At 52.0% G+C, this 69,673-nt stretch overlaps 2 protein-coding genes across 3 annotated transcripts; both read left to right on the top strand.

Moving 5' to 3' along the window:
• The first annotated feature begins 13,986 nt into the window (after positions 1-13,986).
• On the top strand, positions 13,987-53,410 carry TRIM36 (tripartite motif containing 36). 2 transcript variants are annotated; one of them, XM_055142108.1, is made up of 11 exons: positions 13,987-14,254; positions 16,918-17,152; positions 25,227-25,247; positions 26,303-26,628; positions 30,011-30,157; positions 31,785-31,880; positions 34,870-35,123; positions 35,910-36,034; positions 44,534-44,824; positions 49,361-49,658; positions 50,937-53,410. In XM_055142108.1, exons 1-11 carry the CDS (start codon positions 14,228-14,230, stop codon positions 51,301-51,303), a joined length of 2,187 nt encoding a protein of 728 aa, XP_054998083.1. In that variant the 5' UTR covers positions 13,987-14,227; the 3' UTR covers positions 51,304-53,410. The 2 variants fall into 2 exon arrangements, with proteins under 2 accessions (XP_054998083.1, XP_054998084.1); XM_055142109.1 differs by lacking the exon at positions 25,227-25,247.
• Positions 39,700-40,826, top strand: LOC101554855 (cyclin-C-like). The gene is made up of 2 exons (XM_012933680.2): positions 39,700-39,868; positions 40,132-40,826. Exons 1-2 carry the CDS (start codon positions 39,715-39,717, stop codon positions 40,824-40,826), a joined length of 849 nt encoding a protein of 282 aa, XP_012789134.2. The 5' UTR covers positions 39,700-39,714.
• Positions 53,411-69,673: the final 16,263 nt, after the last annotated feature.

The following is a 69,673-nucleotide window of genomic DNA, read 5'->3' as shown; positions in this document are numbered from 1 at the left end:
AGACGTTACTGGTGCCCGCCCCAGCAAATCAATGAACAACGGGACGACAGTGCTACAGTGCTACTGTTTATTTTGGTTTTGGAGTCACACCCAGCAGTGCTCAGGGATCAGTGCTCTGGTGGAGCTCGGAGACCATATGCAGTGCTGGGAGTTGAACCCGGGTCAGCTGTGTGCAAGGTGAACCCTTTAACTCCAGTTCTGTTTCTCCTGGTGGAGAAGCTTTTAAGCAAGAAGCCCTACGAGCTCCCCAACTGGAAACCCAGCCCCCCACTTTGCCTTCTGCTGCTTGCTCCAGGAGGTTACGGGGACCAGCTCGGGGAGGAAACTCTTGGACAGAGAAGGAGCCAAGTTCTGGTAGAGATCTTAAAGAGAAGCCTGCAAGGAAAAGAAGGGGGAAAAAAACGCTGTATACTGCTGGATGTGGGGCATTTGGGGGTGACACCCAGCAGTGCCTCCTAGCTATCTGCTCAGGAGTACACCTAAGGGTGCTTGGGCGTACCACTGTGGTGATGGGAATTCTAACAAGGCTCAGCCTCATGCAAGCCAGGGCAGGGCGTTACCTCCTGGAGTCTCTCCAGCCCCTATGTCTGTATTGAAGGCTCGAGAAGAAAAACTTGAAAAGAGGCGAGGAGATAGTCCAGGAATTAGGGCGTGTATCTTTTTGTATGTGCCGGGCCCCTGCCCCCCAAGCCCCATGGCCCCCTAAGCATTGCTGAGTGTTCTCCTCCTCCCCTCTCTCTGTGTGTCCCTCGTAAATCTTGTATTGGTGTCTAATCTAATTATCGCAAGCTGGGCTTGTGTTTTGTTTGGAGACAAACCCAACCCGTCTCGCTTTCTCCTTTGCAGTAAAGCTAAGAGACGGCCTAGAGCGGAGGGACAGACCAGGACTGACTTTGTTTGGAAGTTTTCTTCTCCGGAGCTCAGAGACCGGCAGGTGTGAATGCTGCCCGCAGGGGTGCGGGGGACGCGGCGGAAGGTCCACGTCTGCGGCCGCCTCCTGGGGGAGCTGCTATTTGAGAAAGTCTGGGTGGGAGAAACGCGCTGCTGAACTCCATCTAGGGGGCAATAAAATAAAATAAAATAAAATAAAATAAAATAAAATAAAATAAAATAAAATAAAATAAAATAAAATAAAAACTCAAACAACAACAACAAAACCCGGCACGAACGAGTTTGCCCTTAGCAACCGTGCGAGCGAATGTTTGGTCCCGGACCCTTGCTGCTAGCCATGCGGGCTCGGTTTTTTGTTTCGTCCGTGAAGGGGAAAAAAACGGACGATCAAGAGCGCAGGGAGATACAATCGCGCTTACACACTTGGAGCGTTGAACATTCAATCCTTGTCATTGTTCAACTCGGGGCAGCGCCGCGCTGGCCCTTTGTTACCTATTGGGTTTCAGGAAGGCCGCCTTGAGATGCGGCGCTGCCGTTTCCTGGGGCTCCCCCGCACCCCGCCGCCCCCCAGACCGCGGGCGCCGGCAGCCTGCTCCTTTGTTGTGCCTCCGCTCCATCCATCCCGCGGCCCCCCGCGCCTCCGGACCGCGCCGGGCACCTTCCCGGGGGCCTGGCGCCCACCGCTCGGGCGCGCCGTCCAGGCCAGGGCCGCCCCGCGCACCCCCGGCCGGGCTGTGGGGGTGCCGCGCCGCGCCCACCCGCGTGCGTGTGCGTGTGCGTGTGTCCGTGTGTGTCTGTGTGTTGGTCTCGGGGCGCCGGACCCCGGGGGCGTGGCCTGCTGGCTCCGCCCCTTGTGGGTTTCACGCCGCCGCCGCCCGGGTCCGCCGGTTGCCTGGCGCGCCCCGCAGCCCCGCTACACCTTCATCTCCCCCGCTTCACCCCACTGTTGCCTTTTCCCCCTCGGTTTTTCATTTTTTTCACTTCTCCGCCTTCACAACACGCTGGCGGGGCGCTTGGCAAAACTCGGGATCAAACGGAGAGAGGATTTTCCTCCTTCTTTTTAAAAGAACGCCTTCGATGCGCCCGCCCGGGCGCCCCCGTTGGTGAAGGGGCGTGAGCATGTCTGAGCCGGGAGAGATGGGGGAATTTGGCTACATCATGGAACTGCTGGCCAGAGGCAAGGTAAGTGCTGGGGCGCAGGGAGCCGCGGCCCGGGGAGCCCCCACCCCATCACCCCGACCGCTCCCTGGCGTCCGGCTGCATCCCTGCCTGCGCCCCCGGAGGGCGAGGGCCTGATCCCACCCCCCACCCTCCAGGGCCCCCCCCGCCCCCCGCTCGCGCGCGCTCTCAGCCAGCGCGTCCCAGCAGCTGTCGAATGCAAAGTAGCGGCCTTTTCTTTCTTGAGCGGCAGCTCTGAAATGAGCCAAGGGGGGCTTCGAGGGGGCTTGGGGCCAGCTGGGCGACGGCGGGGGCGCAGCCTGCCAAGATGGGGAGGAAAGCCAGGCGTTGGCCCGGGAGGCGCTCCTCCGCACATCCAGGGGGGGTGGGGTGGAGGGGTGACTCGCCGCGGGAGGCGGGGAAGGGCGGGCACTGAGCGCGGAGAGGCAGGGTCCAGCTTGAGGGTGGAGGGAGGGCGGGGTGGGACGGGTCAGCGAGTGGACCAGGCGGCCCCCGCGCCCGCCTTGCGTCGGCGGCGTTTCCAGCGCCTGCCGCCTGCCTGGAGCAACGCGCGCATCCTTCTTTGGATGCATTTAGGGGAGACGCTCCGGAGAGAGATTTGAGCCCGGCACCTGTCTGACCCTCCCTCCCACAAGCCACTTCCAAACCCAGGACCGCGCTGTCGGGGGCGCCTGGCCACCGCATCACGCCCCGCACCCAGCTCGAAAGCGGGGCGCTGCGCCCTGGTGCCTTCGCAGGAGGGAGTTTGGTGGGAATTTCCCAGCTGCGCGCTGAGCGGTCGGCGAGCATCCCAGTAGCGCCCGGAGCGTGTGGAGGAGTTTGGAGAAGAGCTGCCGAGGACCCCGAGGAGAAAAGGACTCCCCGAGGGCGTCCTCGGAAAGGAGAAAGGGGATCCTGACGCCCCGGGGGTGCACCCCTGAAACAGCGGGCTCGGAGCGCTCGAAGCAACTCGGCGCAGCGCGTGTGCGGGTTTTAGCTCCAGCCCCGCCCTGGCACCGGGGAGCCCGTTTGAGACGCGGCGGGACTTCAGGCGTCCCGGACGCCCCGCCCCCAGCACTGCCCCCAGCCCTCGCCCCTGCTCCCCCGCCTCCAGCTCCCTGAGGGCTTTCTCCGGCTCTGCAATCACGTTATTTGCCCGTGCGATGCCAGCTGGAAGGCGGGGGGCTGCGCTTCGGGCTACCCCCCACTCCACTCACAGCCGGGGCCCGCGAGGACACGCGGAGGGGCCTGGTTCCGAGGGGCCTCCTGGTTCCGCTTCTCCGTCCACCTCAGGGGCTCTCCTACGGCTCAGAGCGCCACCCGGCAGGCGTGGGGACCCCGGCCCGCGCGTCCCCGTTCCCAGCCCGCCTGGACCTCAGGTAGGTGCCACACCCGCTCCACCCGCGGCGCCCTGGGCCCGGGAAAGAAAGTCCCGAAGGAAACGCCCAAAACCGGACCCAGCCAGGCACCAGCCAGTTGGGGTGCCTCCGGGAAGAGCGAGGGTGGTGGGTTGCCTCGTAGAAGGGTGAGTGTCGGCCTTTGACTCTCATTCTTCCAGAAAACCAGAATATCGAAGGCTGGTTAGCAGCAGCCGAAGGGAAGAGCCCTGGCCTAGCGCCCAGGACCTGCACATTAGAACACTTTGCCCACAACGGTTTCCTGGGCTAAGGCTCCCGGCCTCTCGGGTTTAAGCTTCATGTGTCATTTTAAATTATTTATTGATTTACTTTTGCTTTTTGGGTCACACCCGGCGGTGCTCAGGGGTTACTCCTGGTTCATGCACTCAGGAATTACTCCTGGTGGTGCCCCGGGGACCATATGGGATGCTGGGAATTGAACCCTGGTCGGCTGCATGTAAGGCAAACACCCTCCCTGCTGTGCTATTGCTCCAGCCCCTATATCTTTTTTTTTTTTTTTTGCTTTTTGGGTCACACCCGAGGATGCACAGGGGTCACTCCTGGCTCATGCACTCAGGAATCACCTTGGCGGTGCTCAGGGGACCATATGGGATGCTGGGATTCGAACCCGGGTCGGCCGTGTGCAAGGCCAATGCCCTACCCGCTGTGCTATCACTCCAGCTCCCTCTTTGTCATTTTTAAAAGGTGATTAAAATGTTTACTGTTGATTTTCCTTATAGGAACCTGTTCCAAAGGGATATTTTGATTTCAATGAATCAAATCTGCAGTTAACGGGAAATCACAGTATCTTGGTGCTTTAGGACTCTGTGTTGCTGTTTGTGGCAGCGAGGACCCCGTGGCACCCACAGTTCCTGAATGCCAAATTTTGTCAGTTCTCTGGAGCACTAATTCAGGAGCAAAGAGTTTACATAGAGGAGAGGAGAGGCAGGAGTGAATCCTGGTAAAATCCAGCAAATAGAGCAGCTCCCCCCCCCCACCCACCCACCCACCCACCCAAGTGCTTGGGTCAGGACAACACCACACCCTGTGCAAAAATGAAATCCAGTGGGAAAATGAAGCCCCAGGTGCCTGGTGGGTGCTGCTCCCTGTCCTCTCAGCGCCCCCTCCTCCTCCTGCCCCTAGGAAGCAGCATTCTCAGCTGTTTGCCCAGCTGCCTTGCCCCGGGCTGGCCTTGTGGCCTCTGAGTGGGGAGGGTGGGTGCTTACGGGGGAACTTACACCAGAAGCCCCCTCCGCCCTTCTGGGGGGCGTGGGGGTTCAGATCAGGTGTAGCCCTCCTTTCGGCCGGAGGGTTGAACATCTAGCCAAACTCATCTCAGCCACATTTGATGGGTGGGCTGACCCGGGTGAGACCCTGCAGACCGGGGCCGTCTCAGCCCCCCTGTAATCAACCTGGGTATGGCTTGGTTTCCTCTGGGGCCTGCTAGGGTTCAGGTTGGCCATGTTAAAGGTCCTGCAGCTAGGTCAGAGGTCTCTGAGTCCCTGAGTTAAAGGGGGGAAGGAAGGGGGCCCATATTCTACCTGCACTTCCCCCATCCTCTCCCCTCTCCATTTTCTTTCTTTTTTTTTTTCTTTTTGGGTCACACCTGGCAATGCACAGGGGTTACTCCTGGCTCATGCATTCAGGAATTACTCCTGGCGGTGCTCAGGGGACCATATGGGATGCTGGGAATCGAACCCAGGTTGACCTCGTGCAAGGCAAATGCCTCAGGGGTCACTCTTGGCTCTGCACTCAGGAATTACCCCTGGCGGTGCTCAGGGACCATATGGGATGCTGGAAATCAAACCTGTGTCAACCGCGTGCAAGGCAAAGGCCCTCCCCGCTGTGCTATCGCTCCAGCCCCCTCCCCCCCATTTTCAAAGTTGAGAATTGACCAGGGACATGGATCAGTGGGTCAGCACTTGCCTTGCTTGTGTGAGGCCCCGGTTTTGATCCTGGACACTGCAATCAGTAAGTGCCAATTACAAGTTGAGAGGAATAGGTTGAGCAGCCTAATGTTGTTCCCTTTTCTCTGGTGGCTTTAAAACTTGACAGAAGTAGGAGCCAGGGAGACAGCCTGAAGTTCTGAGCACGCACTTTGCCTGCCGAGGCCCAGGTTCGATCCCTGGCACTGCTGAGAAGCCTGCTCAGAGCCGAGAGTGTCCCCTGAGCATCTCTGGGCATGGCCCAAAGCCAAACCGACCGAACAAAAAACTTGACAGAATCAATGCTTGCCTGCTCTAACAGTTCATCTTCTCGGGGGGCTTCTGTAGAATAAAGAGAGGAACTTAACGGACACTTGGAACCTCCTTTCTGCCCACCGTAGCTTCAGCTAATCTTGTGGCCGGTTCACGTTACATGAATTTATGGTGTACTTTTCTCATAGGAGAAGTGAGCCGGCCCGGCATTTTGGGGTAACCAAAACCCCACAATCTGACAGGCACAGAGATGGAAGCAGTTTATTCCCCTCCTCCGTGAGGGTTACTTGAATGTTGAAAATAGGCAGAGAACTCAGCCACGTGGTCTTCCTGCTCTGCCGACACGTCCCCTATATGATTAGTGACTGCCGAAGGACGGACAGCCCTCAGGAGGCTTCAAAGTCAGTTTCCTTTGTGTCTGTTTGTGTTGTGGCCACACCCAGTGGTGCTCAGGGCTTACTCCTGGCGCTGAGCTCAGGCATCACTTCTGGGGAGGCTTAGGGGAACATAAGGAGGTGTTGGGACTCGAATTCAGGCCAGCTGCATGCAAGGCAAGCTCCCTACCCACTGTCCTATCGCTCCAGCCCTGAAAGGCAATTTTAACAGACATCCTTTCGTGTTGCTGTCAGAGATATGGGCAATTCTTCTGTTTTAAGGATTGGAGAGTTAACCCAGGTCTCACTCACACAAGGCAGGTGCTCTACCCCTGAACCACATCCCCAAGCTGTTTGTACCATTTCTGGGGCTGTATTTTATTTCTTTCATAGCTCCTCTCTCTAGGCTGTGGTCAATATTAAGGATAAGTCAGAGCCCTATTTTCAAGTTATTTTTTTTTTACCTTTAGAAAGATTTGCTTATCTCATTTTATTTTTATCATCTTGATGCCGTAATGTACTCTTTTGAATCATACAATGCAAATTTAAGGATAATGAGCTTAGAAAAATTTAAATTTGGTAGCTCTCAATATTTGGGGTATTTACATTTATGTTTATAGCTAGACAGTACTTCTTTTTTCCTTACAGTTCAGTAATTTACTGTTTAGGCCATTTCCGGGAGGATAGTGGTTTGAGCAAAATAAAAAAGGTCTTGGAAAACTGATGGTGAGTTTTCAAACAGGCAATGGTTGCATTACTTGGTGAATTACTATTCTACTACTCCTTGTACCTTTGAACATACGTGAGGCACCCACAAATTCAAGAACTTTTATCAACACAATAATGTACTTTAAAATAGGAATTTCCTTTGAAGGAATTGGAATTAACCCCTCCCCCCCAAGGTCTGGACTAACACACAGTCTTAAACTTCTCCCAGGACCAAAACAAAAATACCACCAAATGATCTGTTTCAGAAGACTCAATAGATAGTTTTCTCACAACTGAAATCCAAAGTGGTTGATAATACTATGCTTGAGTCCACTGAAAGGAGTTGGATAATGTGTGTGTTCTGGGCCATAGGGGAGCAAAGAGAAGGTTTAGACCTTGGACATCCTTTTAAAATAAATAATTAAGGGGCTAGAGTGATAGCACAGGGGGTAGGGCGTTTGCCTTGCACGTGGCTGACCCGGGTTTGATTCCTCTGTCCCTCTCGGAGAGCCCGCCAAGCTACCTAGAGTATCCCGCCTGCACAGCAGAGCCTGGCAAGCTCCCTGTGGCATATTCGGTATGCCCAAGACAGTAACAAGTCTCACAATGGAGACGTTACTGGTGCCCACTCGAGCAAACTGATGAACAACCAGATGACAGTGCTGCAGTGCTACAGTGCTACCCGTGGGCTGGAGGTAAACAGCATAATCTAGGGTTTAACTGGGGTCAAATAAAGATAAATGAGCCTCGAGGATGTGGCTTAAGTGGCAGAACAGTGCTACAGTGCGACATTTAAATACATGCATGTGGGGCCAGAGCGATAGCACAGCGGGTGGGACATTGGCCTTGCACGTGGCCAACCTGGGTTCAATACCCGGCATCCCATATGGTCCCCTGAGCACCACTAGGAGTTCCTGAGTGCAGAGCCAGGAGTAACTGCTGAGCATCGCTGGGTGTGACCCAAAAAAACCTAAAAAAATTAATAAATTAAAAAAGATACATGCATGTTAAGATGCCAATAATGAGTCGTGATCTAGGGGCCAGAGAGATAGTACCAGAGAGCAGGACACTTGCTTTGCATGTGGCTGACCCAGGTTTCTTCTTTTTCCTTTTGGGTCACACACCCGGCAATGCTCAGAGGTTACTCCTAGCTCTGCACTCAGGAATCACTCCAGGCGGTGCTCAGGGGACCATATGGGATGCTGGGAATAGAACCCAGGTTGGCCACGTGCAAGGCAAATGCCCTACCCGCTGTGCTATCGTTCCAGCCCCATCTGCTGGCTCTTTAAATCACAATTTTTCCATCAGTTTTTCCTTTCTCTGTGTCTCATTGTAAGGATTTTGTTTGTCTTTGCTTTGGGGAGCCTGGCTATGCTCAGGGATCTCTCCTGGTAGGTTCAGGGGAACCAGATGGGGTACTGAGGAACGAACCCAGATTGGCTACATGCATCGCAGGTGCCCTGCCCTGGGTACTGTCACTCCACCCCCTTATTGTTAGAATGTCGAATAATCATGTTTATGTCCCTCGTCACTTTCGCAAGCTAGCATGTGGACAAGCTAGGATTTGGGAGCAAATGGCTCAAGGACCAGAAAGAGGCCTGTTGTGTGTTCCGGGCGTCAGCGGCAGGGAACTGACGGCCAACATTAGATTCTTCATGTGACTCAGAAGTGGGTGAAATTCCCTTAGCACGTTAAGTGGCTCATCTCTGGCACTTCTCTTGACACAGTTGGCCTCAGTATATCCCAGGTCTATACATGGGCACTGCATGGGCATGCATTGTAGTTGCTCTCAGCCATCCTTTTCACTGTCCTTGGATTTTCCTTTGTGACATGGTTCCAGGTGGCTGGTATCCTGTAGTTGGATCATAAGGACATAGTCCTAAGACTTCTGGCTCTTGATGCTGTAGGAAGACTCAGCTATAATGCTGCTTCCTGCGCCACTCAGCCCTTGGGGTCTTCTCTCTGGCCCCGTCCCTCCCTCCCTCCCTCCCTTCCTTCCTTCCTTCCTTCCTTCCTTCCTTCCTTCCTTCCTTCCTTCCTTCCTTCCTTCCTTCCTTCCTTCCTTCCTTCCTCCCCCCCTCCCTCCTTTCTTCCTCCTGGATCACATACCTGTGTTCGGGCTTACTCTCTACTGTGTGCTCAGGGATCACTCCTAGAGGGCTCAGGGGGCCCTCTGTGGTGCCAGGGATTGAATCTGGGGTAGCCCCGATGCAAAACAAGCACCCCACCTGCTACACTATCTCTCTGGCTTCGAATGTTTTTTAGTATAAGTATGTCCCCCTTATACGTACACTAAAACTTTGCAGTATGTATCAGAAATTCATATTTAACAGGATATCCTGTGTTTCTATTCTCTAAGCTTAGCGTCCTTCTGTTTTGTTTTTATTTATTTTTTTTTTAAATTTATTTATTTTTAATTAGAGAATCACCGTGAGGGTACAGTTACAGATTTATACACTTTTGTGCTTATACTTCCATCATACAAAGTTTGGAACCCATCCCTTCACCAGTGCCCATTCTCCACCACCCGTAAACCCAGTGTCCCTCCCACCCTCCCCAATCCCATCTCCCCCCCACCCCACCCTGCCACTGTGGCAAGGCATTCCCTTCTGTTTTCTCTCTCTAATTAGCTGTTGTGGTTTGCAATAAAGGTGTTGAGTGGCCGCTGTGCTCAGTCTCTAGCCCTCATTCAGCCCGCAACTCCCTTCCCCCACATGGCCTTCGACTACAATGTAGTTGGTGATCGCTTCTCTGAGTTGACCTTTCCCCGGAACGTGAGGCCAGCCTCGAAGCCATGGAGTCAACCTCCTGGTACTTATTTCTACAGTTCTTGGGTGTTAGTCTCCCACTCTGTTGTTCTATATACCATAGATGAGTGCAATCTTTCTATGTCTGTCTCTCTCTTTCTGACTCATTTCACTCAGCATGAAACTTTTCATGCCCATCCACTTGACTACAAAATTCTTGACCTCCTTTTTTCTAACAGCTGCATAGTATTCCATTGTATAGATGTACCAAAGTTTCCTCAACCAGTCATCCGTTCTGGGGCATTCGGGTTTTTTCCAGATTCTGGCTATTGTAAACAGTGCTGCGATGAACATACATGTGCAGATGTTGTTTCGATTGTACTTTTTTGCCTCTCTGGGATATATTCCCAGCAGTGGTATTGCTGGGTCAAATGGGAATTCAATATCTAATCCCATTCACAATCGTGCCCCAGAAAATCAGGTACCTCGGAATCAGCTTAACCAAGGAAGTAAAAGACCTTTACAAAGAAAACTACATAACGCTACTCCATGAAATCAAAGAGGACATGAGGAAATGGAAACATATACCCTGCTCGTGGATAGGGAGAATCAATGTTGTCAAAATGGCAATACTCCCTAAAGCATTATACAGATTCAATGCGATCCCTATAAGTATACCCATGACATTCTTCAAAGAAATGGATCAAGCAATCCTAAAATTCATATGGAATAACAAACGTCCAAGGATAGCTAAAACAATTCTTGGGAAAAAGATGATGGGAGGCATCACCATCCCCAACCTCAAACTTTACTACAAAGCAGTAACAATTAAAACAGCATGGTACTGGAACAAAGGCAGAGCCGTAGACCAATGGAACAGGGTGGAATATCCCTACACACAACCCCAAATGTTTTGTTTTTATGATCATGCCGAGAATTGAACGTAGGGCAGCTCACAGTCTTTCTATCACCACCCCCACTGAGCCACATGCCCAAGCCTGAATATTTTCTTCAAGCAATCACATAAAAGCTGAAATGGCTGGGAAGATAAGGGCCAGAGAGATAGAACAAGGGTGAAGGCGCTGCTGTATATGTGCCCTTCCCCCACAGCCCTGCTGAAAGTGAGCACTGCTAGGTGTAGCACCAAAGAAAACAAACAAACAAACAAAAAACCAAAAAACCAAAAATACAACAGGAGCTGGAGCAATAGCATAGTGGGTAGGGGGTTTGCCTTGCACACGGCCGACCCAGGTTCGATTCCCAGAATCCCATATGGTCCCCTGAGCACCGCCGGGGTGATTCCTGAGTGCAGAGCCAGGAGTAACTCCTATGCATCACTGGGTGTGGCCCAAAAACAAACAAAAAATACAACAACAGCAACAAAACAAACAAGGCAGCAAGAACATGGAACAGTAGTGGCGGAATGGGAGCTGCAATCCTGCTACCCAGAGCAGGATCCTCCGCGCTGCAGGGTTCCAGTAACCGGGGCTGATCGATAACGTGCCTAATGAGGAAAGAGGCTCTAGATTTGCAGCTCGAAAGATGAGGAGGGTTTGGCAGGGCAGCGGAAATCTGAACTTTCTGGCTAGCTGGGCGACTCTCCCCGGTGGCTGTTCCCATAGAAACGCTTTACGACAGGGCGGCTTGGCTGGGCAGAGGCTGCTCAGGGGTTGACGTGGACCTTACTCTGTCCCTTCATCTGGAATCCCCTGTACCCATTGCTCAGACAGCTCCAGTGCCAGCCTACTGTGATTTGCCTCATTGGCACCCCCCTCATCCCCCTACACCCAGGGGTTCGCTGGATTTGGTAGCCAGACTGGCCTCAGGCTTTCTGATCCAGGACAAAGTTTAGGAGTGTGTGAACACACCATGGTCCAGGCCCTGCTCATGAAACGGTCCCGGCTGTCTGATCCCACTGCACTCACTGGAACTTGAACCTGGTCATTAGGACGGAGCGGGAATTCAACCTCTTGCAGGGAATCAGGAGTCAGTGTAGAGAGGGGGTCAGTGGGATGAGTTGTGGATCATCTAGAGGGTGATGGGTGTTTATGTTGGCTGACAGGTAATGAACATGGGAGTCGTCTCGGCTTCTCCAAGTGGGAGCGGTGTGTGTGTTGGGTGTGGGGGAGGAGAGTGGCGGTCTTTCACCGGGTGAATAGAAACGGGCCTTTTGGACTTCACGTCGTCGATGTGAGAAGCTTCCATCTTTGTGAGAGATGAACAACCCAATAGTGTCAGCTAAGGGATCCAGTAAGCTCTGAAGATCAGAGAGTGTGTGTGTGTGTGTGTGTGTGTGTGTGTGTGTGTGTGTGTGTGTGAGAGAGAGAGAGAGAGAGAGAGAGAGAGAGGAGAGAGCAGACTTCCTTATGTTGTGTTTTGACTGCACTCAAAACAAAACTATTGAAAAAGGCGGAGGTGTTTGCCCCCCCAAAGTGGGGGGGCAAAGATAGACCCCAAGGGACAGCCCTGTGCAATTTCAATGGGGTAAAGAGCTGTTAAAAGAACTAAAGCAGGGGCTGCAGCAATAGTATAGCGGGTAGGGTGTTTGCCTTGCACGCAGACGACCTAGGTCTGATTCCCAGCATCCATATGGCCCCCTGAGCACTGCCAGGAGTAATTCCTGAGTGCAAAGCCAGGAGTAACCCCTGTGCTTTGCTGGGCGTGACCCAGAAAAGCAAAACTAAACTAAAGCAATGATTAGGTCTCTTGAATCATTCCCACGTGACCGTCCTTATGGGCGCCAGTCTCTGCAGAGGAAGGCTTGCCCTTCCAGGCTCTCCAAACTTGAGTGATTCTGCAGCCTCTGGCCCCAGGGGCAAATGCTGAAAGACTTCCTCAGGCATATACGGACACCCCTGTTATATTACCCTGCTATGCTCAGTGCTGTCTTGGTGCTGGTGGAGTCACAGGGCAAAGTGGGAAAGTGGTGGGTTGGGTTGAGGAGGCTCCTGTGGTCAGGGGATTAGCCTTGGGGGTGAAAAGACAAGAGCGCAGCGGCAGCAAGTGGACTGGACGTTTGAGCAGGAGTCTAGCGGGGAAGGGAGAGGGTTTGAACAGGATTCAAAATCCCCAAGGACTTGAACTGGAGTCGCTGCGGAGGTTCTGAGGATCTTTGGTAACTGAGAGTCTGGGAGAGGCGGGCGCTGGGGGGAGACTGGAGTTAGGAGCAGAAGGGTTTAGGAAAGGCGAGAGGGGGTTGGAAAGGAGTTTTGCATGTTTGCCATCTTCTTTTTTAATATTCTTGGAACTTGAGCCGCATCTCCCAGATAGCAAAGAAAGGTATAGACGTGGGTATCTCGGGGTGGGGGGGTGGGGGGGCAGAGGCCGGTCCAGCTTCCCGCACGGCAGTGCCTGCCGCTGCCTCCGTGCCCGGCTGCCTTTGCGGAATGGGATATGGGGGATCGAACCTGGGTCAGCCCCGTGCCAGGCCAGCGCCCTCCCCGCCGTCCGCCCTCTCCGGCCCCGCCTTGGGCAGCTCGGTCCCCGCCGTCTCTCCGGAAGGATGGAATTATTTCCAGGCCCGGAAGGCAGTGGCGGGCTCTCACCGTCCACCCATCAATCTCAGGCTAATTCGTGTTCCCTCGGCTAGAAAATAAGTGGGGAAAAACTCGCCCGAGGCGGGGAGGGGCAAGTTCCCGCGGCGGCGGGTGCGCGCGCCTGGACCCGGGGGGGCGCCAACAGCCTGGATGCGCGGGGCCCGAAGCTGCGGCGGAACGAGAGGGTTTGCGGGGCGCGTCCTTGCCGCCGTCCCCCGGGTCCCTGCGACACTTGGCTGCGGGGCGCCCTGCTGGGTCAAAAGGCAGGAAAAAAGAGGGTGCGGGGTCGGGCGGTGGAGGGGGACCAGTCGGGGGAGATGTGAAGTTCACTGCGGAATCGCGCCGAAAGGAGGCGCAGGGCGGGGCGGGGGGGGGGAAACCCGGCGGGGACTTGAACCCTCTCGGGGGACCTCCCCAGCCCAGCCCAGCCCGTCGCTCCGCGCTCTGCCGCCAGCTCTGCGGGGCTGTTGAGCGCAGAGTTGTGCGGAACCGACTGCGCGGGCCGGGGGAAGGTGGCGCTGGGTCCGGAGGAGGGAGGCGGGCCGTGCCCTGGGGTCCCCGAGCCGAGCGAGCAAAGCCTGGAGTCGGGTCGCTGGGGGTCGGCGGGGGCTGCGGCATTGCGGCCCAGCCGCGCGGCTCCACCCCGGGCCCGCCCCGGCACCGCCCGCGCTCACTTCCGCCACGCGCGACTCGCCGCGTCCGAGCCAGGGAGCGCCCCGCTCCGGCCCCGCCCCACCTTGGCTAGGCCCCGCCCCAAACACGCCTCCTTTGTGCGCTGGACGCGGTTGTCCGGGCGCCCGCCCCGCCCCTGCCCCGCCCCGCTGCAGCTGAGTCCCGCCCCCTTCCTGCCTCCTTTGTGCGGTGGGCGCGGTTGCCCGGGCGACGGCCCCGCCCCGCGCCGCCGCGCCCAGGTCTCCGCGCGGCCGCCCCGCCCCGCCGCAGTCTGTCGGAGCCGCCGCCGCAGCTGGCCGCGGGGCGGGATTCCCGGGACCGTCGCAGGGAGCAGAGCTCGGCGCGCTCGGTGCGCGATCTCGCCTGCCCCGGCGGTGCTCCTGGCCGCCGCGTCGGTCCGCTCGCTGGCCGGGTCCGGCTCCCCAGCCCGCCGTCCGGCTCCGGACCCAGACTCCACGGCCGCCGCGGGGAGCCGCCCACCCGCCCCTGCCCGGGGCCGCTCGCCGGCCCGACCCCGCCGTGCATGTCACCTGGCAGGCGGCCGTCATGGAAGGGGACGGTTCAGACTCGATGGTGAGTGGAGGCACGGGGGCGTCCGCCCCTCCGAGGGGCCGCCGCCGGGGTGTGGCGCCGCGGACGGGAGGGGCGCGTGCCCGCCGCGCCTGTCCCGCGTGGCGTTGGCATGCGGGTCCCCAGCTCCCGCAGCGACCCCCTGGCAGGCGAGTGCCCGCCGTGGTCGCCGCGTGCCAGGGTGCGTCCCGGGCGTGCGTCTGCTCCCACCGCAGCTGTCGGGGTTGGACGGCGTCGGAGAAGCAGCACGTGTCAGTTGTCTGCCAAACCTCTTTTTTAAAAATTAATTTTTTTTTAATCTCGAAACAGTTTGGGGGAGCCAGTTGCTCTCCCCCCTTGAGTGTGAAACGAACACCGCGGTTTCCTCGTGCAGTTAGCTTGTATCAATCGTGACTAAAGAGCGTGCGCTTTATTCCAAGAGAGACAGGAAAGGTTTTTGCACCTGCCGCTTGGGAGGTGCACAGGGAATTAAATGTGCCTTTGAATTAATCAGGCGTTATAGCCCTGTTGAAATGAGATAGGATGGATGGGGTTTACTATGATCCTTTTTGATGTGGACTTGTATGTAAGGTGTGGCGGGCATTTTCCCAAGTTAGAAAAGGAAACAACCAAAAACGTTCCGTGTGGTGCGCTTCCATGGAACGTTTGTTGAAAACTGTAAGAGACTCGGCTTTGAAAAGGACCCTTGGACCGCAGCGAAATCGGCTGTGCTGCCGCGTTTTGTTGGATATCATCAAAGCGCTTTCTGTTGCTGTGGGCGAGGGGGGAATATAGCCTGGTAGGCGTTTTTAGTAAAAGAAGTGACTTAATGCATCCAAACGTTTCTGTGTGTTTCTTCTAGCGTTGAAATGATTGTCCAAGGCTTATGAGTCCTTTGCAGTTGGATTCTCAGGCTCAGATAGCGCACGGGGGTGGGGGTAAGGAGCTTACCTCTCTGCAAGGCCAGCCGTGGCTCGTTGACCCCCTAGCACCTGATACCGCCCCTCCCTAGGCGCACCGGGAGTGATCCCTGAGTGCAAAGCCAGCGGGAAAGCGGAGTGCAGCTGGGTGTGGCTTAGCGCGTCTCCAGCACCCAGCCCCTCCCCCCACCAGAAGCAAATTAGATTCACGAAAATGCCAAGGATCCTGAATATAGTCTTCACACCTGAAGTTTGGAACACCTGGAACTTGGAAAGCAAACCTACGCAGAGAAAGGTGGGGACGCTGGGCCTCCAGGCATGGGTTCTTTCTCCCTGTGATGAGTCTGTGCTTTTTGTGACAGGAGAGGGAGGTGTGCGGGGCCTGCCTCGGTGCTCTGCAGGTTCTTTGGGGGTGGGGAGTTGGGGCCCCAGCACCAAACCTAGAGGAGCCCCTTGAGTGCTACTGGGTGTTGGCCCCCAAACAAAACGTCTCTTATTAAAAATAATGTCAGGCTTGTAGGACCGAGAGCTTTTTTTTTTTTTTTTTATGGTGCCTGCTAATACCTTGCAGTCGTTCAATATTCATGAAATGCTTTTAGGTTACGGCTCTTCCATGTGGCGTGAAAACCTCCAGCACTTTACCTGCATGAGAACCGCAGCGTATGAAAAATGGTCACATTTAATGCTGCAGAACTGTTAATAATTCAGCTTGTGGCCGGAGGTATGAATCGGTGGAAGAGTGCAGGCCGGAGTCGTGGGCTAGGTCCCTGCCTGGCACGCAGTAATTCAGTTGGTGAAGACTTCAGCTGGGCTCCCATGCTGGGTGTGGCCCCCCAAACAAAAGCAAGCAACAGGAACAATGAAAACGGAGCAAAAAAAGCTCAACCGGGGTCCTCCCATCAGGGGTCCTAGCTACCCCAGGGTTTCCCTGCTCGCGTCTGTGGCAGAGTCACTTAGTACATCACAATCAGAGTCTTGTTTTGGGCGGTGCAGTCTTCATTTTATTGAAGTGGTTTACTATGAGGCTTTCACGACATAGGTCTCTTTTCTGTTGGGGGGAGGGGGGCGCACCCCTGGTGGAGCTCAGGGCTTACTCCTGGTTATGTGCTCAGGGATCACGCCTCACTCCTGGCTGTGGGGAAGATGTGAGATACCAGAGATTAAACCCGAGTTAGCTGTGTGCACGGCAGTTACTTAACTGGATTCCTTCCCTCCCTCCCTCGCTCCCTCTCTTCCTTCCGTGAATTAAAGATAATTTGTCTAACTTCATGATTGATGGCTTATTATGATTCCCTAGTATTTTATACAAAATTCTCTCACGTATTTCCTTTCACTTTTGACTTCTGGAGGTTGAGGGGTGGTATAAATAACGTAGAATTTGGTTGTGAAAAAGGAACTTCCATTTAAAGATGTGTGTCTCTGTATGTATTTTGGTGCTACACCTGGCAGTGCTCACGGCTCATTATAACCTGACCCTGGGCTCAGGGGCCACTCCTGGCGGGGTTCATGACTATAATGTAATGCTGGGGATTGAGCCAGCTTGGCTGTGGACCTTGTCCCCTGGCTCCTGAAGATCTTCCTTCCTTTCCTTCTTCCCTCCCTCCCACCAGCCGGGACGAATCAACCCCGGTGTGCCTGTAAGGTGTGTGCTTTACAGTTGGGCGGTGTTCCCGGCCTTCCGCCTGCTTCCTTCTACCCCTCGCATTGACATACCTGCCCACGATGAAACCTTTCACCCTAATTTTTTTTTTTTTGTCTCCGTTTCAGGTTACCATGAAGAATATCGAAAGGGAGCTAGTGTGCCCTGCCTGTAAGGAGCTGTTTACCCATCCGTTGATTCTCCCTTGTCAACACAGTATCTGTCACAAGTGTGTGAAAGAGCTCTTACTCACGCTAGATGATTCCTTCAATGACGTGGGGTCCGACAATTCCAACCAGAGCAGCCCAAGAATCCGGCTGGCTTCTCCCAGCATGGATAAGATGGACAGGATCAACAGACCAGGTGTGTGGTCGGACCTGGGTTGGGGTGCGGGGTGGGGTCCCCCTGCACCGTGGGGCGGGGCCTGTACACACCGTCAGTAACAGTTTTTCGGGTTAATTTTTCCAGGTAAAGACATTCAGAACTAGTTAGAGATGGTTCAGCTTCAGATGTCGCAGGAAATACCTCTTGTCTTTTGTTCTGTACTTAACATGGATAACTGACCACGGGGTTTGTGCTAAAACCCTTAACTCTCTCTGGTTTCAGGGCTGTTCAAAGGTCCCTGAAATATGTGTGAGAGTCATGAGCAAACACACGTGCAGAGTTACAGGAGAAGGCGAGGGCACGGCTGGTCCTCCTCACCGAGCAAGATTTTATTCCACCTGCCGGGGTTATTTTCGCCCCTTTTACTGTTGTTTTCAGTTCACACCTGGTGGGGCTCGGAGGACCAGGCAGCGCCCGGGATTGACCCCTGGGCTGCAGCCCTCCGCACCGTCTCCCAACTCCTCTTTGGCTGTTGCGAGTCTGTCATTTAAAACGGCTCTCGTGACTGGGAGCTAAGTTCTGCCCGAGTTCTGGCGTCCTGTCCGGCTCCCGCTGTGCTGAGTTACTGCCTGTTGGAGGGTGTGGCTTTCTCACGAGCATCCGTCCTGGGACTGATGAGCTTCATGTTCACTGGGAAACTGCAGGCTGAGAGGTTCCCTGGAGGCCAGAGTGGCAGAGACCTTGGTGAAGGTGCCGCAGCACCATGTGAGCCAGGGGCCGCGTGGAGGAGAGGTCCCGAGAGGCCCTGCGCCCACTGGCCTGCCCTGTACGCCTGCTGCTCCTCGGGCAGTGCGGCCTCGGCTGTCCAGAGGGGCGCAGGCTGCCCGCTGCTCTGAGCACCGGACTTGAGGACCGTGGCTCTCTCTGGAATGGGGCTTGGAGGCGTTAGGTTAACTGAGCCCTGTTTCCGCCTCTCCCAGTGAGGGAGCACCTTGCCATCCTGACTCCTCTTTACAAGGGCCGTTTAGAAAGACTCTCTCCCCTTGTTCACCTGTTACGTGTCTTTTGTTTGTTTTTATAGGTCACGTCCAGGTGGTGCTCAGGACTTACTCCTGGCTGTGTGCTCAGGGATCACTCCTGCAGTGCTTGACTTGAGGGACCATCGGGGGAGGGGAGGTGGGGGTTGAACCTGGGTCAGCCGTGCGCAAAGCAAGTGCCCTCCCTGCTGTACTGTCTCTCTGGCCCCTTTATCTGCCTTTCGGAGACCACTGCTGGTCTCCGCTGGTCTCCCCTGAGACGGTGCCTGCCATGCATTCATGCCCATGAACTGCATCTGAGAGGTTGAGTCGGTGGGCTGAGGGGCGGGGAGTGTGCACACTTTGTATGCTGGAGGCCCGGATTTCATCTGGATCCCTCAGGCATCGCTCTGGCAGTGGCCCCCAAGAGCCACCGGGTGTGACCCCAAACCAAAGGAAGATTATTTTGAATTTATTGAAAAGGAAAAGGAGAATGGTTCTAAACAGATACTCTGTTGCTTCACAAAGTTTTCTTTCTTTTGCTTTTGGAGGGACCGCTCAGGGCTTATTCCCCAAGATGCTTGAGGGGCCCATATGGGGTACCAAGGATTGAACCCAGCTCAAGTGCTCGCAAGGCAAACCCCTCGCCTGTGGTCCAATCTCTCCGGCCCCTGAAATTGTGTCTTCCGACGTACTCCCTGTTCAGCTGAATCACGTTCTGAGAGAGGAGGGGCTTAGGAACTCTTCAGTGACGACCAGGGGCTGGAAATAGAGTGTTAAGCTTGGCTCGAGGGCAGTGGGGGCCGCTTTGTGGCACGGTCTTCAGCGCCAAGGGTTCCCACGCAGGAGCAGAGGGACGCAGGGGACAGTTGAACAGAGCACTAGAGAAAACAAAACCCAAAGGCGGATTCTTTGGATCAGAATCCTTGCCACGAGACGTTGTTTCAGTTAGGGGTCAAAGTTAGACGCAACAAGGGCCAAATCAGGTACATTTGTAAAGTTGGCAGGACCCAGGCGTCATGCATACCGGTTGGGGGGTAGGGTGGTAGGAGGGAGAGAGTCTGGAGAATGACCTGGTTAGCTGTCTGACCCCCTGGGGAATGACCCGGTTAGCTGTCCGACCCCCTGGGGAATGTCCCAGTTAGGTGTCCGACCCCCTTGGGTAATGACCTGGTTAGTTGTCCGACCCCCTGGGGAGTGACCCGGTTAGCTGTCCAACCCCCCTGAAGAATAATCTGGTTAGGGTCCAACCCCTCTGGAGAATAATCTGGTTAGGGTCCACCCTCACTGTTGAATAAATTGGTTAGCTGCCCAACCCAACCCCCCTGGCCTATATTTTGGCGACACCCAGCAGTGCTCAGGAATTCACAGCGCAGGGCTGGAACTCAGACCTCCCAGCGTGCAAGTGTGAGTGCTCGCCCTTTGTGCTCACTCTCTGGGCCTCGTTTACCCGTTCCCTCAGCTACTCCAGGCTGCAGGTTGGAGACTGTGAAGTGACTAAGGAGCTGGACCGGGCAGCTATAGGAAGGGGCCGCAGCCGGCAGGCCAGGAGCGCGCCGTGAATATTTCTCCCCCTCCAAAACCTGACGCTGGTGTTGGCGTGGAAGTGTTGGCGTGAAAGCTGGTTTTGTGTGAAATATTGGCAGTCCCGGTCACTTCCGAGCACCTGGCCAGTTGAGTGAGGCAGCACCGCCCACCCGCGTCTCAGGTGGCGCCAGGCCTTCCCAGACGGGGGCCTCCTTGGTTGGCACCTTCATTTTCAACAACGCATAAGTAAGCAGGTTATAAATGCTCGAGAGGGGAGCTCTGCTTCAGGGAGCAGGACCCCGGTTCTTCTGACCAGCCTGTGTCTTCTCCAGCCCTGAAGGATGCTCTTCTCTTCTGGGTGCACTCAGTCGATACTTCTGCTGGTGTCTGACACGGCTAAACCCTAACACGCCTCAAATGAACAAGATCCTGGCTGGGCACGTGGGCATCCCTCCTGTCAGGCTAGCGTGTCCACGTGGGCTGCCAGTGATTGAACCTCGGGTGGTCCCATGCAAGGACAATGCCCTGCCCCACTGTATTATCACTCAGAACTTACTGTGGTTTTTTTTTTTTTTAGTTATTAATTGAGATTCTGTGGTTTACAGTACTACTAACAATGGCTTCTCATGCAGGCAATTCCATACCCGCCACCGCTGTGCCCTCTTTCCTCCCCCCACTACCCCAACTGCCCCCACCAGCTCGTTGTGGTGTGTGGATCAGTTTCTTCCCGTTATTTTGTCTCTGGCTCTGTGTTACTCCCTTGCCGTGTGTTTCAGGTCCCTCGGATGAGAGAGCCCATTCTGTATTTATCTCTTTCTGACAGACTTCCAGACTTCTCCTTTTTAAAAAAAGAAATCTGTTAGACATCTGAGAAGGAAGCCACAAGCCCCTTTCCAAGCACTTGGTGTGGGAGGAATAGGATTCTAATCGTTGCTTTGGTTTCTAGTAAGGGGATTGGCTAAGGGCCAGAGAGAGCAGTGGCTGGGACAGCAGGAGGCCTGTGTTTGGTCCCGTCACCACCTGGTCACCTTCTCCCCACCTTCCCCCAGCCCCCAGGAGCACCAGGACCGTCCCCAGACTCACAGCTGGGGGTAGCCCCTGAGTGCTGAGGGTGTGTGTGACTCAAAAACCTCAGAATGAAAAGGGGGATTAAGTAGACCCTGCAGAGCAGTGCAGTCCCTTGCTTGAAACACGCTGTGTCTGCATGGAGATGCGTTTTAAGTGTCAAGTACACACTTGGAGCAGAAAACCTATTTTTCACACAGATTGCATTCCGAAATGATAGCGTTTGGGGCAGGCTGGTCCCGGAACCTGTCTCACCAAAACTGATTTCCCTCGTTTCTTTCTACTTTTTTAGCAGAGCTGCTGGAAAAGTGCATAGTGACAGATGCGACCATCACCGCTGTCCCTGTTTTCCTTTAGACAGCATTGCTTTGTCACGTGATAGATTGTAAAAGCAGACGGATGCCTGGGGTTGGTAGGAAACACGGTCACACAGCGAGACGAGCTTCTTTCTCCTGTGTGTGTGGGAAGATGTGGTCTGCTGAGGTCTGCAGACTCCCGTCAGGGACGCACGAAGCACACGACGCTGCAGTGCTGTTTGTCTTTTCCCGAGTTATCGGAGCACTTAGTAAAATAGAGTATTAAACGTGATTGAAAAAAAATCAGCCTGTATAATAACTACGTGCCATTCTCCTAAGCGCTGCCCCCACAGTGATCTGTTTGGAACTGATTGCTTTGCTGCGTGTCTTCGGGCACCGGTGGCTCTGTGAGTGTCCTGTGTACCAGGAAAACCTTGCTTCCCCGCCCCCCCCTCAAACTGTTAATTCAATAATTGTATTTTGTGCAGGACACAGTCACACAGTTACTGCTTTCTCTTTTGTTAGCAAGCCGTGACTACGTCTCTGTGAAATCCAGTTCTAAATCTGGCTTTCTGTTCATTGTTCCCAGCTTCCCAGTGGAGACCTCTGGGGTGGAGAGGTAGAACATGCTTTCCTGCTCGTGTGGCTGCAGCAAGGACAGTCTTGTGTCCCCGGGTTTCACAACATCAGTGGTCAAGTCTTCAAACTGATCTGAGAGAGGGAACACAATTGGCTGAAAGGACTGAAAGGTCCCCAGGACTCAGTTCACAAGGAAGTTTTTCCCCTGAGACTCTGGACAGGAGCACTGCTGATCAATGCTCCCGTTTCTTAGTGAACCGGGCGAGATATCTCTGGAGAAATAGCATGCGCCTGTTTTTTCGGTATTACCCCCCAGATCCTTCCCGTAGGCTCTGTGGAACTAAGCTTCCCTGAACAGCTGCATTTCTTTTTTTCTGGGGTGGAAGGGGACACATCCAGCGATACACAGGGGTTACTTTTGGCTCTGTATTTAGGAATTACCCCTGGTGGTGCTTGGGGGACCATATGGGATGCTGGGAATCGAACCCGGGGTGGCCATGCACAAGGCAAACGCCCTACCTGCTGTACCATTGCTCCGGCTCCAACATCCACATTTCTGTGCGAGGTTAAATAAGCCAGTACTTTCTAATGACTTCAAACATTTACTACAGTGTCTTTCTTTTTTTGGGGGGGGTGACGGGTGGGAGGCATTGGGGCTTAGTCCACACCCTGTGGTGCTCTGGATGGTCACTTGGGGACCATATGTGGTACCAGGGGTTTGAGGGGCTTTGAGGGGTTGGCAGGATGCCAGGCAACTGCCTTTATACCTGTGTCTTCTCCAGCTCAGTTGTTATGAATATAGCCCCATCTTGGCCAGTTTCGTGCATATGGCATGTTCACATTTGAAAATCTTTGGCATCAGACTTTTACAATTGAGGCTCTACCCCTTTGTGGGTAAATAATGTGCAGTGCATGTTTATCAGGAGGACTGCCCGTCTCCCTGCAGTGCTCAGGAGTCCCCCGGCCCAGGGGCCAATCTGCAGTGTCAGGCATCCAACCAGGCGCCTTACCTGCCTGTACTCCCTCTTCCGCCCTGGCACTGGCTCTCCGTGAGGGAGGGGCCAGCGTATTCCAAGTTCCTTTTTTCTCCATTTCACCTTCCAAGGAAAATTGGCCACTTTTGGGTGGCTTGCTGGGGACACTTTCCTTTTTTTGTAAAATCTTGCCCCGAATCATGATCCCTTTTCTGTATTTCTGACCCTTCACTGCAGGCCTGGAGTGGAAACGCCCACAGTCCCAGGAGTTGTAGAATTCCACCTTTAAGAGTGGAAATCAGGGCTGGAGTGATAGCCCAGCAGGTAGGGCATTTGCCTTGCACGCGGCCGACCCGGGTTCGATGCCCAGCATCCCATATGGTCCCCTGAGCACTGCCAGGAGTAATTCCTGAGTGCATAAGCCAGGAGTAACCCCTGTGCATCACCGGGGTGTGACCCAAAAAGCAAGAAAAAAAAAAGTGGAAATCTTGTCACTGGAAAGGTCGAAGCAGTTAGCTTACAAAAAAGTCTGTTTGGCTCCAAGGGTAGTTGAGGATGAAGTTTTGTCTGGCTGTAAATGCTCACATCAGGGGGTCACTAACTCATAGGCACAGCTGAGTGGCAGACTGTGGAAGAGAAAGGTGGGGGGTTGGCCCGGGCCAGGGCACAGGGACCCCGGCCAGGTGGCAACCAGGAGCAGGGGAGCTGGTAGCCAGACCCGCTGAGCCAGCTTTGGGTCTGATATGAACCGACCGTCTTGCCTTAGAAGTCAAGTTGGTATCATAAAGGCCTGATCCTCCGTTCTGACCTGAGTGGTGAAACACGGGGAGGAAGGCTGCCCAGGAATCGCTTACCAGCCCGTTAGGACATTTGTGGGCGTCTGTTTCCAAGTTGTCAGGACTCACGTTTCAGCTGTCTCTGCTTAAAAGGTCTCTGGGGGAGAGTCAGTTCAAGTCCTTTGCAAAGATGAACCCTCACCCCCCCACCCCCCCCCCCGCCAGCTGCCCTCCTCTCCTTTCTCTCTGGGTCTCTGTCTGGAGCTGTGCGATTCTTAGGACATCCTATGGCCAGGGCGGGTTTGCCCCCATGCCAGGAATGGCGGCCAGTAGCCATTTATGTCTCTGGAGAATCGGAGCCGAGCTTTTGCCTGGACTTAAATGGTTTGACATTTGGCCAGTGGTTACTATATTAGATAGTCTTGTTATAGGAATGGAAAACATTTTTATTTTTAGTTCCCCTGTCTTGATATTTTTCTCTTTAAGTTTGCATCCCAGAATATCCTGATGTCTGATTTTCTTTGTTGCCCTGAGCAAATATTGTCTGTTTCCGTGAAAACAATGGTAGGCACATGCGCACAGATGAAATAATGGTGCACGTTTTAGAAAAATCTCGGGAACTTTTAAAGTCTAATGAGGAAAATAGCGGGATTGATTGATTTAATAGTTTGAATTAAGTAGTACAGGGTAATATTTTTGTCTGACATTTTACTTTTTATTAAGAGGGTTACAGAAAAGGGGTGCAGCATATTTTTTTCTTTCTTTTTTTGAGATTTGAGTCTACCTGCCAAAGTCTGGGTCTCATCATGATTCCAAGCATGATTTCATTGTGATGCTTGAATTTTGTCTTAGCCCATTTACTGGATTGATCACTGTCGTCAGTTCATAAGACCAGTAACAAGCCATTTTTTTTTTTTTAAATACCGGCTGTTGAGATTAGTTATCTATTTTCAGTTCCATCACCTCGTTCCCGTGTGGAGCATGCATTGAATATGAATTTCCATTCGTTTGAACTTGACCACTGCACAGTCTCACTCTCTGGGAATGGTTTGGTTTGTGTTTTCACTCAGAATTGCCCTTTGCATGTGTTTTCAAAGTAGCCGTGCCGCTGACCTCACTGCATGCCCGCCCGTGCTGGGAAGTGCTTGGCCTGTGTTGCATGTTTTAAAAAAGTGATTTCAAGAATACATTTTATATAGCCTTTTCCATTTTTTGCTTTAATGAGGCCACTTTGTTTTGTAGGCATGTTGAGGTCTGTTTAGAGCAATGGAGGATAAGATGTCTTCATGTTAGTTGTGTGTTAGCTGCTTAAATAGCATTCGCGCTTCCCGTGACATTGTGCATGCCATGAAGTCACCTTAATGCATAACGTGGTCTAATTGTTAACTTTCATGTGGGATATAATACTCTAGATAACCTTTTCAAATTCCTTTTTGAGGATGGTAATATCCAAGGCAACGTTAATGTAACTGTTTAAAGACCTTCTCTATTGGAGTGGGAAACTGAGGTTAATCATTTCTTGCTCCTGACTCACAGGCAGTATGCCAGAAGGCTGTAGGTTAAGAAGTGTTTGTTTGTTTGTTTGTTTGTGGAGTTGTCCTATGGGCAGCCAAGAACAGACCTGTAAGTCAAGGGCCTGTGGTTTCCATCAGGCAGAGCCCCGGGACAGCCCTGGATTCTTGTGCACCAGGGGTCGGAGCTGTTCTGCCTTGGTATCTTGATTTGTTAAAAATCAAGATAAAACTGAGTGAATGTAGTGTCCAAGGTTATTCATTGTTATGGATAAAATATATAAAGTTATTTGTAATCAAGCCTGTGGGGCAACTTGTGACTTACTGAATTAAGTAATTGTAGTGGTTCTTTTTTTTTTTTTTTTCCAGGTCAGAAGAAGATTTTAAATGGTTGGTCCCTCTTAAAGTGATTAGATTCTGGGCCTTTGAATGAGCTTTTTCAGCTTTTGTAGATCATACTCAATTAGTTCATAGTTTTGCTTACTCAATTTTCCCAGATAAAACAATACTACAGTGGGAAACGGATTCTATTACAGTGGTTCTTAACGATTTGTAGTCACATAGTCCTTTGCTAAAAGCCATGGAAAGGTTTCATTAGAAAATGTAGATGTGTACAGATGCAAGCTTTGTTTAAGTACAATTTCAAGTAGTTTACAGAACTGTTTGCATCTCTCCTGAGCCTCTCCGGGACCTCTGGTTAGGGGGTCCTGGACTTTTATGCGTCTCATGCCCCAAGACAGTCAGCCAAGACTAGGCTCGTGGAAATGGAAGCCAGATTTTGGGGGCAAAGTCTGCAGAAATGACGCCAACAGTTCATTTTACAATTTCAGTCGATTCTAACCCTTGTAGTATTGTCTTATGATTTGGTGTTTTATTTGCCTGACTTCACATGGCTTTCGTATGGGATTTCTGTAGGATAACATAGAATAGTCTACTCTGGGCACTCTGGTGGTGGTCCTGGGAGCAGCACTTGCACACGTGAGCAATATCAGTTCAGTGTGAAATATTTTGAAAAAGGAAATGTGGGGTGGGAGGGGGCAAAGGCTATCTAATAGCCCAGGATTGTCTTTCGTATACCAGAGAAACAGCTTACGAAAAAGAGAAAAATATGTCAAAATACGAATGAATTCAAATGACACCACTAGAGTGTGCATTTTGGGAAGATGATTTTCAATTTCACTCTTCCCAAACACGCCTCCCTCCCTCCCTCCCTCCCTCCCTCCCTCCCTCCCTCCTTCCTTCCTTCCTTCCTTCCTTCCTTCCTTCCTTCCTTCCTTCCTTCCTTCCTTCCTTCCTTCCTTCCTTCCTTCTTTCCTCCCTCCCTCCCTCCCTCCCTCCCTCCCTTCCTTCCTCTCATCACCCCCCACCCCGCCCCTCCCTCCCCACCCCTGCTTCCATACATTCCCCTGCTGACCTAACTGAGCCAGGATTTCCTTGCCCTACAGGTTGGAAACGCAATTCATTGACTCCCCGAACAACTACTTTTCCATGCCCTGGCTGTGAACACGATGTGGATCTCGGCGAGCGGGGAATCAATGGTTTGTTTCGGAATTTCACTTTGGAGGCTATTGTTGAGCGTTATAGGCAGGCGGCCAGGGCAGCCACGGCTATTATGTGTGACCTTTGTAAACCTCCGCCCCAGGAGTCCACCAAGAGCTGTATGGACTGTAGCGCCAGCTACTGCAACGAGTGCTTCAAGATCTACCACCCCTGGGGCACCGTGAAAGCCCAACATGAGTATGTGGGACCCACCACCAATTTCAGGCCCAAGGTGAGCGGCGTCTCTGCCAAGCCGGCGTTTCCTCTTGGTGGCAGGAGAGGAAGTGGAAGGAGAAGTGTCCCCGGTCGAGAGCCTGATGCCAGAGGGGAATTGGAAGCCGGGCCAAGCGATGCCAAAGCCTTCCGAGAGATTCAGCCCTGCCCTCCCGAGCACTGGGGCTTGAATGTGTTGCTCAGGCCCTGTCTGAAAGATTTCACGGGGAAACAGGTCTTAATATATTTATTTCCTTTGAGTTGACCTGAGTTCTTTTAGGTGAACACAGGTAAAGACTAACGTTTTTCTTTTTTGCTTTTTGGGTCACACCCAGCAATGCACAGGGGTCACTCCTGGCTCATGCACTCAGGAATCACCCCTGGTGGTGCTCAGGGGACCATATGGGATGCTGGGATTTGAACCCGGGTTGGCCGAGTGCAAGGCAAACGCCCTACCCGCTATCACTAGTCTTGGGGCTGGAGTGTGCTATCACTCCAGCCCCAAGACTAACGTTTTTCTTGTAATAAAATATTGGGCACTCTCTCAAGGGAATTTAATTTTTTTGTTCTGGTTTTTGGTTCTGGACCACGCCCGGAAGTGCTCAGGGATCACTCCTGGTAGTGCTGGGGGCCATATGTGCTCAGCTCCGGGGGTGCCAGGTGCAAGGCAAACATCAGCCCCGCTGAACTATCTCTCCGGTCCCTGCAATTTCCTTTTTCACTTCTGTTTGTGTTTGGGCCTCACCTGGCAGTGCTCAGGGCTTACTCCTGACTCTGCACTCAGGGATCTCCTGCCAGGGCTAAGGGGACCCTGGGGGGTGCCAGAGGGATTGAATCCTGGTCAGCTGTATGCAGGCAAGCGCCCTGCCTGCTGTACTGTCACTCTAGCCTTAGGTCATAGATTTTTAAAAGTTTATGGCTTCAACTTGCTGTTTTAAAGTTTCCTTTAAGAATCGGTTAATACTCTTGCTTCATTAAAGAATCCCTTCTCCTTTTTTTGGGAGGGGGTCACACCCAGCGATGCACAGGGGTTACTCCTGGCTCATGCACTCAGGAATTACTCCTGGCGGTGCTCGGGGAACCATATGGGATGCTGGGAATCGAACCCGGGTTGGCCGCGTGCAAGGCAAACGCCCTCCCCGCTGTGCTATCGCTCCAGCCCCAAAGAACCCCTTCTCATTCAACGTGTTAAGCTTGAGTCTCATGAGTTAAGAATTTCGGGGCCACAGATGTAACCAGAGCAGTTGAGCACAGCCTTGCGTGTGTGGAGCCCTGGGGTCCGTCTGGCTCCACAGTTTTGAAGTGTGTGAGAAGTTAATGAAACTCTGAGTAAAAAATTTCGAGTCTAAATTAGTCTTACCTTATTCATAGATATAATGAGAGATTGTTCAGAGAGAACCAAATAAATATGAATAAATCTGAATGTGTCGCATTGAGAAAGGTGTCTGACAAGGCTAACCTGTAACCCTTTCTTCTAAGGAAACAGTTTTTGATCTTTTTTAGCGAATTATTTGTAACAAGCCATATACAATACATTATTCAGGGTCTACTTTAAGGACAGGCTTGAGGGTGGTTGGGAAAATTGGAAATGGTGGTGGAAGGTGCAATAGTGGTGGGATTGGTGTTGGAATATTATTTGTCACAGATCATCGTAAATAACTTCTTAAAAAATAAAATTAAAAAAAAGATGAATTTCAGCTTGGTAGTGTTAATAAAGTGGAATTATGGAAAACTCCTCTGGGAGCTATTCCTTATCCTATGTTTGCATTTTGACACTTTAACATGCTGAAGAATTAAAATCGTGCCCATTATTTTTAGATCTACACATTGTCACAAGGACTTTATATAGTAGAAATTATTTTTAATTTTTTTTTAAGGGGGCTGGAGCAATAGCACAGCAGGTAGGGCGTTTGCCTTGCACGCAGCCGACCCGGGTTCGATTCCCAGCATCCTATCTAGTCCCCCGAGCACCACCAGGAGTAATTCCTGAGTGCAGAGCCAGGAGTAACCCCTGTGCATTGCCGGGTGTGACACAAAAAGCAAAAAGAAAAAAAAAATTTGTTTTAAGTGTTTAAGCTATCAGATCAGTAGTTATTGCTGAAAATCCAATCTGTTGGATTCAGGACAACTTTTTGATATTATTAAAACACTATTTTAAAAGAAGCCTTTCAGGGTGCTGAAGCGATAGTATAGCAGGTAGGGCATTTGCCTTGCACTCGGCTGACCCGGGTTCGATGCCAAGCATCCCATATGGTCCCCTGAGCACCACCAGGAGTAATTCCTGAGTGCATGAGCCAGGAGTAACCCCTGTGCATCGCTGAGTGTGACCCAAAAAAGCACACAAAAAAAAACTTTCAAAGAAAAAAATTTGCATTACATATTAACTGTACCTGTGATGATAGTTTACCGAATAAATGAAAAGGTGGGAATTAAATCTGAATGAACGTAAGTCAGGTCAGTGTCTGAGCATTCATGAATGAAAGCAAATGCATCTGGATGCTCCATTATAAAAGTTCTGGCCTCAGAGACATCCCTTTTTTGGGAATCATGTGGGTCATCAATAAGAAACGCCTCAGGTGGCGGAGAATGGGCACTGGGGGAGGGATGGGCGCTAGATCATTGTATGACTGAAATGTAGATCATTGTATGACTGAAATGTAGATTATTGTATGACTGAAATGTAATCATGAATGTCTGTAGGTCTGTAACTAACGGTGATTCATTAAAAAAAAAAAGGGAAAATAGAAGTGCCTCAGGGCTGGAGTGATAGCACAGTGGATAGGGTGTTTGCCTTGTACACGGCTGACCTGGGTTCGATCCCCGGCATCCCAGACGGTCCCACGCATACCACCCGGAATAATTCCTGATTGCAGAGTCAGAAGTAATCCCTGAGCACTGCTGGGTGTGACCCAAAAAGCCAAGAAAGAAAAAAAAGAAGCGCTGCCTCGTTCAGGTGGTCCAAGGCTCACTTGGTAAAACCCACTTTAGTCTGACAGGAGTAAACTTTCTCTTCACCAAATTTAAGGCAATAGCAGCCTCATATGTGGTGGATGATTTGAATCCTCAAACCAGAAGGGCAGTGCTGATAGAATTTTTCCACGTGGTTTGATTTTATGTTTTGAGTCGTGTAAAAGGCTCTAGTGATTTCCTTTTAAATTTTTATCTTTCTAGGGGTTTGAGGTCATACCCACTGGTGCTCTGGGCTGGGTGTGAGGCGACTCCTGACTCTGTGCTCAGGAGTGAGCCCCGGGAGTGCTTGGGCGGTGGGTGCCGAGGTCAGCCGGAGGTGGGGCTGGCACCTTGGGACTCCCCATGGACTCCCCAAGCAGGTGTCTGTGTCTGGGGACCTTCTCGGTGGTGGCCTCCCTGTAGTCACACCTTGATCTTTCTTTCTTCCCTAGATCTTAATGTGCCCTGAGCACGAGACGGAACGAATTAACATGTACTGTGAGTTGTGCAGGAGGCCCGTGTGTCACCTCTGCAAGCTGGGCGGTAACCACTCCAACCACCGCGTCACCAGCATGAGCAGTGCCTACAAAACCCTCAAGGTAGGGCTGCGGGGTGGTCAGCGCCTTCCTGCCTTGTGGCTTCCTGATACACCCTCACTCGCTGAGCGGCCTGAGGGAGGAGCTGAGTTACAGTGTCGCTCGCCCCCGAGGGTTTCCCTGCAGGGCATTCTTGTACTGATGAGGAAGGAGGTGTGGACGGGGTCATGACACACCTACACATCAGTAGGTCCAGGGCCAGCTGATGTGGAGGGGTGGAGGCGGAAGGCCAGGCTTTTGCAGGACAGTTGCTGTTTTTAAGATCATCTGTTGCTGGCCTGTGGAGTTTGTGTGAGCTTCTTGTTGTGGTGGGACCTTTATCACCTTCAGCGAAGGGACTTCTGTGCCTCAGCCCTACCCGTCGCCCCTTGAATCATCTGCGGGATGATTCATGCTCCTCTGAGGCCCATGACATCGCAGAACACCGACCACGGCCCTTGCCACTGTCACCCAGTCAAATGGTTTTCCTGCAGTCCACACGCCAGGTGGCAAGAAGACCACATCAGACATAAAACACAGAGTACACCCCCCACCTCCACACACCAAAAGTGCAGAGTACGAAAGGTGTGCACTTTTGAGCAGAGATGCAAAGGAATTCAGAGCCAGAGCTGCGCGTATGTATTGCTCACGTAAAACTGAAACAAAAGTTGACTCGCAGATTTAATCATCTGCAAGAAACCAGCTAGTAACATCATGTTTTTAATTTTGGGGCACATTCAGTGGTGCCCAGGGCTACCGCCTGGCTCAGTGGCGCAGGCTCGGAACCATGTATGGTGGCGGATCTAACCAGGCATCTGCCCTGATACTGTCTCTCCAGCCCAACAAAATGCTTTTATTTCTTTTGGGTTTTGTTTTGTTTCCTTTTTTTTTTTCTTTAAATAATATTCTGAAGATGAGTTCATCCATAAATCGGCCACCCATGGGGCCGGAGCGATAGCACAGCGGGTAGGGCGTTTGCCTTGCACGCGGCCGACCCGGGTTCGATCCCCGGCATCCCATATGGTCCCCCAAGCACCGCCAGGAGTAATTCCTGAGTGTAAAGCCAGGAGTAACCCCTGAGCATCTCTGGGTTGTGACCCCCCCCAAAAAAAAGCATAAATCAGCCACCCATTTTAATTTTTGTCTTCTTTTTAAGTTAATAATATGTATCTGCATTGTTTCGGCTCTGTGTCTCCTCTGCATCTTTGCACAAATGAGCATAACTCTTGTACTTGGCACTTTTTTGGGGGGTGTGTGTGTGTGTAGCGTTTTGTGTCTTCTCTCCACATGGAGTGTGTGGATTGCAGGAAAACTTTTGTAGTGGGTTATAGGGGCAAGCGCTATCGTTGATGTTCTGCGATGTCATGGGCCCCAGAGGAGAATGAATGTTTCGGCGTTAAAGCACTTATTCAGGGGCTGGGGCGATGGTCCAGCGGGTAAGGCCTTGGCTTTGCACCTGGCTGACCCAGGTTTGATCCCTGGTCTCTCCAATGGCCCCCCCAGCCCTGCCGGGAGTGATCCCTGAGCACAGAGCTAGGAGTGAGCCCTGAGCACTGCTTTGGGTGTGGCCCCAAAGCCAAAACAAAACAAAAAACTGAACAATACCAATTCAGCCAGGCCTGTGCTAACTTCTCTTTCTGTGTCCCAACAGGAGAAACTGTCGAAGGATATTAACTACCTTCTTGGAAAAGAGAGCCAGGTGAAGAGTCAAATTTCTGAGCTGAACTTGTTGATGAAAGAAACGGAGGTGAGTGAGACAGGGGTTGTGTCTGTCTTACCTGTCTTGATTGTCATGTAGTCATTCTTCAAACCCCAAAGGTATGAGACGAGCTGGGAGTGAGGTTTATGTTAGAGTCACCTTTCCCGGGAAATGAAAGCTGCCAGCCCTTCATCACTGTGGCCGTGCATCTGGCCTCCGGTGGCTTGTGAAGTCAGCAGGGTGAACTTGGAAATTGTTTTGTATGCTGGCAAGACCAGGTTTGCGTCAGCGTTCAGGATCGAAGTCTGTTCACCAGGAGACACGTATTTCAGCCTTCACAGGCCCTGGTGAGAGCAAAGCTGGCCACTAGCCACAATGAAATATTAGAGGTGACAAATAGCTGCAGTCGTAGGAGACAGTGTAGGGAAATCTTGCAGCAGTGCAGAGGAGCAATCCAGCTGCAGTTCCACTCACAGATGCCACCACAGAAACAGGGAAACGGGGCCTAGGGAGGCTCAGGGGAGTTACTGAACCAAGGAGGGGTGAGGTCACTTCTGTGATGTGGCTTTGACACATGTGTTGGCAAAGATTCCTCTGTATGCTTATATATCCGTGCTGCAGATGGACAGTGCTCGAGACATCTCGTTAGAGAGTGGGGGACAAGGTCCTTTCAGAGTTCCAAGCCTGAGTGTGCGCACAGGCACGCAAGATTGAACGGGGACTCATAGACCCAGCACTTCACCTGCTGGGCCCCCAACCTCGAATGTTTGGTTGGTTTTTATTTGGGGGCCACACCTGCTGGTTTTTGGGGCTCACTCCTACTGGGAGCCATATGTGGTGCCAGGGATCGAACCCAGGTCAGCCGTGTGCAAGGCAAATGATGTACCCGCTGTGTTATCGCTCCAGTCCCAAATTCCAGAGTTTTTGAATGGACATGGTTATTTCTTTATTATTAAATAACCACGAGATAGAGCATTACAAAGCTGTTCATGATTGATTTCAGTCAACTTTCCAACACCCATCCCTTCACTAGTGTCATTTCCCAGAACAAGTGTCCTAGTTTCCCTCCCACCCCTTAAAGCCACGACCAACCCCTGCCTGCCTCTATGGCAGGCACCCCCCCTCTCCATTTTATTTTCAAAAAGTAATTCACAATAGTTCATTACAGATAATATTCAAACACCCACCCCACCAGTGAGCATCTTCTCACCACCATAAGAGGGAAGTGTGTGAAAGTTGTTGTATTTCACCCTGGAGCCATTTAAGTCCATATATAAGAGAAAACAAGCAAGCATGTTAAAACCAAACAAATGTGTGCTACTGTAGGTACATCAGTGGTTAGAGTATAAGAGGTTGTGCGGCCGCAAATGCGGCCATGCACTCCAGGAAATACTGCATCACTCTTTTCTGGGAGTTTTAATTTATAGTCTCTGGATCTTGGCTGTTGATGAGATTACATGGTGCTGGGGGCAGTTTATGGGTGTGACTGCCAAACTACTGGAAAATTGGGAGCTGGCAGGGAGGAGGCCCAGTCCCAATCTGAGTAGGCTTGGAGATCTTAGCCACGGGTCCCGCTTACCTGGGTTCCTCTGCCAGTTCCTTCATGAGTGAGGCTCATCCAAGCGTGTGGAGAGTGGCCCTCTTTTTCTCTCTTTCTCTCTCTCTCTCTCTCCCCCCCCCCTTTGGGGCATTATGGTTTGCAATACAAATGCTGAAAAGTTATCATGTATATCCCTTTACCTACTTTCAACACTCAGTTCTTGCCCAGAGTGACCATTTCCAACTAGTATTGTCATAATGGATCCTCCTCTAAATTCCCTCCATCTCTCACATCCTTGTGTTTATTCCCGACATTGGCCAGCTCCCCTGGCCCGTTTACCCTGGCCTTGGATATTAGCTAAATGGACTCTGGTACCTTTGATTATTGAGGTTCGGAAGCAGAGAGAAGGCCATGTGCAGATTTCCTCTTACTCTGTGTTAGCCCCGTGGACCATGTCACCTGTGCAGGTTTGGGGTCTCTTGAGTGCTCTGTTCTTTCAAACTCTAACTGATCTCTGATTCATTGAACAAGCACTACAGACAGGACCAGTCTATGACAAAGTACAGGCATATCTGTATGTTTGGTGACTATTCATGGACTGGAATGACAGTATGGTGGGCATTTTACATATCTTTTTTAATCATCGAACAAAACCTCAGTGGTTTCTCTGGATCCTAGTTTTCAGAAGTTGAACCTTAGGCTAAGTAATATATGTAGGTCACACAGGAATCCATTACAGTTTGCTTAGGTTAATTTGAACAGAAGACATTTAAATCTTTGTGTCTAACTTAAAGGCTAGAATTGTTCAGATTTTTTTATAGCACTAGTTTAACTTTTTAAAAGAAATTAGAATAAGGGTGGAAAGCATCAAAATATTCTGGATAAAAAATAAATTAAGAAATTTATAATCATTTGCCTATGTCTCTGATTAAGTCAGTTCATTTTTTGCTATCATTTCCTTAGTGTACACATAAAGTTTGTTTTCTTTTTTTGCATGTGAGTTGTTTACATGAAGTTTGTTTTCTTTTTTTGCATGTGAGTTGTTTTGGGGGGAGTGTCAAACCTGGTCGTGCTCAGGGCTTCCTCCTGGCTCTGCACTCAGGGATCACTCCTGGTCGGGTCAGGGGACCCTGTGGGGTGCCTGGAATAGAACCTGGGCTGGGTCCATGCCCGGCGAGCACCCTGTCTGCTGTCCATCCCTTCAGCCTGAAGTGTTTTGGTTCCTTTGTCGATTGGATACATTATTTATTGGAGAGAATAAGCTTACAGAAATTAAAGTATTCTGAAATCGCCAAGGATGCCTTGTAAAAAGTTGTTCATCATTCCTTGCGATGTGAGGCCAAGTCACAGCTCTGCAAGTTTTTTTAAAAAGTCATAAAAAAGTGGTTTTCTTCCCAGTATCTGAGCTGGTTCTGTGGAATTGCGGTTCTGTGCCTGTCTGCGCGTGAAAGACAGTGTAGACGTTCGCTGCTGAGGCCGTGCTCTGTTTCCTCACAGTGTAACGGGGAGCGAGCTAAGGAGGAAGCCGTCGCGCAGTTCACGAAGCTCCACGGGCTTCTGGAGGAGAGGAAATCATCTGTCTTGAGAGCGATCGACGCGTCTAAGAAACTGAGACTAGACAAATTCCAGACTCAAGTGGAAGAATATCAGGGGCTTCTCGAGAACAGCGGGCTGGTGGGCTATGCCCAGGAAGTGCTGGAGGAGACAGACCACTCTTGTTTTGTCCAGACAGCAAAACAGCTCCACCACAGGTATTGCGAGCAGGTCCCCTAACACCCGCTGCGGGTGTGTGGTTCATGCCGGGGCATGTGGTCCCGTCATTCTCTCTCACCTTCGTCCCTCCAGCTCCTGTAGGGGTGGCATTTTCTTATGTTCCTCTCATTGCAGCTCTTTATTTTTATTTTTATTTATTTTTCCTTTTTGGGTCACACCTGGCGATGCACAGGGGTTACTCCTGGCTCTGCACTCAGGAATTACTCCTGGCGGTGCTCAGGGGACCATATGGGATGCTGGGAATCGAACCTGGGTCGGCTGCGTGCAAGGCAAACGCCCTACCCGCTGTGCTATTGCTCCAGCCCCTCACTGCAGCTCTTTAGCCCGATTTGGCTTTTTATTTTTGGTTCTTTTTTGGGGGAAAGGAGTGGTCACACTGGCAATGCTCAGGAATTACTCCTGGCTCTGCACTCAGGAATTACTCCTGGCTCTGCACTCAGGAATTACTACTGGTGGTGCTCGGGGGACCATAGGGGATGCTGGGGATCAAACCTAGATTGGGCACATGCAAGGCAAACACACTACCTGCTGTGCTATTGCTCTGGCCCCTTATTTGGCTTTTTAAATCCTTTTTTTCTTGTTTTGGAGGCCACACCTGGTGGTGCTCAGGGCTTACTCCTGGCTCTCTGCTCAGAGATCACTCCTGGTAGTTCTTGGGGGACCATAGTGGGTGCTGGGGGTTGAACCTGGGATGGCTGCCCGCCCCGCTGTACTGTCGCTCCGGTCCCTAGTATCCTTCTTCCTTAAACTGTATCTGTCTGCAGGATACAGAAGGCCACAGAGTCTTTGAAGAGCTTCCGGCCGGCTGCTCAGACTTCGTTTGAAGACTATGTTGTTAACATATCGAAGCAAACGGAGCTGCTGGGAGAACTGTCCTTCTTCTCCAGCGGTAAGTCGTCCTCGGGACGTGACCCCGCGCTGTTGGTCTGGTCCGGACACGGATTCCCTTCAGGGGCATCTTCCAGAGCATCCACCTCGGGGGGCCCAGAGTCGTGTGCCTGGACCCGTCATCCATCTCCGTGTCATGGGGGAGGAGGATTCCCCCCCCCTCGGTCGGGGTGCAGGTCTGGGAGTGCCCCGGGGTGAGTTCGAGCTTGTGCCCCTCACCAGAGGGGGCGTGCAAGACATAGCGCAGCCCCTAGCCCGGGCTCTGGCTCAGGCTGCTTCTGGCTCCAGCCCCCTCCGGCAAGGGTCAACGGTGACTCTGCAAACTGCCCTCTGAGTCCAGCTGGACTCAGTCAAGGACATTCGGCCAACCAAAGCCGACGGGGATTACCGTCACCCCATTTTTTTTTTTTTTGCTTTTTTAATTTTTCATCACACCCAGCAAAGCACAGTGGTCACTCCTGGCTCTGCACTCAGGAATTACTCCTGGCAGTGCTCAGGGGACCATATGGGATGCTGGGAATCGAACCTGGGTCAGCTGCGTGCATGGGCCCTACCCGCTGTGCTATCACTCCAGCCCAGATTTCTTTTTGAATCGGCGCACACAGCTCCTTCAGGTACAGCCCGCGCCAGCCTCCTGTTGGCACGTGCAGGGTGACCCTGGGAGGAAGTGGTCCTCCTGCTGTTGTCCTAGAAGGCACGCTGAGACTGGCCTTTTTACAAAAACACCCAAGCAGTTTCCTTCTGAGTCAGGTTCCTCCTTCCCCCTGAACGGTCCCTGGGGAGGAGAGGCTGGAGGTGGACAGAGCTGGCAGGAGGGGACGGCAGAGGCGGGGGCTTCCCCCAGCCTCCGGCTGATGCCGCTCTCGTTCCTTTCCCCAAAATTCACATTAAAATGATACGTTTCATACCTATAACCATATCTAGTATATTCTAATATATGTGACCTCCTTTTCTCTGTTATTCTGCCATTGCTCAGGTAGGGACTTGCACCCACAATGCCGGGGACTGAGCTGGCGTCGGCCATGGGTGAGGCAGCACCTTGACCCCTGTACTCTCTCTCTGGCCCTGGCGTGCGTTTGGCGTGACTCTCAGGTTTCCTGGTGGCACCGGGCCAGTCAGGTGTTACAGACTCATGCAGACGTTGTTACTGTGTTACACGTGGGGATAAGGAGAGAGACACTGAGCTTCCGTTTTCTGTTCTTCCTGATCTGAAGTGTGTGTGTGTGTGTGCGTGTGTGCGTGCGCGCGCTTCTGTAACCTGTGTAGCCTATTTCAGTGGACAGGATTATGATACGCACAAAGGCTTAGCTGATATTATAACAGCATCTCCAATAGAAAAAAAGAAAACGGGTTTCTGGAAATAAAGTTAAATGGTGATGCAGCCACATAGCAAAATATGCTACCAGGGGAGAAATAATGGCAGGGTCTCAGCAGAATTCGTGCAATAATTATCGTTTGAGTTCCTTAACTTGGAGTTTTTCTGTTTTCTTTCTTAAAAAGGTTAAGTATCATGTTTATACTAAGAAAACCTCATTTACATTGCCTGGCAACTCTGGAAGACAAATGAAAATTAATAGCTTTAATGCTTCATTGGAGTTTGTTTTACTTATCGAACTTAGAATTAAAAATACTAGGGGCAAGAAAGGGCTGGAGCCATAGTACAGTGGGGAGGGCTTTTGCCTTGTACGCAGTTCAATCCCCTGTATCCCATATGGTACTGCCAGGAGTAATTCCTGAGTGCAGAGCCAGGAGTAACCCCTGAGCATTGCTGGGTATAACCCAAAAAGGAAAAAAAGAGAGGGAGTGTGGGATAACACTGGGTTTGTCCTTTCAGCCTTGCCACAGGGAACTTAGTTTACTTTAGAGCAATGGCCTTTCTGTATGGACACAGGAAGACATTTAATATTATGCTTTGTAACTTGGGAGCTGATTGACTCCAATAACATTTACTCCTGGGCATCTGCTTTCTCAACTGAGTTGCCCTTAGTTCCTGGCACCCCAAAAGCAGGGTCCCAACAAGGGACAGAATGGACCCTGGGCAAGCTGTGAGCTACCTTGGCATCGAAATGGGCCAGGCCAAAGCGCCACACACTCAACTATAAGTTGAGAGCATGGTCATAGACAAATGCTGTCATGATCCAAAGGACCCTGCTGGGGTTAGGAAGACTAACCTGGCCTGAGGTCTGGAATATAGTGAATGTCCTCAGGAAGAACCAAACTTTAAGTCTGGTTCTTCTTACTTTATAAGACAAGTTATTGCCACTGCCACAGTCTATTTCACTTCTCTCTTACTGTGCTCATACAGAATGACATTGCTATAAATATTTGAAGTAGATTTACTACAACTATTTAAGTGGATTACTAGCTTAGAAGGAAGAAAGCAACATACCCTGACACACCCTTGTTTGGACCCCACCCTTGAGCAGATCTCCTAGTAATCTGGAATAATCTCTTTAGATAGAGATTTTTGTTAATCTCCTGGAGAAATGGTCTTACCCTTCTTTGTTGATTTGTTAATATTCAACCCACCTTTGTGTCACCACCCTATGTGAGGTCTGTATAAACTAAGACTGTGGGAGACAGCAGAGACAGAATAGGAGACAGCAGAGACAGAAGAAAAGGCAGCAGGACACAGACAGAGGAAGACACACAGAAAGACAGAGGCAAGACAGAAGCAGCAGGACACAGAAGAAGATACAGCAAGGAGAGGACTGAGGCAAGACACAGAAGCAGAGGTAAAACGGAAGCAAGGAAGAGACGGAAGCAAGAGAGAAGACACAGAAGCAGAGACAGAGAGAGGTCGGAAGAGACCAGAGGAGAGACTACAGAGACAGAGACAGAGAGACAGACAGAAGAGAGCACAGTGGCACACACAGAAGCAGAGCACAAGGAGGAGCCATCCTGATTCGTCCATACACAGCGGCTCGAGAACACGGACCTGTGAGCGGTGCGCTCGAGAGAGAACCACCCCGAGAGCCCGAGAACAACAACACAACACAACACACATCGCATCTCCCCCTCCCACAGCGCGTGCCTTTGTAATTTTTTACAAGGGAGAGAGAAGGGAGGGAGGGAGGGAGCAGAAGAGAGGGGAAGAGAGAGGAAGACAGAGAAAGAGGGAGGGAGAGAGCCCGGAAGGGAGAGGGAGAGAGAGGAGAGAGAAGAGAGTGCAGAGGACACTTGCCTGGCATGTGACCAACCCAGTTCAATCCCTGTCACCACACAGGTCCCCACAAGCACTTCTCGGTGTCACTCCTGAGCAGAGCCAGGAACAGCCCTTGAGAACTGTTAGGTTTCACCCCAACCTGCCTCCCCTGACCCCTTCTGCCCAAATACTTACTCAAATAAGTTTGTTCATCGCATAAATGAATGATTTCCAAGTCCAGTAGATAGACATCGAAGTCAGCGTAGGGGCTGGAGAGAGAGTGCGGTGGTGGGGCCCTTGCCTTTCACACCCGACCCGGGTTCAATACCCGGTACCTTCTGGTCCCCTGAGCCCTGCCAGTAGTGAGCCCTGAGCGTAGCCAGGGGTGGCTCAAGACAAAAAAACCACTCTCACTGCCGCAGAGTGGAGCCGAGGCCACCAGATCACGGAGCCCGGTGACTGGGCGGACTGGGCCTGTGGTCGCTCTGCGGGCCGTTCCACGGCGGGTGCTTTTCTGTCAGGGCCAGCTGTGTTCCATGGCAGGAAACCAGTGGCAGAGCTCCCACTATTTACAGTGGATTTTGGATAAACAGGATCTGTTGAAGGAACCCCAAAAGGATGTAAAACTTCTCTCGGAGGAAGAATATTGGAAATTACAAATAATTTTTACAAATGTTATCCAGGCATTAGGTGTCACTGTCACTGTCACTGTCATCCCATTGTTCATCGATTTGCTCGAGTGGGCACCAGTAATGTCTCCATTGTGAGACTTGTTTGTTATTGTTTTTGGCATGTTGAATACGCCATGCATAGCTTGCCAGGCTCTGCCGTTTAGGCGGGATACTCTCGGTAGTTTGCCGGGCTCTCTGAGAGGGGCAGAGGAATCGAACCCGGGTTGGCCGGTGCAAGGCAAATGCCCTACCGATGTGCTATCGCTCCAGCCCAGGGAGTAGGTGAACATCTTAAATTAAGACAAGTTATTGCCTCTGCCGCAGTCCATTTCAAGAGATTCTGTGCCAGGTATGCTCTGAAAAGCATAGATCCTGTGTTAATGGCTCCTACATGTGTGTTTCTAGCATCCGAAGTTGAGGAATTTGGAGTAGTCTCAAATACAAGACTGACTGCTGCTGCTGCTTCTGTATTAAAGACTAGATTTTCGTACGCCTTTCCCAAGGAATTCCCTTCTAGGATGAACCATATGCTGGAATGTGAATTCTGTCTTTTAGAACTAATGGATTGCTGCTTGATAGGGCATCATCCTTACAGACCTTTGCTCCAGCATGCGCAGGACATGGGCCCAGAGGACACGTTGCTTCCCCTTGCATGGAGGATAGTGAATAATACCTACGGGGCGGATCTTTGCCTCCCGCATCTTCCCTTCATGATAGCTTTAGCTTGCCTACATGTGGCCTGTGTTGTACAGCAGAAAGATGCCAGGAAGTGGTTTGCTGAGCTTTCTGTGGCTATGGAGAAGATTTTGGAAATAATCAGGGTTGTTTTAAAACTATATGAACAGTGGAAGAATTTCGATGAGAGAAAAGAGATGGCAACTATTCTTAGTAGGATGCCCGAACCAAAACCTCCTCCAAGCAGTGAAGGAGATCAGGGGCTAAATGGAAGTCAGAACTCCACCTACAGCCAATCTTAAAACATTCCGAAGAATTTCATAGTGGACCAGTTGGAAATAAACCCATTGGACAGATCTCAATGATGTCTACAATGGAACACAAACTAAAATGAATATCTTGTTTCTGACAAGTATATCAGGAGGTGATCTTATTTTTGCAAAATAAGATTTCCTTATCCAATTTGATTCTAGTACATAATTGATTAAAGTCTCTTAATTATAAAAGCTTGAAAAGGTTCAAAGGGGATCTGTAGATAGAAAGGCATAGACAGGTTGTGAATAGTATAATTATTTTAGTTTGGATAATAAAAAATTTAGCTCTTTTTTAAGCCAGGAAATAATTTGTTGAAAATTCTCTTTGGTCACTGAAGGGACTAGAAAGGACATTAAGGCATCAAGTATATGAAGAGTTTTTTTTTTACCTCCCTTTTAAGTTTGAAATTATATTTAAGGGATCAAATCTCAGCAAAATCATAGTATATTTGGGTAATGGCATTAATAACTTCAGGGAAATTCATCAAGTATCTATTGATTTTAAGATGTATTTTATTCAGTTCTTTTGGTATCTTGCCATGGAAAATATTAGCTCAGCCTAGCAGAAAAGTGCAGTGTATATAGCATACTTTGACATTTTAATTCCATAACCGTTTTTGATATGCTGGGAAATTTTTTTTTAATTCTCTTTAAAGTTATTTGCGATTAATTCATGGTTAACCAGGCATTTTGAAAGTTAATTGGATAAAACACCATAATAAAATTAAAATTTGGCAACATTTTACTTCTACTGTGAAAAGTTTTTATATTTTATTTTTGTCTTACTATGGATTTACAAATTACTCTAGATATCCTGAGCAAGGAACACAATCAGGTTTCAGGTCAGTTTGATACTGGCTATTCTTTTTTTTTTTTTCTTTTTGGGTTATACCCGGCGATGCACAGGGTTTACTCCTGGTTCTACACTCAGGAATTACCCCTGGCCGTGCTCAGGGGACCATATGGGATGCTGGGATTCGAACCCGGGTCGGCTGCGTGCAAGGCAAACGCCCTACCCGCTGTGCTATCGCTCCAGCCCCAATACTGGCTATTCTTAATTCTCATTTATGCATGTAGGATTTAAGACAATGTTATATTGATGGGATTGCTATCTGTGGAACTTAATAAATTAATCATTTTCTTCAGACTTGAAGGAGAGTGATAACTAAAATTTGGAGTCATTGGATATTGCCTGAAGGGTTATAGTTTTTTTTTTTTAATTTATTTATTTTTAATTAGAGAATCACCGTGAGGGTACAGTTACAGATTTATACACTTTTGTGCTTATACTTCCCTCATACAAAGTTTGGGAACCCATCCCTTCACCAGTGCCCATTCTCCACCACCCGTAAACCCAGTGTCCCTCCCACCCTCCCCAATCCCATCTCCCCCCCACCCCACCCTGCCACTGTGGCAGGGCATTCCCTTCTGTTCTCTCTCTCTAATTAGCTGTTGTGGTTTGCAATAAAGGTGTTGAGTGGCCGCTGTGCTCAGTCTCTAGCCCTCATTCAGCCCGCAACTCGAAGGGTTATAGTTTTTTAATAAATCATTTGTGAACACTGAATTATTAAATGTTGACTTCCTAGTATAAAACTTAAAGAATAAAAGTAAGTTCTCCAGCTGTTAAAACAAAACAAAACAAAAAAACAAAAAAAAACAAAAAAAACAGGAGCTGGAGCGATAGCACAGTGGGCAGCGCATTTGCCTTTCACAGGGCCGACCCGGGTTCAATTCTCAGCAATCCCATATGGTCCCTCGAGCACCACCATGAGGAGCTCCTGAGTGCAGAGCCAGGACTAACTCCTGAGCACTGCTGGGTGTGACCCAAGAGAGCTAAAAAAGAAAAAAAAAAAAGAAAGGAACTGTCACCATATGGCTAATAGTTAACCTTGTTTTTAAGAATCGGTGATGAGGGGCTGGAGTGATGCTAGTACTCCAGCCCCTTATGCGGAGTATAACTGTATGCGGTTAGGGAGCTTACTTGCGTGAAGCCAACCCAGATTCGATTCCTGGCCCCCCATACGGCCCCCTGAGCACTGCCAGGAGTGATCGCTGAGTGCAAAGCCGGGGGTAAGCCCTGAGCATTGCAGGGTGTGGCCCCCAAACCAAACCAAACCAAACTCCCAGCAGAGTGACTGTAAGTGCTGAAAGCCCTGTGTCTGTGTGTCTGTATGTGCCTGTGTGCGCCTGTGTGCGCCTCTGTGTCTGTGTGTCTTCATCTTTTATATTACAAATGCATTTATGCTTAATAAAGGTTTATTTTCTTTTTCGGGGGAGGGGGCATGAGGGGTTTGGGTCACACCTGGCAGGACTCAGGGGTGTCTCCTGGCTCTGTGCTCAGGACCCACTCTTGCTGTGACTTGGGGGACCATATGTGGTGCCAGGCATCAAACCCAGGTCAACAAAGTGTACGGCAAGCCCCTTGCTTCTAAACAGAATATTCGCTTTCCAAGCCCCTCCCCTGATCTCCCACCCCCCTTTTTTAAAACTCTGTTGTAGTAAGAACATTAAGAGGTTTAACTTCCTTTTTTCCCTCTCCTGTTTTTGCTCCTGGGATCTAACTGGACCTCAGTGGGTGAGGCCCGAGCCTCCCCCCCCACTCCTGCCCCTCCATGTCCCACTCAAGTGCTCTGGGATTGCAGGTCTCCAGAGACGCCTCCTGCTCCGCTGACCTTTGATTGCTGTTGATGGATACCCCCACCCCCGACACAGCCAGCCCCTGGCACCCCCTGTTGGAGGGGCTGCGTCTAAGCAGACTCACGGGACGAGCCTGGTTCTGTGCCTGATTCTCACCACTTACCATCGTAGCCTCCGTGTTCACCTGCATTGTGGCATATGACAGGATTGCTTTTTTAATTCCTACAGGATAAAACAATAATAGGAAATTCCTGGGCACAGTGGCCACTGTCAGGTATTGTTAGAGCGTCATTTTTTTAGATCGAGAACAGATTGAGGCTCTGAAGTAGTACTATTTAATTTAATTAATTAATTGATTGATTTCGGGGCTTTTTGGGCCACACCCGGCGATGGACAGGGGTTACTCCTGGCTCTGCGCTCAGGAATCACTCCTGGCGGTGCTTGGGAGACCCTATGGGATGCTGGGGATCGAACCCAGGTCGGCCATGTGCAAAGCAAACACCCTACCCGCTGTGCTATCACTCCAGCCCCGGGTAGTAGTAGTTTCTCTTCTTTTTTTTTTTTTTAGTTTTAATAATTTTAATGTAACAATCAAGATAGTATTTCCACACATTAACAATATATGTTAGTGAGATAGTCTGCTTATATTTAGTCTTCAGAATCTGGCCCTTATTTTCCTCCTACAGTCTCTCTGAACTTGAACCAGGCACATTTTCAAGTGTTCAATAACTGCGTGTGGCTGGTGAAATCTCAATAACTAGCATAATAACTAGCATACATGATTCAAAGTCAACAGATCACTGAATGCGCCATCCCTTCCCACTTCAGTGCCAATCTGCTGCTCTTCTTTCCTGCCATGTGGCCTGATTCTGTGACTCTACCAACTTTCTCAGTGTTTGAGACAGCCTCGACCAATTGATCAGGCAGTTGGCATTGTAGCACTGTCATCCTGTTGTTCATGGATTTGCTCGAGTGGGCGCCAGTATCGTCCCCATTGTGAGACTTGTTACTGTTTTAGTATTTTCACATTGCTTTCCGTTTGCGGATTGTTCCCGCAGGCATAGATGTGCCCGAGATCAACGAGGAGCGGAGCAAAGTGTACAACAGTGCTCTGATCAGCTGGGACCACCAGGAGAAGGAGAAGGCGGACAACTATGTCCTCGAGTACCGCAAGGTCACCAGAGATGACGAAATGCTGTCCTGGAATGAGGTCGAAGTGCTGGGCACCAGCAAGGTCATCTCGGACCTGGAGAACAACTGCCTCTATGCCTTCCGGGTCCGCGCCTACAAGGGCTCCATCTGCAGCCCCAACAGCCGGGAGCTGCTTCTCCACACGCCCCCCGCGCCAGGTACCGTGGACGTGGGAATTGCATTCTGTGTTTTCATTTTTAAAAACTTTTTTTTATTTTTTTGCTTTTTGGGTCACACCCGGCGATGCCCAGGGGTCACTCCTGGCTCATGCACTCAGGAATTACTCCTGGCGGTGCTCAGGGGACCATATGGGATGCTGGGATTCGAACTCGGGTCGGCCGCGTGCAAGGCAAACGCCCTACCTGCTGTGCTATCACTCCAGCCCCCCCCAAAAAAACCATTTTTTTCTTAAAAAAATCAGTGATTTGCAAAATAGTACCGCAGGGAGGGCGTTTGCCGTGCACACCTTGGGTTTGATCCCCGGCATCCCGTCGGGGCCCCCAAGCACCCCCAGGAGTAACTGCTGAGTGCAGAGCCAGGAGGAACTCCTGAGCATCGCTGGGTGTGACCCAAACAAAAAGCCAGCCCGAAACCAAGAAACCAAGGTACTGATAGTCGAGTGATTGACACCACTCCCGCCACCAGAGTCAGTTTCCCTCCGCCCTGTTCCCAGAGTTCCTCCCCCCCCCAGCCCCCAGCCCAGTCCGCTGGCCCCTGGTCAGGCCGTGACTCCGGGGTGGCGGCCTAGATCTCGTGCTGTTAGTGTTGCTGAGTCTGCTCTGATCGCTGGCTCTCCCCTCGCCCATGTCACTGGCATCACTGTGGCCCTGGTGCCTGCTCGCCCGGGACTGCTCCAGCTCTTGACACGGGGAGTTTGAAAGCCATAAAATCAGGCCTGTTGGGGAAAAGAGGAAGTTCCCCCCCCCCGCCCCTCTGGGTTCTTAGTGGGCTGGTTAAATACCCAACAGATGCAGGCAGGAAGGAACAAAGGCGCTGCCTGTGGAAACTCCACAGAAAAGAGGATTTTTCTCTTCTCAGTTGGCCAGTGAGACCAAATGGGAGGAATCGGGATCTGGGGATCTGGGGTTTAAGGAGAGTGAAGGGGATCCACATGGGGGGGACTCATACGCCAAGGTCATAGGTCACATGTGTTGTAGCTTCTCCCTCCCTCCCTCCCTCCCTCCCTTCTTCCTTCCCTCCCTCCCTCCCTCCCTCCCTCCCTCCCTCCCTCCCTCCCTCCCTTCCTTCCTTCCTTCCTTCCTTCCTTCCTTCCTTCCTTCCTTCCTTCCTTCCTTCCTTCCTTCCTTCCTTCCTTCCTTCCTTCCTTCCTTTCTTCCCTTCTTTCCTCCCTCCCTTCCTTCCTTTCTTCTTCACTCAGGGCTTGCTCCTGGCTCTGCATCCAAGCATCATTCCTGGTGGCTCAGGGTGGGGACCCTGGGAAGTACAGGGGATAGAACCCGGGTCAGCTGCAGACACTATCTCTAGTCTCCCTCTGCCTCTGCTTAACCTTGGACTCCGTTGAGGGAGTAGTGGAAGTTTCCAGTGATTAACCCCAACTCTGAATGACCCCTGTGCGACAGGGCCACCTTGGGCAGGGCCTGTCCTAATCCCGGGAGCGGTGTCTACAGCAGCGGCCCTGGTGTCTGCAGTGGACGCAGTGGGACGCCGCTGTGGGTCTCTGAGAGAGCCGAGCGGTGTCCGTGCTGGGCTGCAGGTCCAGGCAGCCTTTCCTGCCCCCCTGGGGGCTGAGAGCAGGATCGCGTTCTTTCCACGGGGATTATCTGGGAACAAAACAAAACGGGCCGGGAAGGCTTCCCAGTGCCTCACTATGGGATCAGAGCAGCACGCCCATGCCCGGGTCCGTTTCCCGTGGTGTCGAGCTACGCGCAGAGCTCAGGCAGTTCCTAGGACGTGTCTCCGCGGGGTGGGGCGAGATTCCCAGTTCCCACTTGTCCGGTGACACGAACTCCCTGCTCAGCCTCGCCGTGGTGGCTCCCGGGGTGGCAGGGTCGCGTCCTGCATGCCCGGTGCTCCTGCCGCCCAAGACGAGGCTCGCCAGGGCCCTGGGCGCTGCCCACGCCAGCGTCTCGGGGACCCGGGCACGAGGCCCCCGGGTGTGCAGTGCTCCGTGAGCCGCGGAGCCCGCCCCACTCTCAGATCCCCTTCCCCCGTCCGTTTTTAGTGACTTCTGTCCCCGTGTTTGTGCTCAGCCCTTTCCTTCCCCTTTTGGCCCGCACTGCACGGCCCCCGTTTTGCTCCTCCCGCACGCCGTAGCCGGCGAACCACAAAAGGAAACACGCCGAGGACGAGCTTCGTTATTTCCCTTGACTCTGATGATTGAAAGGCAGTGAGCCCGCCAGGGTGGGCGCGCGCGGGGAACGCTTGATTCTCTTTGCTTCCTCTCCGGTCTCGGGGCCTAGAGGGGAAGAGAAATCTGGAAGTAGCTGCTCTTGGTCGCAGAGAGGAGGGGGAGGGGAAGGAACGCGGAGGGTGATCTTTTGACCCTATTTTGCCAACGAGGAGACTTTTGAGATGGCAGGGGGGCGGTTTCAGGACAAAGGGCATGGCCAGGGGCCCGGGGCAGCCCACCCAGTTCCATCCTAGCACCGCATGCAGTTCCTGACCCTGCCAGGAGCCAGCCCTGAGCACAGAGCCGGGAGTCAGCCCTGAGCTCCGCTGGGTGTGTGTGCACCCCCCCCAAAAAAAAAGTGCTGATAAAAGAAAAAAAAATGCATTGTCAGGAGGAATAAGCAGCCTGTGAGTGGAGAGTAGTCTCGCCTGGCTGTTTTGATGTGCTTCAGATGGACGCGGCATTAGCTCATTCACGGTGTGGCCCTGCTGTGGTGACCAGTGACCCCCTCAGGACAGCCCCTGGGCCCAGACATCGGCTCGTGCCCATTATAGAATAATAATAATAATAATAATAATAATAATAATAATAATAATAGTCAGGCCTCCCTTCCCCAGAGCCTCGTGGTGCCCGAGGCCACGCCCTGCCTCTCTGAGTGGCCTGAGCCACCACCTGCATCAGTGTCCTTCTGTGACTCGGTTTCAAGACCCATCTACTAGGGCAGTAGCATCTATCAATGTTTCCTTCCTTTTTTTTTTTTTTTTGCTTTTTGGGTCACACCCGGCAATGCACAGGGGTCACTCCTGGCTCATGCACTCAGGAATCACCCCTGGCGGTGCTCAGGGGACCATATGGGATGCTGGGATTTGAACCCGGGTCGGCTGCGTGCAAGGCAAACGCCCTACCCGCTGTGCTATCACTCCAGCCCCAACCCCGTTTTCTTTATCCATTCCTTGCCCATGAGTCTTTGGTGTCTCCCTCCTCTTTGGGGGCTGGGAGCTGGTAGAAGGTTCATGTGTTACGTTTGTAGCCAGTGTTCCCCCTCTCCCCCCAGGTCTGTAGTTGAGGAACTGAAGGTGTAGGTCGGAATCTAGCTGCGTGCTTGGGAAGGATCAACACCCAGCTTTCTCTGAGCCTCTGCTTGCGTATCGATGTGGGTGTTTGTGTGTGTATACATACATATATATGTAACAATAATATACATATATTACACTACATATGCAAGCTACCGAGAGTATCCCGCCCACACGGCAGAGCCTGGTAAGCTCCCCGTGGCGTATCCAATATGCCAAAAACAGTAACAAGTCTCACAATGGAGACGTTACTGGTGCCCGCTCCAGCAAATCTATGAACAATGGGACGATAGTGCTACAGTGCTACATACTTTTCTTATGTCAGCCATTTTTTGAGTCAGACTTTAGAATTACTCTTTTCTGAATTTGGAACACATGGAACACATTTATGAAAGTATACAAACTCCTTTTAGAAGTAAAGGGACAGATCTAATTATGTAGAATATTTAAGATAGATTTTGTTGTAGCGACTCTAAGGAACTACATTAGTAAATTTTCTCTCTTTATTTATTTATTTTTTTTTTTGCCCATACCCAGTGCTGCTCAGGGCTGACTCCTGGCTCTGTGCTCAGGGATCACTCCTCCTTTTAATTTATTAAATTGTGAGACACAAAGTTACCAACTTGTTCGTGATGGAGTTTCCGTGGTGCAATGTCAGAGCATCTATCTCTCCACGAGTGTCTACTTCCTTCCTCCAATATCAGGGATCACTCTTTTTTTTTTTTTTTTTTTTTTGGCTTTTTGGGTCACACCCGGCGATGCTCAGGGGTTACTCCTGGCTCTGCACTCAGGAATGACTCCTGGGGGTGCTCAGGGGACCATATGGGATGGGAACCAAACCTGGGTCGGCCGCATGCAAGGCAAACGCCCTCCCCACTGTGCTACCACCCCAGCCCCTCAGGGATCACTCTTGGTGGGCTCGGGGGACCATGCGGGATGCTGGGGATCAAACCCAGGTTGGCCACGAACCAGGCAAGCGCCCTCCCCTCGCCGGCCCATCAGTTTTCTCTTTCTCCGAATTCAAACTATAAACTTTCCTTTCACTTTGGAGGACGTGGACGCCTTCTGGCAGTTATTTCTAAGTTGGGGCTCGGGCACCATTTCCATGAGGACCTGCCCCTTGGTGCCTCCTCAGTCTTCCTTCCGGGGAGAGCCACACCGGGTTCTCATTCCTGGCGGGGCCCGGGCCCGTGTCGGGGCTGGCAGTGAGCCCGGCTGGCCTTGGCGAGGCGAGCCCGTGGCTCCCCACTGACCCTGGGCTCCGTGCGCAGTGTTCAGCTTCCTGTTGGACGAGAAGTGCGGCTACAGCAGCGAGCACCTGCTCCTGAGCCTGAGGCGGGACCGCGTGGACAGCCGCGCCGGCTTCAACCTGCTGCTGTCGGCCGAGCGCATCCAGGCGGGCGCCTACACCAGCCTGGACTACATCGTGGGCGACGTGGGCATCGCCAAGGGGAAGCACTTCTGGGCCTTCCGCGTGGAGCCCTACTCGTACCTGGTCAAGGCGGGCGTGGCCTCGGCCGAGAAACTCCAGGAGTGGTTCCGCTCCCCCTCCGACTCGGGCAGCCCCAGGTAGGGTCTTTGAGGGGTTTTCTTTCTTTTTTTTTTCTTTTCTTTTTGCTTTTGGGGTCACACCCGGCGATGCTCAGGGGTTACTCCTGGCTCATGCACTCAGGAATGACTCCTGGCAGTGCTCAGGGGAACCATATAGGATGCTGGGAATCGAACCCAGGTCGGTTGCATGCAAGGCAAACGCCATGCCCGATGTGCTATCACTCTGGCCCCTGTCCTTAATTGTTTTTGATTGATTGGCTTTTAATCAATTCATTTGTGATTGATTAGTTTTTTTTTATTTATTTTTAAAAAATTTTTGCTTTTTTTGGGTCACACCCGGCGATGTGCAGGGGTTACTCCTGGTTATACACTCAGGAATTACTCCTGGCAGTGCTCAGGGGACCATAAGGGATGCTGGGAATCGAACCCGGGTCGGCCGCGTGCAAGGCAAACGCCCTACCCGCTGTGCTATTGCTCCAGCCCCGATTGATTAGGTTTTAAACAAATCGCAGGTTCAAACCAAGGGCTCATAATGAAGGCCGTGCTCTACTACTTTTTTTTTTCTTTTTCGGTCACACCCAGCGATGCTCAGGGGTTACTCCTGGCCTGGCCGTGCTTTGGGGACCATATGGGACGCCGGGGATCAAACCCGAGTCTGCCATGTGCAAGGCAAACACCCTGCCTGCTGTGCTCCAGCCCCAGTGCTCTAGTTTTGAGCCACATCCCCAACCCCTTTTGTAGAATCATTTTGTTGTTGTTAAGTAGTTGTTAACTGAGAGAAATTTTCTTAGATGTTTTAAGGATATTTAAATATTTAAATTTCCTTAGATATTTTAAGAATATTTAAATATTCTAAGATTTCCTTAGAAATTTTCCTTAGATATGTGGGGAGAGAGAAGGGTGCGTGTCCGAGGGAGCTCAGGGGCCCGGGAAAGCGGGCCAGCCTGGGAGGAAGTCGTCGGCATAGAAGTCACCGGTCATCTTTGGTGCCCCTGGCGGCCGTGTGGAAGGCCGGGGCGGGGGGGAGGGACTTGCCGATGGTGTGGGTGCGACCCTCCCCGGGTTTGTTGTTTTTTTTTTTTTTTGTTTTTTGGGTCTCACCCAGTGATGCTCAGGGGTGACTCCTGGCTTTGCACTCAGGAATTACTCCTGGCGGTGCTTGGGAGACCATATGGGATGCCGGGGATCGAACCCGGGTCGGCCGCATGCAAGGCAAACGCCCTACCCGCTGTGCTATCGCTCTGGCCCCCCTCCCCGGGTTCGGGTGGCAGCTCAGAGCCTCCCCGTGTGTTTCAGGTATGAGCAGGACAGCGGCCACGACAGCGGCAGTGAAGAGACCTGCTTCGATTCGGCCCAGCCCTTCACGATGGTCACTCTGGGCATGAGGAAGTTTTTTGTGCCCAAGTCGTCCACCGCGGCTGGCGGCGGCGGCGGCAGCACCGAGGCCCGTGTCCTGCCCATGCCCAGCTGCATCGGGGTGTGCCTGGACTGCGACCAGGGCCGGGTGAGCTTCTACGACACGGAGCACATGCGCTGCCTGTACGAGCGCCCCGTGGACTGCTCCCAGACCATGTTCCCCGCCTTCGCGCTCATGGGCAGCGGCGCCGTCCAGCTGGAGGAGCCCATCACGGCCAAGTACCTCGACTACCCAGACGACATGTAGGGCAGGCAGCGGACGGGACTTAGGGTACGGCGAGACGGGAAGGCGTGAAGGAAGGCCATGTGTCCGCGACCTTTGCCACGGTGATTACAGATCGTCTAAGGGCTCTGCCCCCATGCCTGGCTGCGTGTGTCTTTCTTCTCGCCGGAGGGGTCAGCGCGGAGGTGGGTTGACCGGGCCACACCCCACCTGCCGCTCTGAGCATCAGGACATCCAGCTCGAGTCCAGCAGCGGGCGGTGCCCGCTGGACACCCCTTTTTGGGCGGGGGGAGGGGGGCTACCGACGGATTTGTTGCGTGTCTTCTCTCAAGTTTGCTTCCTGGCTTCTCTGTCACGTGTGTGTCCTAAGAAGCCGGGTTCTAAATGCCTTATGGGTAGAAACGTGTAGTAAGCGCCGTGTCTCTCTCGTGTTTGCTTGGACTAGGAAGATAAGAGCATAGGTAAGTTAAAAACACATAGGCATGATAGCATATTTAAATGGGAAATTAGGTATTTTAAGGTGTGTAATTAAGTGATGAGTACAATGCCTGCAAAATGAATACTGCTTGTTGGTTTTTTTTTTTTTCAAGAAGACCAGAAATTATCTCGTTTTTGTGGGATGGGGGCGAGGTTTGGGCCACAGCTGTGGGTACTCAGGAATTATTCCTGGTGGTGCTCGGGGGGACCATATGGAATGCCAGGGATCCAACCTTGGTGGGCCACATGCAAGGCCAACGCTCTGCCCGCTGTGCTATCACGCCGGCCCCCAGAAATTGTTCTCTTAAGGAGACAGGAAGGATCCCCTTGGCTGGGTGCCCGCACCTGCCCGTCATAAACATGATTTCTTGCAGGAAGCAGTTCTCAGCTCACCACAGGAAGCTTCGACAAGTTTTTTTTCTTTTTCAGAAAGATTTGTCTTGAGATATTTTTTATAGATGTTAATGAAGAGACACAGTTATCTGTCCTAGTTTATTGTTTGGACCACACTCAACTGTGCTCAGGGCTCGGGGGGACCGTCTGTGGTGCCTGCGACGGACCGGGTCAGCTGAGTGTGAGGCAAGTGCCCGAAGCACTGTACTCTTGTCTGGCCCCGTATTTATTCTTTTATCTACTCTCTCTCTCTCTCTCTCTCTCTCTCTCTCTCTCTCTCTCTCTCTCACAGTTTTCATTTGGGGCGCAAACATTACAGTTGTTTATGTTTACATGCTTAGTTAAAGTTCTGTGGTCCAGTTTTAGTGTCATTGAGATTATACCCTATTCAGGGACGCCTGGGGTAGTGGCTAGGCCTTCCCTCTTTTTTTTTTTTTTGGTAGTTTTTAATATATAAACAAATACAAATACAAAAATAATTATCTAGGAATAATAATAAAAATCCTAATAATTGTGTATTCTCCCCCAGAAGTTAAAAGTTCTTTTTAATTTCAAGAAGTATACTTTATCTAAATTTTACAGTTCTTTGGAAAAATGTTCATTCTGAGTTTTTTTGGGAGGAGGATCCCACGCCTGGCAGTGCTCGGGTTACTCCTGGCTCTGTGCTCAAGAGTCACTCCCAGTGCTGCTTGGGGACACATGGGATGCCGGGGGTCAAACCCAGGTCGGCTGTGTGCAAGGCAAGTGCCCTCCCCACTGTAGTAGTTCTCTGGCCCCAAGATGGTTTTTATTTAAACTCCCTCCCTCCTATTTTTTTTTTAAACGTAGTGTTCCTAAACTAGACCATGATGCATTTAGCACGAATTCTACGTATTACTTTGGAATGTTGTGGACATGCTTTAATAGACTCACCAAATGTGTAGATAATGGTTTTGTTTGTTTTGTTTTGGGGGAAGGTTATATGTTTTAATCTGCAATTTAGGCTGGTAATAATACGTTTTTCTGCCCCAACCCAAGCTGAAAATATCATGGAGGATTTCTCAGCTCAGTAGCCAGTAAGTACCTTTGCACCCATGAGAAGCACTTTATGGCATGGGCTGAACTAGACAAACAGGCTGTTCCTGGGGCCAGTGTGCAATAAAGCTGCTAACTTTATGTACGTGGTCAGGTTTGATGGTCTTGAGCCCGCGTAAGCACAGGTCATGTAGACATTTTAAATACAAAGCTTTAAAGGAATAATAAAGCCGTTCAAAACATTGTATAGTTGTGTATATTATTTTAACTGTGTTTCTCCTCATTTTGAATAAAGATGAAAAATCAATTGAGGGTAATTGTTGGAATTTGCATTCCAGGAATCTGAGTATCTGGACAATTATTTATAAAATGACGTTTAGCTACATTCACTTAGAGTTCAAGTTTATTTGTTTGGCTCACAGCGATACTCAGGGCTTATTCCTGGCTCTGCACTCAGAATTACTCCTTGGTGGTACTTGGGGACCATATGAGATGCAGGGATCAAACCCGGGCCAGCCATGAGCGAGGCAAACGCCAGTCCCCGCTGCACGATTGCTCTGTCCTCTAAAGTTTTGTATGAAGTTATTTTGGACGTCAGTGGCAGTTCCCAGGGAAGTGATGGTTAGGAAGCTGACGTGCAGCTAACTTCCACCTCTCAGTCCTTCGACCCGGGGCAGATGGGATTGTGTGTCAGAGCGTGATCCCTTCTTCCCGTTCTCATCCCTGGCTTCCTGAGCTCTGCCAGTCGTGTCAGTGGGGAGCCATATGATTGTCACCAGGGTCTGATGGATCCTCATTCAACCCCCAGACTCGGGGCCCCTGTGGACCGATGGTGTGACCCGGTTCCCATGTTCAGGGATGTGCTTTTGCAAGCTGTGGGCTCAGAGCTGCGTCCTGCCTGGGCCTGCTGGTCAGCTCAGAGCATGGCCTGTATGCGTGCGTGTGTGTGTGTGTGTGTGTGTGTGTGTGTGTGCGCGCGCGCGCTCGTGTGTGTGCGTATGTGTGTGACACTTCACCGCGTTGCTTCAGAGAACGACGGAACTCGTGTGCGAGGCAACGGCTCTCTTAAGTTATTCCTGCCAAGGGGGCTCCACGGATTGAAGCCGAGGCAGAGGGAGCCCCAGTTACTGGTGCCCGACTCGTGCCCGCACCGCACATGGGCAGCTGAGCCGGGAGGGCCCATAGCGCTGGTGGATGGGGCCGAGCCCCCAGCACCCCCCAGCCTCACTTCTACTGGACAGATGGACCCGCTTATTTGGGCCACAGCCAGCCAGTGTTCCTCAACACGCCAGACCGTTCCTGACTGTGCTGGGGATCAGCTGTCTACATGCACAGGTGCCTTCACCCCTGCCAGTCTCTCTGGATGCCTCTTGATCTCCTCCTCCTCCTCCTCCTCCTCCTCCTCCCTCTCTCCTCTCCCCCTCCTCTCTTCTCTCTTCCCTCTCCCTTCTCCCCTCTCCCCTCTCTCTCCTCTCCCCTCTCCCCTTCTTTCCTCTCCCCTCTCTCTTCCTCTCCCTTCTCTCCTCCTCTCCTCTCCCCTGTCCCCTCCTCTCCTCTCCCCTCCCTCCTCTCCCCTCTCTCTCCTCTCCCCTCTCTCTCCTCTCCCTTCTCCCTTCCTCTCCTCTCCCCATACCCCCTCTCTTCTTTAATCACCTCTCCCTTTCTCCCCTCTCCTCCCCCTCCTCTCCCTTCTCTCCTCTCTCTCTCCCTTCTCCCCTCTTCCCTCTCTCCTCTCTCCTCCTCTTACAGAGTGTCAAGGAAGGAGAGATCAACACTAACCAGGGGCTACTGTGTACGCTCGAGGGAGCGGGGGGGGGGGTGGTGGGTAGGTAGGGGGTCGGGAGCCCCTCCGAGGAGAGAGCCAGGTGGGACAGGTTGCCCAGGTGCTAGCCGAGCTGGAGAAGGGCTGAGGGGACAAGAAGGGCGCAAAGACTGGCTGAGGCCTGGCCAGAGTGGCTGGAACTGGAGCCACCCTGCGGGTTGAACTGCAGAGAAAGGACAGGGTGGCCAGAGTGACGGGCCAGCGGGTCAGGGAAACTCGGGCTGGGGCCACACATAAGACCCCTGTCAGTCAGTCAGCCGGGAGCCAGGCGGGCGCGCCCAGCACTGGAAGGCAGTTTAAGTTTGTTTTTTTTTTAATTCTTTTATTGAATCACCATGTGGAAAGTTACAAAGCTTTCAGGTTTAAGTCTCAGTTATACAATGCTCAAACACCCATCCCTTCACCAGTGCACATATTCCACCACCAAGAATGACGGTATACCTCCCCCCTCCCCCCGCCTCCCCAGCCCCCCACCCCACCTGTGTAACTGGTAAATTTCACTTTACTTTCACTTTACTTTGATAACATTCAATATTTCAACACAAAACTCACTATTATTGATTTGGAGTTTCTCCCCCCTAAAGTCGATCTGCTGAAAAGAAAGCATTTGGTAATTTGTTTTCCATTGCTGAGAATGAAGAGATATGAGGTTGAGAGGCCGCACCAGCAGCCCCATGGGTTTGGATTTCTGTATTTTAGTAACTAAGTCCAGAGAAATATCTCAGAAATCGCAACATTGCAAGCTTGTACCTCTCAGCTACTTTATATTCCACATATGAGTGCAATCTTTCTATGTCTGTCTCTTTCTTTCTGGTCAGTCTAAGTTCTTTAATGCTTTTTTCCCCCTTTATTCTCATGTGCGTGTGTGTTTCCGACAATGAAGGAATGCTTGTTCTGAACATGGGGGGGGGGCACAGATGGGCAGAAAATTCAGAAATCTCTTACAGGTTGAACTTTTTATGTGTTTGGTGAGCAGACTTGGAGTCTAGGGGGCTTAAGGGTCTAACAGTTACTGTTTCCCTATTTGGATTTCATCACCCTGAGGTGATCCCTTCATCATATAAATGCTCGTGGGCCAGAGATGAATGGTTCGAAGAGACTGTCTAGGCCGGTCTGTTGTGACGCGTTGACCATGCCAGTGTTTGCATTTCTTCTGGGTCTAACCTAACAGGCTTCAGAATGAGCAGGTGAGAAGGAGCTCAAAAACAGGCAAAAATCTTATACGGGTGGGTTAGTTAATGGGGGCTCATGTCTACAGGGGGGACACGGGAGCAGAGAAGACCCCCCCCATCTGGACGATGCGCAGCTAAGTGGCACTGTGTGTTGCTGTTGACTGCAGGGCACCTCCGCGCTCAGTGCCTGTTGCTGAGAGCATTGTGTGCAGCCGGTGCTAGGGGCCGGGTAGGCTTGGTGAATGTGGAGTGAGACCACAGACCTTGGACAGCGGTGCGCTCCTGACATGTCATGCACCCAGAATTCCAGACATGCTGTCTGCAGAGCAAGCAGTTGGTGTGTGCCCTTCAGGGCCGGGGAGCGTGGGGACGGAGAACGGACCAGCAGCGGACAGTGGTAACTGCATTGGGCTCTTGGTGCTGGCTTGGGCCTCTGGTTCTGGCTCTGAAAACACCTCACCCCACAGGGGAGCTTTGCACAGGGATGTGTTTGGACATAAGGTCTTATCAGTGACTGTTTATGTGGAATGCCCGAAGGGAAAGGAGACGGCTGTGAGGAGGGACAATTGAGCCAGCCCAATAGCTCGTCAACCAGTTTTCTGGAACTTAGAGATAATGCAATGCAGGGTGTGTGTGTGTGTGTGTGTGTGTGTGTGTGTGTGTGTGTGTGTGTGCGCGTGCATACCAGTGTTTATATAACAAGGGACAAACCTTCCAAGTGTGTGTGTGTATAACAATGGACAAAACTTCCAAACGTGTGTGTGTGTGTGTGTGTGTGTGTGTGTGTGTGTGTTTAAATAACAAGGGACAAGCTTTCCAAACACCAGCAGACGCCAAGGTGGGTTGAGTCAAGTGCAGGGCCCTGAGGTCTCTTGAGTTCATGACCAGTCTCTCGGTGGCTCCTGGCCGCTGCCGAGGGTCTTGCAAATCCCAGGGCCTCTGGTTCTGGGGACCCTTGTGTCCGACACGGTAACAGGCAGAGGGGCTGGCTGGGGATCCCGTGAAAATGCGGATATTTGGTTAGTGGGGCGTCCGCGGGCTCCAGCGGGCGTCTTCAATCAGCTGTAGGTGCAGCCAATGCTGCTGGGAGGAGGCGTGCTCACACAGACTTGCCGTGGGGCACTCGCCGACTGCTCTGGAGAGGTGGTGGTTAGAGATGGTGTTCACGAGGCTGACGGTCAGGCCTAAGTGATCTTTCAAGGGCGCTTGGAATTCTCCCGGCCTCCGGGGAGAGTAACGACACAGGGACCATTGTCCCATGCAGGCTTCTTGGTTTAGGTCACCATGTGGAAAACCAAACAGTCTCCACACCTCATTTCCAGAAACGGAAATTTGATCCCGAGCCTTTGTTCTTGATGATATAAAATTAATTAACTGCAAAATAGGCCCTAGGGAGCTTCTACAGGGCCAGTGGGCTTGAAAGCGTGCTCGGGGCTGTCTTACTGGGAGCTTGCTAATTGCGTGGTGTAAATCTCGGCTGAATTCTCACCCAAATCCATTTCATCGTCACCATAGAGTTGGAATGGGTCCTTTTAAATGGTGAGGAACCAGAGCAGTCCCATGGAGTAAATGAAAGAACCTGCCGGGCTCTCAAAGGGCTTGGTTGATCGGTCCTTTCCGTGACGCCAAGGAACACGTGTGGGAACTTGGGCCAGCTGGAACGATCATGGGAGGGAGGGGGTGTCAGGGAAGGCTTCCACACTCTCCGTTCTTAGAAAACACAGTTTTGGTTTGTCTTTGGGCCACACCTGGCGGTGCTCAAGGGACCATCTGGGGATGCCGGGGATCGAACCCTGGTTGGCTGCATGCAAGGCAAACACCCTTCCCGCTGCCCTGTCTGCCCAGCTCCATAATTATGGATTTTTAATAACTAAATTCGTTTGAATGCGTGTAATTTCACTGGTGGAGAGCTAGAGTTTCCAATCCGGCTCGCGTAAATCAGGCGGGGAAGAAAGTCCTTGCTCCGGGGCTTCCTGAGGTGCCTCAGAGGGCTCCAGTTTCCTCCCGTCCTTGGAGCAGGGAGGGAGAAGGGGCTCCACCACCAGCCCAACCAAAGCCACGCCTGTGAGCACCTGTCCACTAGGGGGCAGGCTGCAGCCTCCGGTTCAGAGGCCCCTGCTGCCTGTCGACTCTCTAGCCACACCTCTCGGGGATTCCCAGCTCCCACACCTCCTCAGGTGCTGGGTGAATTGGGGGTGTGAACCATCCCATGTCCTCAGTTGTCTTCAGTAGACTCAGCTCTTGGTTTTTCTACCCATCGTTAGATGCATGCTGGCGATGAGAAGTTACATTCAGGGACAATAGTCATGGCTTAAATGATTTTGGGGGTGTTTAGGGGTCACACCCAGCGGTGCTTAGTACTTACTTCTAGCTCTGCACTAGAAGATCACTCCTGGCAGGCTCGGGGGACCATCTGGGATTTGGGTGGGGGGGTCAATCCCAGGTCTCGCACATGTGAGGCAAGCATCCTTCCTGCTGTGCCGTCATTCAGGTCTCTTGATCTTAAAATGGAATGAGACGTTTCCAGCGAGGAGATGTTTGGATACAGCAGGAACACAGTGTCTGCAAAGGGACAAGCAAGTCTTGGAAACGGTTTGTCCAGGAACCTACTAGAATTGTGTGCATTGACAAGCCCACCTCTCCTATCTGCCTCTAGCTGTCATCTGTTTAGTCTGTCCCTTTACCTTTCACCTTTACCCTCTACCCTCAATCCCTATAGCTTCAGAACAGTAATATGTGAGGAGTCTCATTTCAGATCTAGTTATTTCCCAGATTCCCTCGAAGCTCAGTTTAATTCAAACATCAGTTTTAATTCAAGAGCTGTAAAAACCACTTCCCAGAATCCTTAGCTGGAATTGCCTTCAAGACCGATTGAAACTTGCCCACAAGGCTTTTATGTGCAGTTTGGGAACTAAAAAGCAAATTTCTTACTTTAAAAGGTTTAAAAAAGTATCTTAGGGAGGCTGTGTTGAGCGTTGAAGTTGGTTCTGCCGCTCAGCACTCCATTTATGCACAGTTTGATTTAGGAGCAATAGACATGAAACAATGAAAAATTACAACAGAACATGACCCAGAATATTTTGTTGATGGAGATAAGTGAAACGTTGGATGATCTAAAAGTCACTCACACGAGGTCTTAAATTTCCTCTAGGAATAAACTGACCTGAAATTAGTGGATGGACTTTAGCATTCTAATATTATGGTAGGACATGATTCGACCTTTCTCCCTTCCCCACCCATCCCTGTTGGTCATTATTTTCTAAGGAAATCTCGATTTCCCCCCCTAATCCCCGTGGGTCAGGGCAGCAGAGAGCACCGGAGATGCACATGACTTAATTAGGAGCTGCTACATCTTCAGAGTGTCTTGGGGCTTGGGGGCCTCCAGCAGCTGCTGAGCCACCGCAGAAATGCCCGTTCCTCGCTGCTCACAAGCTTTATGTCTTTGTTTATGAAGCACCCAAAGAAGTCCTCATCTGTTTTATTTGGGGGCGTGGGAGGGGGCGGAACCTGGCGCCTTGCAGCATTGCCCTGCCTGGACCCCCAACCATCACTTACAACTTTCCCGTGAAAGCGCCGTGTTTGGGGGTGGGCCTGGAAGATTTAGGAGCGTACCCACTTGCTCCTGGGAACCGAGACCTGTTTGTCCATGTGGCGGGTGGGACACAGCAGGGCCAGCAGAAACTGCGAGGATGGCCAGGGGGAGGGGGTGGGCAAGCTGAGCCCTCCTCACTTGGGCTAACGGGGGGGCCCTGCCTTGGGCGGTGAAAACTGGGAAACTTGCTGAAGAATCTGAGTGACGATCAGATCAGGTTGTGGCATCCCCAAGGCCCCTCTAACATCTGGCTCCAGGCTGTGGGTGGCGGGGAGTCTGGCTCTCTCCCCTCCCAGGAGCCATCGGGGGCGGAAAAATAGTGCCCCCTCCAGTACCCCCCAAAGAGCGAGAGTCCTGTGTCGTAAACACTCCCTTTTCCGTAAGCTTCATAATGACCCTATCAAGACTGAACTTTCTTTTTAACATTTTTTTATTTTATAAAGTAGTTCACAATATTTCATTACATTTAATATTCAAACACCAATCCCACCATCATCACACCTTCCCACCACTGTATTTCAGATGTTTCCATCCCAAACCCCAATCCCTGCTCCCAAACAACCGAAATAATATATTTTGTATGGTTTGTTATGAAAAACCACGGAAAATGCTACCAAAAAAGTATCCTTAGAGGAAAGAGTGTGAAGATTGTTGTATTTCACCCAAGGGCCATTAAGCTCTTCTATAAGAGATCACTGACATGTTGTTAAAGGTTGAATCTTGTGTGCTTTTTATATTTAAATCTAAAAAAAATGTATATTTTCCTCTAAGATTGGTTGCTTTGAGCCCTACTACTTTGAACCTATCAGATGTGGTGCCGGTACTCTCCTGTGGCTGCAAATATGGCCGCACAGTCAAGACTGAACTTCCTTGAAGGACACTCTGGCGTGTGGCGGGGTGGGCTGGGGACTGGTGTCCTCTGTCAACAAAACAGGCCTCCCCTCCCACGCTTCCAGAATGAAGCCCTTTGCCCCCTCCAGGGTTCTGGGGGACCAAGGCCAATACACTGGGGAGAAACGTATCACACTGTCTCCTCTGGAACGGGGTCTCAGGTAGGGTAGAATGAATTCTCGGGCGGGGTGGGGAGGGATGACTTTCAAGGAAATCTTGGGGGCTGGAGTGGCACTGCAGGGGTTAAATCAGCGCTTGCCTTGCACGGGGGTGAGCCTGCCCTCAGCACAGAGCTAGGAGTAGCCTCTGAGCTTGGGGATGGACTAAACTGCCCCCTCTCCCGCAAAAAAAAAAAAAAATAATAATAAAGACGAGAGTTATATTTGGGGTTATGGAGATCTCAAATGATCCCAAGCACTGGTCTTTGCAGGTGGGAAACCCGAGTCCATCCTCAGCTCTGGGTCCCCCGAGCAGCACCAGGCGTGGCCCTCCGCAAACAGAGAAAACCTGTTTGTGTGGAGAAAGGGCAGGAGAGCAGCGGGGTTTCTGTTCCTGCCCCGGCCAGGGAGAAAGTCCAACCAGGACTTGTTGGAGGCTCTCAAAAGCAGTTGGCGAGCAAGCGTTTCCTGCTCGCCAGCGAATTCTGCATGGCCGTTTAGTTTTCTTTAAAGAAAAACTACGTTTTGGGGTTTCCCCTTCGCAAGGGACAAATCGAGGATCAGAGGGATGCCGCAGCAATCCAGTGGCAAGAATTCTAGTGACGACACTGCCCCCTGGTGCTCACATGCAGCATTGCCAGGGGTTAACCCAGCCCCGCCAAACACCCAAGGTTGGATTGATGGAGATTTATTTTTGGCGGCTCCAGAGACGGAATGACCAAGGAGTGTAGGAGAAACTGGCCACTAACTAGTCAGTAGCCTCCTTTTCTTGGAACTGGGCTGGATGGAAACCAAGCGTGAGCATTGCCAGGGGGCAATTGCTTGATGATGAGGCCGGGGCAGCCCCTTTGGAAGTTGCAGATTTCCAGGTTTTCCCAGGCTGCGATGGCTGAACTGTATGGACCTTCCCACTGGGATCTGGTTCCTGCCGCCCTTTGTGGAAGCCCGTCTTCCTCCTGTGTTGTGTTAAATAGCACTGGGGTTGATTTCTGAAGACAGTGGGCAGGCAAGTGTTATTTATTTCCTCCTGCCTCCCCCCCCTTCACCTTCTTTTGTTGATGTCACTGTCTCGATGACCTGGGATTGCACATCAGCCTGGTTATGGGGGTGGCGCCTGTTCAGTCGCGCCAGAATCATGCATCCGGTCGCAGTGCTCATGGAACGGCATAGGAGCCCTCTGGAGCTGCAGAGCTCACATGGGTGCTTGGCTGTGGGTGGAGATGGGTGTTGGTGCTCCCCCAGAGCTCCTACTTCCTGGTTGTGGTGCTCACGTTTCCTGTGATGGTGCTCTCTGGGGGCTGAACGCCTCTCTGGTGAGCGTACATGTTTGGTGTGGTGTGACAGGAAATTGCTGGCAGACAGTAGACTCCCTCCCACCGCCATGCATGCATGTGGGACGCTGGGGGTTTGAACTCTGGACCATTCGCTTGTGAGGCAGATGCTCTGGGCCCTGTGCTCTTCCACAGAGCAAACAAGTCAGGCGAAAAGGCTTTGCCAGGTTTTGCTATCAGAGAGAGGAAGCGTGTTAAAATGAGCCTCTTTGATGCTGACCTGTCTGGGTCAGGGTAGAAGAAAGTCACGTAATTTATTTATTTATTCTTTTTTTTTTTTTTCTTTTTGGGTCACACCCGGCAATGTACAGGGTTACTCCTGGCTCTGCACTCAGGAATCACTCCTGGTGGTGCTCAGGGGACCATATGGGATGCTGGGAATTGAACCCGGGTCGGCCGAGTGCAAGGCAAACGCCCTACCCGCTGTGCTATCACTCCAGCCCTATTTATTTATTCTTAATTTTTTTTTTTTTTTGGAGCGAGGGGTGGGCACACTCAGTAGTGCTCAGGGATCATTCTGACAGGGCACATTTCTCTCCACGGTGATCATTGTGTCTGATCCAAGCCAGCCCCTGCAGGCAGGTAGGGAAGGCCCCTGCCCAGGCGGTGGCAGAAATTTTCCTGGGAAGTAACAGCTGTGAAGTTGCAAAGGCCAACCTTGCAGAAAACAGGAACTAAGGCCTGATGAGACCCTCACCTGGCGCCAGCAACAGACCCAGAGAAGCTCCTGCAGAAACAAAAGGCCAGGAAAGGAATTTCAAAGAAGACCATCACCACTCCCAACCCCCCAGGCAACCTCCTTAGCAACGGACTTTGACCTAGGTAGAAGCCCCACGTGGGGGCAGGTTGGAGAAACCCTACAAAGGCCACCTTGACCAAAGGAAGGGCCCACATGCTGCCCGAGCCCGTGCATTGCTTGCGCCCATGTGGCTGAGCACCCGGTGTAAGATGTGTGCTTTCATGCTGTCCTGTCTAAGGCTGGGCTGTGTGTAGGGGCTCTCTCCGCCCTTGGAGAAGCCCGGCTTCTCTCTTAAGCACGTTACTCTCTACTCTCTCCCATTTTTCTCTCCCTCCCTCCTTCCCTTCAAAACCTTCAAATAAAGACTGTAATTTCACATTCCTTTCTTCCGAGGCGAGACAAAAACCCAGTAACCCCTGGTCCCGGGTGGCAGAGGTGGATCAGGAGAAAGTGACCATCTTTCTCCTCTCCACTTCACACGAGCCACCCAGGGGGACCACCGACATCAACATCAAGAGTCTGGCTGGGTCACGTGTTCTTGGCCAGGCGTTCATTTCACTGAGTTTGTTCACTGTGTCCCACCACGGTCTCAGGGCCCGGAGGGCTTCATCTGACAAGCCTGTCGTGGATATTCTGGGGTCTCTGTTATAAGCTATTTCCTTCTTTGATCTTGCTGCTTTCTGTATCCCATCTCTATCTGTGGTTTTCGTCATTCTGGTTAGGAAGTGTCTTGGGGTATTTTTATTTGGTTTCTTTTAGCTGCTACCCTCCCGGCCTCCTGGATCTGAATGCAAGCACCCTTCACTTCGGGAACTTCTCAGCGTTGATAGCTTTGACGGTTGCTTCCTCATCAGGATATTCTTCCCGCCCCTCTGGTACTCCAGTGATTCTTATTTTGTTCCTCTTGGCATCCTCCCGGTTTTCTCTTGTCGTTGTTGGTGTATGTTAAGGGTCTTTTCCCTCTTCTACTGTCGTCTGGAGATTCTCTGCACCTCGTCTTGGAGCTCACGGATCCCGTCCTCAGCAGCGGTTACTCTGCTGGTGACGCCGTCCAGTGAGTCTTTCACTTCACCTACCACGTTTTTCAGGTCTGTCATTTCTGCTTTTATTTGCGTCTGCATTTTCCTCAGTTCTGCTCTCATATCCTGTGTTTTATTGGCGGTGCGCTCCGTGGTTTCTTTGAGCTCCTTCTGCATCTTGAACGGTTTCATCCTAAATTCCTTCTCAGAGGGGTGGTAGAGCTCGTTATTACTCGTTATTATTGGATCCTCTGGGTTAGCGTCTTCACTCACTATACCTGCTGGGTTTCTGCGTTGTTTTACCACCCATCGTGTCCTTTGCCGTGTAGGGTTGTTACCTGGGAAACGGACACACAGTGCCCTCCAGTGCTCTCTAAACTGTAAGCCCCGAGCATCACTGCCCTGAGGTCCTGCCGCTCGGGTCCTCTCTTACTGCTTGTGTTCTCCTCGGGGCGTCCTGGATCGGGCCATTCTCTCACACCCAACAGGAGCTCGACATAATACTGTTTCGTTGAGATGCAGAGTGTGGAGGGTCCTGCTTGGTGTGGGCGGGCCTGTTGCCCGGGATACTGCCGGGATCCAACTCGGGACCTCATGTCTGCAAGGGAGGCATCGCGCGTCTCCAGGCCTCCGAAGTTTATTAATGGGAAGAAACTTCTGCTGACGAAGGACAGACACAGAGGCCCTTCCCTTGGCTTTCGGGGAAGGCTGACGTGAGCAGGAGCTGGAGGTGAGCACTGCTCTGGCTGCAAGTGGGCTCCCCGGGAGGTCTGAGATGGTCTTTCTGCGTCCTGGCTCCTGAGGGCATGCTCGCCCGCTTCCTGCCAGTAGGTGGCGCGCCAGGCTTGGGAAAAAGCAGCAAAACCGGAGCTGGGGTTTCCCCAGCTGGGAGGTGCAGTGAGACTCCAGGGAATCTCTCAAGAATCACGGGGTCCCCGGGAGGCCTCTGTTTGGGCCAGATGAAAGGTCAGCCCGGCAGCAAAAGTTGCTCTTTGAAAACTGTTGGTGTCTGTCTTACCGCCCCCCAACCCCCCAACCGAGCTCATGAGATGGGGGCGGCGGGGGGGGGGGCGGGCAGCGTTGCACACAGCGAAACTCTGCGTCCCATTCGGTCCCCATCCCTGAGTGCAGAGGCAGGAGGAAGCCCTGAGCATCGCTGGGTGTGACCCGCCACCCCCCAACCCCGAAAAGGAGTAAAAGAGGTGTGTTGGGGAGCACTCTGCACAAGCACCTCTGCTTTGGGCTGGGCCTGGCCGAGGGATGGCTGAGCTCAGTGCAGTGCTGGGGTCTGGAAGCGGGGCCAGAATCCTGCAGAGGAGACGCATCTGGGGAGCCCCCCGCCCCCCACTCCCGCCCCCACTCAGTCAAGCAGCCGGTGCAGGTGGGAGGCAGACGGGGAGGCTGGACTGGACAGGAGAGAAGCGGGGGCGGAGGGGGGACGCCCCTGCAGACAGCCCCCCAGCCTGGCAGGTGCTTGGCTGAGGCTCGGAGTGGGGTGTCCAGTGCCGGGCGGGGGCGGGGGGCGAGCTTGGGTTTGGGGTCAGAGGCGCCGCCAGGGGGGCTTCCCGCCCCACCCAGCGGCATCCAGGACACTGGAACTTTCCACCTAAAGATCATGCATATCGGGGAGTCCCCGCCCCCCCTCCCCCGCCCCCCCCTCACCGCAGCCAGGGGTCACTCTGGGATGAAGGCGTTGGAGAGGCCCCGCGGACAGAATCTCTGGGCATAGAGGGGACGCGCATATGGGCGGACAGTGGGATGCTGACCGCGCCTCCGAGCTGCCGGGACGGACGGGGCTGCAGGGGCCCCGTCAGCTCCTGCCTGTTTCCGCTATCCCAGCAGCCACGTACACACACAACCGGGCTTAGGAGAAGGTAGGGGTGCTTGTTCAGGGTGCTCCCAGACAGACCTCTTTATTATTATTATTATTTTTATTTTGGAGGTTTGGGGGCCGCGCCCGGTGATGCTCAGGGCTTACTCCCGCCCCTGCACTCGGGGATCAGGCCTGGCCTGCCTGGGGACCCCATGGGATGTGGGGGTGCGCCTGTGCTGTACTATCTGTGGGTCCCGAGACAGACTTTTCTTTTCGGCCACACTCATCAGTACTCAGGGGCTCCCCCAGGCTCTGTGACGTGCCAGGGACGGAACTGGAGCGGGCTGTGTGCAAGGTCCTGGCGGATGGTCTCTTAGCTGTCTTGTTCCTGGACGCTTTGCGGTTCAAACCAGGATGCCACCTACAGGGCAGACCCACAAAAAGGGTCAGCGCCTTCTCTCCGCCCACACCGCATTCCCCTGGATTAGGGGCACAGTGTCACTCCATTGGTCCTGCCCTCCTGCCTAAACTATGGGGGGAGGGGAGGGTAGCTCAGTGGCTGGAGCTACCCCACCCTCGTCTGCATGAGGCACGTTGCAGATTCCAGCCAGTTCTGCGATCATCGATCTGAGGTTTGAGCACCCTGGACTTTTTGTTCAGGCCACTGTCCTCCTCGTGGTACTCAGCAGCTACAACAGCTGGGTGCTCAGGGGACTGTGTCGTGCTGGGGACTAAACCCAGCGTCCCCCCCCTACTCCCCCGCAGTCTTTGAGCATGAACTCCCCTCTTCGGGTTCCCCTGCCCTGCTCTGTTCCCGCTCCGCCTCTCCTCTCCTTTGTCCTTCCTTGCAAATTGCCTGTGCGATCATTTTTTATTTTTATATTAGGAAGAAAAAGCGTAATTAGCCCAAATTACAAAGGACGAAAGCAGGACCTGAATAATGAGGGAATCGCTGCTGGCCGGGAAGAAGCCAGCTCACGGTGTAATGACTCTATTAAATGAGACAATAGGCAGGGCGGCCGTTACTGTGACCGTCTGAGTCGGGCCCCACCTGGCCCCAGGTCCTAAGCCTGAATAGCATCATGTCTTGCTGGACGAGGCCGTGGCCAGTGGCTTCATTTCCCTCTGGAGTGAGCTGAGGCTTCAACCGGCCCTCGTGGAGACCCTGGGGCCCCTGATCTCTCTCACTGACGTCCGGGCTCTGTCCCTGCCAGGCCGGGCCCCCACAGATGGAGCTGGAGGAATCTCAGGTGTGGTGGTGATGCCGTGCACGTGAGCACTGTTCTCTCTGTAGAGACGCAGGAGGGCAAGTGCCATTGTGTAATAAATGTTCTTAGCCTTTGTCTCCCCCATCGAGCACACCCGGGCCCCCCCCCCCCCCGCCCCAGCCAGCCCCACAGTGAGGAAAACAAAGCGTCTCCCGAGAACGGCCCCTCTCTGCCTCAGCCCTCCTGGTACGCCGGTTGGCGTTTCTGTCCGGTAATATTTGAGAAGAAAAATATTGCTCCAAGAAAACCTCTGGGAAGCAGCTCAGTGGTGTTTGTTTGGGTTTCAAGTGTTCTCCACCTGATACTATTTGAGAAGAAAAATGTTTTTCCCCTGGAAACCTCTTGGGAAACAGCTTAGTGCTATTTGGCCCTGGGTCTGTGAGTTCCTCCTTATTTATGTGAACACCTCGTTAACTTTGAAAAATTCTCTACTGAGATTTTAAGAGTGCTTATATGCATATTTAGCTCTCTCCTTTTAATCTCTATATAGCTAGTCATCTGTCTGCCATCTTTCCATTCATCCATTTGTCTATCAACAACCCATTCATCCATCCATCCATCCATGCATCCATGCATCCACCCATTCAACAACCCATCCATCTGTCCATCCATCCATCCATCCATCCATCCATCCATCCATCCATCCATCCATCCATCCATCCATCCAACAACCCATCCATCCATCCATCCATCCATCCATCCATCCATGCATCCATCCATCCATCCATGCATCCATGCATCCACCCATTCAACAACCCATCCATCTGTCCATCCATCCATCCATCCATCCATCCATCCATCCATCCATCCATCCATCCATCCATCCATCCATCCATCCAACAACCCATCCATCCATCCATGCATCTATGCATCCACCCATTCAACAACCCATCCATCTGTCCACCCATCCATCCATCCATCCATCCATCCATCCATCCATCCATCCATCCATCCATCCATCCATCCATCCATCCATCCAACAACCCATCCATCTGTCCACCCACCCATCCATCCATCCATCCATCCATCCATCCATCCATCCATCCATCCATCTAACAACCAAAAAAAAAGTGTGTGTGTGTGTGTGTGTGTGTGTGTGTGTGTGTGTGTGAGATAAGGGCAGTCCTGAGTCCTGAACGGTTCTGAGCAGTCGTGAAATCACTCTGTGTGGTTGGCTCTTCCTTCCAGCTCTATCTGCTTGTGCCATTTTCTTCTTGGGGCTCTAGGGAAGGCAGGAAGTTGGTCGCTGACACTCTCTGGAGAGTGACTGTCTTTCCTGACCTGGCCATTATTTTTTTCTCCTCAGGACCATCCACCAGCGTGGACTCTGGCTGGGATATGGCAGGGCTGGGGAGGAAAATGTGGAAGGAAAAAGAAGGGAGAAAGGAAGATGTTATTGTAAACCAGTAAGGAAATTTAATGGGGGGGGGGCGGGCACCCTCTGTGGTGCTCAGGGGTGAGCTGCTGGGCACATGCCCTGACCCTTGTGCTCGCTCTCCAGCCCCGAGACTTGTAGTTTTCTTCCGTGGAGCGTGTCACTTCACTCTCTGAGCCAACGGGGCTTGTCCAAAATAGAAGTTGAAGCATTTTGACTGACTGGGACCATCGGAGAGCTGCAGAAGGATGAATTTTTTTTCCTTTTAACCAAATGAACCGTTTTTGAGGATTGCGCGTTATCTGGGTTCCGGAGGGAGGCGTTTGTCAGATGGTGTCTGCGGGGTCTCCCTCCTCAGCGCTGCTCCTGGCCAGACCCCTGTGTTCTGGTTCCTGTTGCTGTTTCTCCTCGGAGGTTTGTTCCTCGTGCTGCCCGGTTGTGTCCAGAGTCCAGTGAGCGGGAGCGGTCACCTGGCTACTGTCCTCCTGGCATCAGGTACTCAGATGGGCTCTAGAAAGATGCTCAGACGGACCTTTTCACTCTCTTCTCCGGGAGGAGCAGCTGGTCTGTGGAGGAGCTCGCTGCGCCAAAGGGGACCTTCAGCTGAGAAGTGGAAACGAGGGTTGGGGTTGGCCCAGCAGGCAGGCGCTTGCCTCACGTGGGGCACACCTGGATCCCTGGAACCACATATGGTCCCCCAGGCTCTGCCAGGAATGATTCCTGAGCACTGAGGCAGGAGGAAACCCTGACCATCGTCGGGTTCCCAAGGACTGCTGCGGTCTGAAGCACTGGAACCTTCCAGAGACCTTGTGCATTCAGATGGAGCACCAGACGTTGCCCGCCAGGCCTTTGGGGGCAGCGGCTGGAGTCAGGCTGAGAGCCGGCAGTTAACTGGGAACATCCGGCTGGGCTCTCCGGAAGCCGAGAGGACGGTCCTGGGCGTGTGTCCGAGCGCGACCCCCCCTGCCAGAGCACGGCTGGACTGGGCCCCTCTGGGCACTGTGGAGGCTTCGTGGGGAGCCGCCCGTGCTTGGCTCTCTCCTCAGGTGAGGTGGTCCTCAGAGGGTCTGTCAGAGTGGTGCCAAGCTGCTGACTGGTCACAGGCCCGTCACCTCAGGGAGCCCTCGTGGCGGGGCAAGAGCGCTTCCTGCTTCCTCATCCTGCTGCTTTTGTAACAACTGAGTCACTGTCACTGTCATCCCGTTTGTTGCTCATCGATTTGTTCGAGCGCACCAGTAACGTCTCTCATTGAGAGACTTATTGTTACTGTTTTTGTCATATCCAATATGCACGGGTAGCTTGCCAGTCTCTGCCACTCGGGCTGGATACT

Source organism: Sorex araneus, chromosome 6, assembly GCF_027595985.1.
Source record: "Sorex araneus isolate mSorAra2 chromosome 6, mSorAra2.pri, whole genome shotgun sequence".
In the NCBI taxonomy this organism is placed as follows: Eukaryota; Metazoa; Chordata; class Mammalia; order Eulipotyphla; family Soricidae; genus Sorex; species Sorex araneus.
The sequence above is the reverse complement of the archived record's forward strand: the minus strand, read 5'-3'. Positions and strand labels throughout refer to the sequence as shown.

Coding starts and splice junctions, on each gene's coding strand:
- TRIM36 (XM_055142108.1), top strand. CDS start 14,228: ATGGAAGGGGACGGTTCAGACTCGATG. Junction 17,153..25,226: donor GGACAGGATCAACAGACCAG/GTGTGTGGTCGG, acceptor TTTTTTTTCCAG/GTCAGAAGAAGATTTTAAAT. Junction 49,659..50,936: donor TCCGACTCGGGCAGCCCCAG/GTAGGGTCTTTG, acceptor CGTGTGTTTCAG/GTATGAGCAGGACAGCGGCC.
- LOC101554855 (XM_012933680.2), top strand. CDS start 39,715: ATGGCAGGAAACCAGTGGCAGAGCTCCCACTATTTACAGTGGATTTTG. Junction 39,869..40,131: donor AAATGTTATCCAGGCATTAG/GTGTCACTGTCA, acceptor CCCAGGGAGTAG/GTGAACATCTTAAATTAAGA.